Genomic DNA, 72,089 nt, shown 5'->3' with positions numbered 1-72,089 from the left:
TCTTGCAAAATCCTCTGAGGCAAGGATTATTATCTGCATTTTACAGCAGAGCCGGAACTAGAACTCAGCTGATTTATCTCTTGTGCTTTCCTCTAGACAGATAGAGGAAACCTCTGGTGAATAGAGACATGGGAGTTGTTTTATAAATGTAAAAACAGACTTAAGAGGATTTGACTACAAAATAGGAAAGTATCATAGAATTAAAAAAAACACTTTAGGAACTCAGAACATTTACACTTTGAAGTCAATTCACAACAAAAGTGTCCTCTGAATTTAGAGTGATTATAACAGAGTAAATGAACATTTACTTTACTTTCACAAGTAAAAGTACGTTTACTAGAGACAAATATTTCCAGACATCTTGTATTTTAATCTTCCTCCCTGATCATGAAATAAAAACAGATGATTCCCAGTGTCATACATATAAGGATCCTAACTCAATGGCTACCAGATTTAATTCAATTAAATTCAGTAAAATTGCTGAACACCTATCATATATATGATAGAAATTTTCAGTCTAGTGGGGAAGGGGCACAGTAGATAAGACAAGTAAACAAACATAAAACCAAAATGCCAAGCAGGATATAAATGCCTAAATGTTCTGGAGGTTCAGAGTACGGAAAGGTCCCATTCAATGAGGTAAGTAAAGAGGAATAGGATGAGTGTCATGAAAGAGGCAGAGTTTGGGTAGAGTCTTGACAAAAAGATGGGTAGAATTTTAACTGGCAGAAAAGGGGACAAGGGGGCTTCAGGAAGATGAATTAACACATACAAAGGCTTGGAGATAAGAAAGTCTAACGTGTATGGGGAATAGTGATAGTATGGGGAATAGTTTGAGATACAGTGTACCAAACAGGAGTGGGTACAAAGAGGAAGACTGAAAAGTAGTGTGAAACCATGGAGCTTTGAGATCCCAGTAAAGGAATTTAACAAGAACTGATGCACACTGGTGAATATTGAAACTTTCTGAGCAAGGAAAAGGACATGATCAAAACTGAACTTGAAGCAAATGAAGCTGATAGCTCTGTGTCAAGCTCATGGCAGTGTGAACAATTGTAAGATTATTACAGTGGCACAGCTGAGGAATGAAAATGATATGAAATGCAAATTTCACTGTCCATAAATAAAGTTTTATTGAAACACAGTCACATGCGTATTTCTGGGTGCTGTTTATGGGTACTTTGGTGCTACAATGGCAGAGCTGAGGAGTTGTGATAGAGATTGCATGACCGGCAAAGCTAAAAATATTTACTATCTGGCCCTTTAAGAAAAATTTGCTAACCAGGTACAGAAGAATCACCCTTATGTGACTGTTACAACTGGTAATCAATAAAGGCTTCAGTGAATATTGGTATGGGGGCTGTCTTTACTCCTTACACTTAACTTTTCAGAAGCCCACACTGCTTTGTGGGCCAGTGGGTGATGTGTTTGAACATTCCCTCTGATAATATCACACATATGTTCCCACTGAAAGCCTGTGGGCTGTCTGAGCTATGTAAATTGGGGTACCCCAAACTCTACTGGCATTTTATGTCCATTTTCAGTGGACAATGGAAAGGCCACTTCACTTTCCAGTAAGAGTGGTCTTCTTCCTTTCTCCCTGGCCCATCACTGGACTTCAACCTCTTTATTCATGCTCTCTATAACTACACTATCCCAATTAATGGTGCAAAACCAGTTTTTCCATTGTTGATTTTTTTGTTTGTTTGTTTTTAGACACAGGGTCTTGCTCTGTTGTCTAGGCTGGACTTCAGTGGCACAATTATAGCTCATTGTAACCTGAAACTTCTGGGCTCAAGCTATCCTCCTGCCTCAGCCTCCCAAGTAGCTAGCACTGCAGGTACATGCCATCATGCCCCACTAATTTTTGAAAAAACTTTCCTGTAGAGATGAAGTCTCACTATGTTACAGGCTGGTCTCAAACTCCTGGCCTCAAGTGATCCTCCCACCTCAGCCTCCCAAATCACTGGGATTACAGGCATGAGCCACTGAACTCAACCACCATTGTTGATTTTGTCTGCCTGGCTGAATCAGTGCCATTTCAAAGGAAGGAAATTTTGTTCACCAGGTGTCCACATAGTCCAACCTTTGGATCACTTTTCCCTCAACTGTGCTAGAAAATAGCCTCAAGGATTAGGTGGGTTCAAAACTCCTTGCAATGGATTGCAGCATTATTCACAATAGTCGAAGCATGGGAACAACTTAAGTGTCCATCGATGGATGAATGGTTAAAGAAAATGTGATATATATTATGGAATACTACTTAGCCATAAAAAAGAAAGAATTCCTGCAATTTGCAACAACATGGATGAACCTGGAGGGCATTATGCTAAGTGAAATGAGCCAGACAAAGAAAGCCAAATACTGCATGATTTCACTTATATATGGAATCTAAATAGTTGAACTCATAGAAACAGAGAGTAAAATGGTAGCTGTCAGAGGCTGAGGAGTAGGGGACATGGGGAGATATTGGTCAAAGGGTACCAACTTTCAGTTATAAGATGAATAAATTTCAAGGGTCTAGTGCATAGCATAGTGACTATAGTTAATAATACTATTTTTTTTGGCCTGAATTCCCTTTCAAGAAAAATATAGTTAATAATACTGCATTGTATACTTGAAATTTGTTAAGAAAGGAGGTCTTAAGTGTTCTTATCACAAAAAAATTGAACCTATGTGAAGTGGTGGCTGTGTAAATTAACTTGATTGTGGTAATCATGTTACAATGTATACATGTATCAATTATCACAATGTATACCTTAAATATATACAATTTTATTTGTCAACTATATGTCAATAAAACTGGGGGAAAACTGGAAACAATTCAGTCTGTCAACAAGTGATTGATTAAAGAATGTATGGTATATCCATACTATGGAATACTACTCAGAATTAAAAAGGAATGAACTGTTGATACATGCAACAACCTGGATAAATCTCTAGAGAATTATTCTGAATGAAAAAGCCAACCCCATATATGTATACCATGGAGTACTACTCAGCTATAAGAAACAATGGTGATATAGCACCTCTTGTATTTTCCTGGATAGAGCTGGAACCCATTCTACTAAGTGAAGTATCCCAAGAATGGAAAAATAAGCACCACATGTACTCACCATCAAATTGGTTTCACTGATCATCACCTAAGAGCACATTTAGGAATAACATTAATCAGGTGTCAGGCAGATGTGAGGGGGCAGATGGGATGGGTATATACATACATAATGAGTGCAATGTGCTAGGGGATGTGTGCACGTCTAGGGGATGGGCATGCTTGAAGCTCTGACTCGGGGGGCCAGGGGGTAGCAAGGGCAATATATGTAACCTAAACTTTAGTACCCCCATAATATGCTGAAATAAAAAAAAATTCAAGTCATCTCATCCCAGGAACTGTTTAACAATTATGCATATTTTAAATTTGATTTTTATAGACTTAGGAAATAAAGTATATGTATGTTAAAAAAAAAAAGAAAAGAAAAAGCCAACCCCAAAATGTTACACATTGTCTGATCCCATTTATATAACATTCTTCAATGAGAAAATTATAGAACATATTAGTGGTTTCTAGGAGTTAAGTAGGGAGTGCGTAGTGGGAGGGAGGTGGGTCTATAAAAGGGCAACATGAGGAATATTTGTGGAAATGGAAGTGTTCTATATCTTGACTATCAATATCAATATTGTACAGATTTACAAGATGTTACCATTGGGATAAACAAGGTAAAGTGTGTGAGGGATCTCTCTGTAGTACTTCTCAAAACTACATGTGAATGTACAATTATGGCAAAATAAAAAGTTTGATTAAAAATTATTTAAAATGCAAAAATCCCCTGAAATACAAAAACATCAAAAGACTCCCTGAACAAGTAGATAACATATGCAAACAGTAAAATGGAGCTCTTCTTTTGTTACTTACATAAATGATGCCACAACAGTTTGCCTCTCTGTGGTGTCAAGTGCTTCTGATGTGCTATATGATATTAACATTTCTCCACACTGGATTGGGGAGATGTCAATTACAATACCATAATAATCATATATCCAGAAGATGTGAATGAGATACTTAATTTCCATGATGATTTTATCCTTATTTGGTTATACCCAAATAAAATTCCTATACATGGATTGTCATGAAATAGCCCTAGCTCTATGTATTAGGACTCAAAAAAACAATTTTATCATTACAAAAGTGATGTGTACATATGCATGCATCCACATATGAGTTTTAAAAAGTTTTAAAAAGTATACCCAAATATATAAACAATTGGAAGACAGAAGTATGTTAAACTGTTTTTTCAACATCCACACAGAGAAATAAATTTGAAAATATTGAATACTAGCTGCTGCTCATGGGATGTGCTATTACATGGAAGTCTGAATAAATAAGTGAAGGGGAAGGCAGAGGAATAAGGGAAATAGTAATGGTGATTTACTTATTAAATAACAGATAGTGCATAACTGATAATCTGGTCTTTGTTCTGTTTACATTCTTGGTCTCAAGGATGTTACCTTTACTTATGACCATACTATTGGACAGAATTTTTTTCAACCATATATTCTTAATAGTCACAGTAACAACCATCAACTTTAGGCAGGTCTACTATAGAATTAGCAAAGACTTGAATATCAGCTCATGGCACTCTGAACTGACAAGGAGGCTAGCTTAGGTATGATTTTGAAAAAAAGAAAAGCAGCTCCTGGCATCCTGGTTAGCCCGATACTCCCAGCGAGGCCATATTCTATTGTTGAACATAAACAATGTCACAGAATACCAATACCAGATAGGGCCTTTCTGACCACAATGGCTCAAGACATAAACAAGACCAATCCACAATGTGTGAAGACTGACAAAACATGGACATTTTTCAAGCCACAAAATACCAAATATCGCTGTCCCAGCTAATATTTTGCTTCTTTACCAATTACATCTTGAGTATCACTCTTGTGTTATTTTCTTCTGGATAAGATTTATTGAGACACCCAATCATAGGAGCGATGGATGCTCCACTTCCTGACAGCATCAAATCAGCAAATGGCTATTTCTGTAAACCCTCATCAAACCTTCTAACACAAGTCCAAATACTATAGGTCCTTTTAAATAGCCTCTTACTGATTTGTCTCACAGTTCTGCCTGATGTGTGTTCTCTGCTCCATCTAATGATAAACTCAAACTGTTCAAATACAGGTGAGCTTCTAGTGGAATTTGCCTTGAAGGAATTGACCAAAATGGAAGGTCCAACAAAATTCAGTTAAAGCCCTCACTGACTTAGACTAGCACCCTTGAATAAGTAATAGTGCACATATCTCAGACACATTGTGTCTCTACCTATTCAATATGCCACATGCCCTTAGCTGGAAGGTAAGTTCATACTGAATTTAACTCTTATATTTCCTTGAATACTTTCAGTATTGGGTTTATATTGCTTTCCTAGGAATATGATCCCTTGAAATGTTTTTTTTAAATGTTATCTTATTAGAATTGTATTCTTCTCGGTAGGATTGTTTGCTAGTCTTCTGGCATATGATCCTACAGTCTGGCAGCTTGTCTAGTGTCTTGAGTGTTGTCTGTAAGTGAAAAAGTCTATGTGGAGAGTAGAAGCATAGATCGAATAAGTTCTTCCTTGAGCTGACCCCAGCGACTATGGAGTTCAGACTGTCTCTTCAGAATGGTATCCTTGAAACAAATTTTGCTTTTTCCTTTGGTCTCTTTATCAGTTTTCTCTTCTGTGCAACAAATTATCAACAACTCAGTGACTTAAAATAATACTCATTCATTCTCTCAATTTCTACAGGTCAAAAGTCCAAAAACAACTCACCTGGGTTCTCTCTTTCAGGGTTTTATCAGGCTGAAGTCTCATCATGTTGCCCCATAGATTATTATTGCTATGTTAGAGACAGAAATGATCTCAGGAGTTTTGCAGGGCTTTGCCCTGAAGGAATATGTGAACGTGTTAGTTCGCATATCAAAAGCTACCTTGCCTCAGGAGGGCATCTCAAAGGTCAGTGGCAGCTGCTTTCCAAGGTGATGCTGCAGTCTCAAACCTGTGGTTTTCTCCTGCTTTGTACAACAAAACAGGTTTACATGGAGCCACGGGACGAGAACTGATCAGTGTGCCTGCCCGACAGACAGACTTCTGTGGCTAAAAGCAGTTAGCCCAAGGGACAGTTCCTGCTTGACTCCTGACTACCTGTCTCCATCCACAATAACTAGATAAAGAAATATGGAGCCACTATATCTCTGTTTAACCCTTCTGTTAAATGATAGCTTTATCTTAGAACTTAGCAGTTTGTCTTTGAAAGATTTTGTAACCGTTTGCTCATGTAGATAGAGTTCAGTAAGGGATCTATAGAAGACTTTTGGGAGACTTTTAACCTAAAATGAACTACCTGTTATTATGTAAATCTGTTACCCCTGGCAATTGATCACTGTACCCATAAATAATGATGTCAAACTTCACTCATGGCCTCACAGTTCACAGGAATACTGTGGGGTTTCCCGAGCTTCCACCTATAAAGTCTATTCCTTATAAAATTGTACTTTCGTCTCTGTGTATTCTTTTATTTCTATATTCTATTATTTTCTATTATTTTCCTTATCCTTTATGATGACCCCTGCCTAAGGGACCCAATTTTTTGCTGGGAGCGTAGCTAACTCCCTGCACATCAGAGGCTCAACTAGGGAGTGATTGACTCCAATATTCCTCAGGTTGTAGGCAGAATTCATCTCCTTGCAATTGGAAGAATGAGGTCCTTGTTTTCCTGCTGGCTGTTGGCCCCAAGTATGAGAGACCGCTGGTAGAGAACACCTTGTTACATGGGCTTCTCCAACATGATTTCTTACCTCATATAGCCTAAAGGGGGAGTACCTCATTTAAAGGAGATCCAGATCCACTTTTGAAGGTTTTAGCATGATTAGTCAAGACTAGCCAGAGTAATATGCTTTTTAAAAAAATAAATTTTATTGTGTATATTTAAGGTATATAACATGATTTTATGGAATAAATACAGATAGTAAAAAGGTTATTACAGTGGGGAAAATTAACATGCATCATCTCACATATTTACTCATTTTTTGTTTTTGGGACAAGAGCACTCAAAATCTATTCCTTTAACATGAATCCTAAATACAATAATTACATTACTTATAGTCATCATATTGTGCATTAGAGCTCTAGACTTTCTTATCCTATATTTCTGCTACTTTATATCCTCTGAACTTATAACTCTCCATTTTCTCCCTGACCCCAAACTCTTACTAACCACTGTTTTATTCTCTGTTTATTTGAATTTTTTTTTTTTTAGATTTCACATAAAAGTGAGATCATGCAATATTTCTCTTTCTGTATCTGGCTTATTTCATTTAGCCTAATGTCTTACAAGGCTATCCATGTGGGGCAAGATAGTGTTCTTTTTTAAGGATGAGTAGTATTCCCATATATATATATATATATATACACACACACACACACACATACACACACACATATATACTCTATTTTATACACACACACACACATATATATAATGGAATATTATATACATATACCACAGTCTATTTTTATTAATATATCATAGTTGTACATATTTTGGGGGTAGATGTGATATTTTGATACACATATACAATGTATAATGATCAAATTAGCATAATTGGGATATCCATCACTCCAAAGATTTTACTTTATGTTGAGAACACTACAATTCTTCTTTTTTATCTGTTTTAAAATATATAATCAATTATGGTTAACTATAATTTCCTTATTCTGCTATCAAATACAAGAATTTTGAGGGAGGAACCATGAAGGCCAACTAGAGACATTGCTAGTCAGACCATCCCAGCTGGAAGGTGGGATATTGGACTGAGGAGAGTGAAGAAGAGTAACAGCACAGGTGTGGATCACAGAAAGAGTAGACAAAGATGACTGAGGACCCCACAGAGGAAAGCTGTAAAGCTTAGAAAGAAGAGGGTAGAGAGGAGAAGATAGAAGCATGGATCAAACCCAGAGAAGCTTGGAGCCCAGTGAAAGGGTAAGGGAGGTTTCTCCTCCCCCACCTATGTGCCTTCAATGAACAATGGGACACAAAGTATATTGAAGGCTTTCCCACCCTCCATGAGCCCAGGCATGGTGGCTAATTAGGAATAGTGGGTTGAACCAGAAAGCCCCAGGAGTTTGGGCATTCATAAAGGGAACTCTACGGGAGAGTGCCACAGGAGACTAGAGTGCCATCTTTCTTACACCTAGACACTTCTTCCTCTGCACCTGGCATTCAAGAAAGTAGTTTGAGCTTGGGCCAATTGGGAGCCATGGCCCCTCTGCCACCCATTGCAACCACAAGAATAGCTTGAATCAAGAAGCTCACGAATGGCTGTTTCTCTATGGCTGGTTTGCATTCCTGGCTAAGCTTGCCACAAAGAAAAGGGCCTGCCACAATTTGGGAGTTACCTGTCTGCCAGCATTTCACAGGATTGTGGGCTGGCAGCTCAGATAAGTGGGCCAGGCCTGGAGCCCCCTGGACATGAGAGCAGTGGAGGGAGACACTGGGGAGAAGTTTTGGACCTAGACTTGGGTGACAAGGAAGTCCTCACAGATATATCCCATGGGAGAGTGTGGTGTGGTTCTGAGGAATGGGGATCTGTGACCATGCCTACACATCCCCACATGGGCAAGCTGAGATATTGGATAGGGATGTGGCATTCAGAGAGATAGCCTAGCTCCCAGTTCCATGACAACCAAACACCTCAGACACACGGGCTGAATGGGAGCTTCAGCCCCTCCCCCCATTCATTACAATACAGAGCATAGATTGAGCCAAGAAATTCATGAGCTGCCGCTGCTCTCTGGCAGGAGTGTGACTCTGGTTGAAGTCCCTGCAGACAGAGGGACCCACTATACTCCCTTTGGGAACTTGTGGTGGAACAGGAGTGCACAGCTGGGGAGCCTTCTTCCCAGCAGTATTTCACGGAGATGTATGCTAGTGGGTCAGACACATGGACTGGGGAGAAGTTACAGAGCTGCACTTGGGTGCTGAGGGAACTCACGTGGACTGATCTGATAGGAATTTGCAGTAGGGTTCCAGGGAGTGGTGATTTGGGAGGTTGCTTACCCTTTCCCACAGAGAAACTGCACTAGTGGACAAGGAGGGAAACAGCCCAGCCTGAGGCCTTGGTACTCAAACATTTAGGCCCCTCTCTGGGGAACAGCCTTCCCAGTTTGGAGAGATTGTCCTGAACCTCATTCCAGCAGCTCCCCCTAGTGGCTGGAATAGCAACTGCTGAGCCCTGGCAAGGTTTTACAAAGCCTTTTAGGCTCTGCAATCTAGCCATGATCTAGAGCTTTGTTCCTTCCCCTCCTCAGTGGGAGTAGAGATCAAGCAACCTTCTGGAAGCTACAGGGTCCCTCCTAAAACTTGGGGCACTCATGTGCCCACATGGGGGACAAGAACTTACAATGGACACAAAGGAAAATTTCAGCAACTGGCTCTTCCACACAAATATCAACCAATGATGCGGGAATGACTCTAAAGCTCAGCATAGTGCTGAATGACTCTAAAGCTCAGCAAACAGAATGTGGCTGATTTGTACTCATAAATACCACATACCATCTCAGAAATTAAGCTGGGGACCAAACCCAATTCACACTGCTGGGAAAAGGTGAAGACAACAGGTCAGAAGCAACACGAGAGGTCCATCAAACCTACTTGAACACTCCATAGGCAACTTGCAACCAACACGCCTCTCCCTGCCACTGTCAGGGATCAATCTTCAGGGACACAGAGACAGGACCACAAGCGAGGCCTAGTACATCCAGGTCTTGACTGAGAGGCCAGATGAGAAGGAATCAGTGGAAGAACTCCGGAAATATGAACAATCAGAGTGAAAGGACACCCCAAGAAAAAAACAATAAGTCCTTACCAATGGATACCAACCAAAACAAAAATTGAAATGACTGATAAAGAATTCCAAATGTGGATTATAAGGAAGCTCAATGAAATAAAGAGGAAATGGAAACCCAACACAAGGAAACCACAAAAACAATACAGACAAATGAATGAAAAATTCACTAAAGAAATCACATTATTAAAAAATTCAAATAGAATGTATAGAAATGAAAAACTCATTCAAGGAAATATAAAACACAGTGGAAATATAAAACACAGTGGAAAGTTTTAAGAATAAACTAGATCAGGCAGAAGAAAGAATCTCAGAGCTTGAAGAAAACACCTTTGAATTCAACAAGTCAGTCAAAATGAGGACTAGAGAGACAAGAGGAATGAACAAAGCCTATAAGAAATATGGGATTATGTAATGAAGCCTGACATAAGAATCATAAGATTCAGCATGCCCAACCGGCTTCTGCCAATTCTTGAGTGGTCGTCCCCAATGCTAGCTGTCCAGAAGCAGTGGCCTCCATCTTTGGGGTCCCCAGCCTGGAGATGCAGCTGCCAGAGCAGTTTGGGCACCACCCTTCCCAGCCCAGGGACTTTTGTGCCAGGTACAGTGGACTCCACCCTTGGAGGTGGAGAGAAGTGAGAAAAACTGTTTTCTCTGTGCAGCTGGCATGAATCTGTGGGATGTTGTTGCTAAAACATATTCAGTGGCCTGTTGGTTCTGCCCATTGGGCCAGCTTAGGTCATCTATTAAGATCATAACTCCAGGGATTGCTGGTCAGGTTCAGCTGGCCGCCAGCATTGCAGTTTGTGGACAGAGAAGGAAAAACCTGGCCAGAGACCTCATCAATTGCACCAATTGACCACACTCATCAGGAGCAGCACTCTAAGTGTGGTGAAAGAGCCCTGAATAACATATTAACGGCTTTCCCAAGTGGCAGGTCAAGCAACCATAGAAGCATAGACACCCAGGCTTGTATGCACCAGCGGTGAGCTATCTTGCCCCCTACCCCCATCTTAAGGGGGAACAGGGTCCAAGCAACCCACAGGAGTGTCAAGGCCTCTCCCAAAGTTTGGGGCTTTCATATACCCCAACTGGGGGACCAAATCTTACCACAGAGACATCATATTACCTCATTAACTGGCTCCTCCATGCAAGCTACAATCAATGACAGAGAGTGTAACCCAATAGCTTAACACAGTGCCTTCCATTTCCAGCTATTAGAGGGCAGTGGAGTCATACCCACAAGGGCAATCTACCAACTTGGAGCTTAAACTGGGGGACAAACTTACTAGTCTCCATTGGCAAGAGGTGAAGACAACAGGTCAGAGGTAACCCAACTTGCTAAAACACCCATAAGGCAATACAGGACCAGTGCGCCTCTTCCCAGCACTGTCAAGGAATGACCATTGGGGACTTTGAGATAGGGCCATAAAGCAGACATAACACTCCCAGGTCACTACCAAGAAGTCTGATGAGAAAGAATCAGTGAAAAAATGCCAGAAACACGAAAGATCAGAGAGAAAAGTCACCTCCAAAAGAAATCATTAGATCCTCAACAACAACAGCAACAAAAATACCAACTTAAAATGACTAAAATGATAGAGGAAGAATTCCAAATATGGATTGTAAGAAAACTCAATGGAATTAAGGAGAAAATAGAAACCCAACACAAAGAAGCCACAAGAACAATGCAGGAAATAAATGAAAAATTCTCTAAAGAAATTGAAGTATTATGAAATAACAAAACAGAAATACTGGAAATGAAAGAGGCATTCAAGGAACTATAAAACACAGTAGAAAGCCTTAAAAATAGGGTGGATCATGCAGAGAAAAGAATATCAGAGCTTGAAGATAATGCCTATGTGTTAAACAAATCAGACGAAGAAAAAGAACACAGAAGCAAGATACATGAAGAAAATACAGAAGAAATGTGGGATTATGTAAAGAAACCAAACATAAAAATTATAGGCATCCCAGAAAGAGAAAAAAATACACAAGGGCTGGAAAATCTATTTCTTGGTATAATGGAGGAAAATGTACCTGGCCTGACTAGAAATCTAGATATCCAGGTACAGAAGCACACAGAACTCCTCAGAGACTCAATGTGAAAAGGGAATCACCATGTCATGTAGTTATTAGGCTGGCCAAAGTAAACACAAAAGAGGCAAATTTTCAAGCAGTAAGACAAAAACAGGAGATAACCTATGAGGGAAAACTTATCAGACTAACTGTATACTTCTCAACTGAAACCTTACAAGCCAGAAGTGAGGAACCATTCTCAACCTTCTAAAACAGAATAATAGCCAACTTGGAATTCTTTATCTGGCAAAACTAAGCTTGATCTGTGAGGGAAAAATAAAGAATTTCCCAGACAAGCACTCACTGATGGAATTTGTGAAGACCAGACCTACCCTGCAGGAAGTACTCAAACCTGCATTATACACTGAACAGTGCAATAGACACCCACCAAAGTAAAATCACTCAAGAGTTAATGTCCAGAACCTTGATTCCACAATGGCTTGAGAGGTAAAACAAAACAATAAGAATTTAACCAACAATATGAACAGAAATCTACCCCAAATATCAATTCTCTCAATAAATGTGAATAGCTTGAATTTCCCACAGAAGAGACATAGACTTGCTGAATGGAGAAAAAAAAACATAAGCCAAGCATCTGCTGTCTCAAGGAAACCCATCTTACTCACAAGGACGAATTTGGACTCAAGGTGAAGGGATGGAAAATAAATTTCCACGCAAATGGAAACCAAAAGAAATCTGGGGTAGCCATTCTTATATCAGATAACATAAAACTTTAAAGCAACAAAATAAAGAAAAAGATGGTTACTACATAGTCGTGGAGGGAAAAATCAAAAAAGAAGACTTAACAATACTAAATATTTGTGAACCCAGCACAAGAGTTCCCAGATACATAAAGCAAATCCTGATTGATATAAACAACATGATAAACAGGAATGCCATAATAGCTGGGAAATTCAACACATTACTGACAGAACTTCACAGATCCTCCAAGGAGAAAATGAGCAAAGAACAGTGGACTTAAATAGAACTCTAGAAAAAATGGGCCTAACAAACATCTACAGAACACTTCATCCAAACAACACTGAATATTCTTTGTTCTCATCATCTCATGGACTGTTCTCTAAAATTGATCATATCCTAGGACACAAAACAGATCTCAACAACTTAAAAAATGTAAATTATACCAAGCATCTTCTCAGACCACAGTGGAATAAAATTTGAGGTAAATACCAACAGAAACACTCACCTCTGTACAAAGTCATGGAAATTAAACAATCTATTCCTGAATGACTATTGGGTCCAGGAGGAGATCCAGATAGCAATAAAAAGGTTCTTCAAACTAAATGATAAAGGGGACACAGGTTATCAAAATCAGTGGGATACAGCAAAAACATTCCTCTGATGAAAACTAATAGCATTAAATGCCCACATCTAAAAGAAAGAAAGAGCCCAAACGAACAAATTACTGAACTATCCCAAGTAACTGGAAAAGTAAGAGCAAACCAATACTAAATAGAGCAGAAGAAAAGAAATAAACCAATATCATAGCAGAACTAAATTAAATGGAGAATAAAAAACTATACAGAAGATTAATAAAACCAAAAGTGGGTTATTTCAAAAAATAAACAAATTTGACAGCCCACTTGCTGGATTGACCCAGAGCAGAATGGAAAGGACTCTAATAAGCTCAATGAGAAATGAAAAAGAGAGGTCACAACAGAAATCATCAAAATACAAAACATCATCTTTGAATGCTATCAAAATCTATATGCCAAAAACTGGAAAATGTGGAGGAAATGGACAAATTCTTAGAAAGACACAATCTCTCTAAGGTTAATCAGGAAGAAATAGAATTCCTAAACAGACCATAAAAAGAAGACAGAATAATGGTCATAAAACATATAAAAATGCTCAACATCTCTAATCATTAGGAAAATGCAAATCAAAACCACAATGAGATATCACCTAATCCTAGTGAGAATGGCCTTTATCAAAAAATCCCCAAAACAACAAACACTGGAGTGGATGTGGAGAGATAGGTATACCCTTACACTGCTGGTGGGACTATAAATTAGTACAACCACTGTGGAAAAGAATTTGGGGATACCTCAAAGAGCTAAAACTAGAAATGCCATTTGATCCAGCAATAGTACTGTTAGGCATCTACCCAAAGGAACACAAGACATTCTATAATAAAAACATCTGCACTCTAATATTTGTGGCAGCACAATTCACTATTGCAAGGATGTGGAAACAACCCAAGTGCCCATCAATCCACAAGTGGATTAATAAAATATGGTATATGTATATAATGGAATACTACTCAGTTACAGAAAACGATGGTGATCTAGCACATCTTATATTTTCCTGGATAGAGCCTGAGCTCATCCTCGAAAGTGAGGTATCACAAGAACGGAAGAGTAAGCACCACATGTACTTGCCAGCAAATTGTCACTAACTGATCAACACTAAGGTGCTCACATGGTAGTAATAGTCACTGGGGCTCTGGGGGATGGGGGTGGGTAAACTCACAACTAATGGATGCAGTGAGCATTGTATAGGGGAAAGGGCATGTCTCCAATTCTGGCTTGGGTGAGGCAAAGTCATAACATGTAACCAAAATGTTTGTACCCCCATAATATCCTGAAATAAAAAATAAATAAAAATAAAATTTGAAAATAAAAAAGCAATAAAAAATATCCTAATTAAAAAAAGTCCTGGATCAGATGGGTTCACACCTGAATTTTACCATACCTACAAAGAAGAACTGGTACCAACAGTGCAGAATTTATTCCACAACATTGAGCAGGATGGAATCCTCCCCAACTCATTCTATGAAGGCATTAACAACTTGATACTAAAGCCAGGAAAGGACATACCAAAAAGAAAACTATAGACCAATATCCCTTATGAATATAGATGCAAAAATTCTCAGTAAGATTCCTAGCTAACTGAATTCAATTGCACATCAAAAACATAATTCATTGTGACCAAGTGGGCTTCATCCCAAAGATGTAAGGATGGATCAACATATCCAAATCTGTAAATGTAATTCACCATATAAATAAAAGCAAGAACAATTATCATATGATCCTCTCAGTAGACACAGAAAAAGCATATGACAGAATTCAGCACACTTTTATGGTAAAAACTCTTACCAATATAGGCACAGATGGGCCTTACCTTAAAATTATTAAGGCCATATATGATAAACCCACAGACAACATCATACTGAATGGGGAAAAATTGAAAGCATTCCCACTTAGAACTGCAACCAGACAAGGTTGCCCGCTATCTCAACTGCTATTCCACATAGTGCTGGAAGTCAGTCCCAGAGCAATCAGACAAAAGCAGGGTATCTAGAGTATCCAAATGGCGGAAGAAAGATGTCAAACCTTCACCCCTCACTGATGAAATTATATTATGTCTAGTATAGATTAATATATTAATACTATTAAATAATTAATTATTAACTAATATTAATAATAGATTAAGATTCAACCAAGAGACTCCTGGAATTCATAAAAGAAGTCAGCAAAGTCCCAGGATACAAAATCACTGGACACAAATCAGTAGGATTCATATATTCCAATAACAGTCAAGCTGAGAATCAAATAAAAAATGGAATACCTTTCATGATACCATCAAAAAAAAGAAATATTTAGGAATATATTTTCCTGGGGGGGGGAGTGGTGAAAGACCTCTACAGGGTGAATTACAAAACACTGAGGAAGGGAATTGCAGAGTATGTAAACAGATGGAAAACCCTACCATGCTGATATATGGGCAGAAGAAATATTGTTAAAATATCTGTACAACCTAAAATTATCTACAGAGTCAATGCAATACCTATCAAAATGTCAACATCATTTTTTGCAGGTGTATTAATGAAATCTGGTATATGTATACCACGGAGTACTATGCAGCTATAAAAAACAATGGTGAACTTGCACCCCTGTATTATCCTTTATGGAGCTTGAGCCAATTCTTTGAAGTGAAGTATGACAAGAATGGAAAAACAAGCACTACCTGTACTCACCATCAAATTAGTACTAACTGATCAACACTTAGGTGCAAACATGGAAGTTATATCTATCAGGTGTCGGGCAGGTGGGAGAGGGGTGGAGGGGGTGAGTAAATTCACAGCTAATCTGTGTGGAGCACACTGTTTGGGGGATGGGCATGCTTGTACCTCTGGCTTGGGTGGTGCAAAGTGAATATATGTAACCAAAATGTTTGTATCCTCATAATATTCTGAAGTTTACAAGTAAAACAAATCAATAAAGACTAGGGAATAAAAAAACCCCTCCTTTTTATATACATTTAAGATTTGTATGTATTTATGATAAATTTATCCCTTTATCATGGTGAAGTATCACGTTCATTTCTAATGATATTACTTGTTCTGAAATCTATTTTGGTATTTATTAATATAGCCATTTGAGCTCACTTTAGATTAGTTTTTTTTTGTTGTCGTTCATTTGTTTGCTTTTTTAGAGACGGTGTCTCACATTGTCACCCAGGCTTGAGTTCAGTGGTGCAATCATAGCTTACTCCAGGCTCTGGGACAACAGACACAGGCTATCACGTCCAGGGTCTGGTTGTGTTACCCAGGCTGGTGTCAAACTCCTGGACTCAAGTAATCCTCCTCTCCAATTCTCCCCCCCACAAAAAAACCTCTTTATTTTATTGTTTTTAAAATAGTTTTTCTATTACCTATTTGATTTTTTGGTTCTTATATTTTTGTTCCCCTCCTTCTTTTAAGTGTTGTTTAGTTTCTTGGTTTTCTTTCTTTTTTTTTGTTTCTTGTGGTGTAATGTTAGGATATTTATTTGAGATCTTTCATATTTATTGCAGAATTTTTTTACTATATTACTCCCTCTTAGAATGAATTTTGCTGCATCCCATAGATTTTGGGATGCTGTGTTTCCATTGCATTTTGTCTCAAGATATTTTTAAATTTCTGTTTTGATTTCTTCTTTGACCTATTGGTTTCTCATGAGCATGTTGTTTAATTTACAGAATATTTTTACATTTTCAAAGTTTTCTTTTGTAATTGATTTTTAATTTTATACCATTGTCATAAACAATACTTTTTGCTGATGATATGATTTTTTATTTATTTATTTATTTTATTTTTTTTTCATTATTTGAGTACAAAAGTTTAGGTTATATATATTGCCCATGCCTCCCTGTCCCCCCGAGTCTGAGCTTCAAGTGTGTCCATTCCCTAGACAGTGCACATCGCACTCATCATGTAGGTATGCACCCATCCCCTCTCCCCGATGATATGATCTTATACCTAGAAAATCCCAAAGACAACATCAAAAGATTTCTGAAATTCATAAATAAATCCAACAGTCATAGGTTACAAAATCAACATACACAAATCAGCAGAAATTTTTAATCATTGCAATGTGATCCATCGTATGGTTCTAAACTCTTTTTTTTTAATTTTAGCATATTACAGAGGTACAAATGTTTAGGTTACATATATTGCCTTTGCCCCACCTGAGTCAGGGCTTCAAGTATGTCCATCACCTAGATGATGTGCACCACATCCATTAGGTGTGAATATAACGAATACATTCTTCCCCCTCCCACCTGCCTGACATCTGATGAATGTTACTGATATATGTGCACATAAGTGTTGATCAATTAATACTAATACTAATTTTAATACTAATTTGATGGTGGTGCTCATTTTTCTGTTCTTGTGATACTTCTACTTAATAGAATGGTCTCTAGCTCTATCCAGGATAATACAAGAGGAGCTAGACCACCACTGTCTTTTGTGGCTGAGTAGTACTCCATGGTATACATATACCAGATTTTATGAATCCACTCATGTATTGATGGGCACTTGGGTTGTTTCCACATCTTTGCAGTTGTGGATTCTACTGTTATAAACATTCTAGTGCAGATGCCTTTTATAGAGAATGTCTTTTTTTCCTTTGGGTAGATGTCCAGTAATGGGATTGCTGGATTAAATGATAGTTCTACTTTTAATTCTTTGAGGTATCTCCATATTACTTTCCACAGAGGTTGTACTAGTTTGCAGTCCCACCAGCAGTGTATGAGTGCTCCTATCTCTCCACATCCATGCCAACATGTATTGTTTTGTGACTTTTTGATAAAAGCCACTCTCACTGGAGTTAAGTGTAATCTCACTATGGTTTTGATTTGCAATTCCCTGATGATTAGAGATGTTGAGCATTTCTTCATATGTTTGTTGGCCATTAGTCTGTCTTCCTTTGAAAAGTTTCTGTTCATGTTCCTTGCCCACTTTTTAATGAGGTTGTTTGCTTTTTTCTTACTGATTTTCTTGAGTTCCATATGGATTCCAGTTATCAGCCCTTTATGGGATGTGTAACATGCAAATATTTTCTCCCATTTGGTATGTTGTCTGTTTGCTCTCATGATAGTTTCCTTGGCTGTGTAGAAGCTTTTTAATTTGATCAGGTCCCATTTATTTATTTTTATTGTTGCTGTAGTTGCCTTTGGGGTCGTCTTCATAAATTCTTTGCCTACTCTGATGACTATAAGAGTGTTTCCAACATTTTCTTCTAGAATTCATATAGTTTCATGCCTTAGGTTTAAGTCTGTTATCCAACATCGGTTGATTTTTATGAGAGGTGAGTGGTGTAGATGCTGTTTCAGTCTTCTACACATGGTTATCCAATTTTCCCAGCACCATTTATTGAATAAGAATTCTTTTCCCAAGTGTATTCTTTTGTCTGCTTTGTCAAAGATTAGATGGTTATAGGAGGATGATTTTATATCTGAGTTCTCAGTTCTGTTCCATTGGCCTATGTCTCTGTTCTTGTTCCCTTACCATGCTGTTTTAGTTTGTATAGACTTGTAATATAGCTTAGAGTCTGGTAAATTGATGCCACCCAATTTGTTATTTTTGCTTAAGATTGTTTTCCTATGCAGGGTATTCTCTGGTTCCATATGAAGCATAGAATTATTTTTTGTAGATCTGTAAAAAATGCTGTTGGTATTTTAATAGGGATTGCATTGAATCTGTAGATTACTTTAGGTATTATAAGCATTTTAACAATGTTGATTCTGCCAATCCATGAGCATGGCATGATTTTCCACCTGTTTATATTCTCTGCTATTTCCTTCCTCAGTGTTTAGTAATTCTCCCTGTAGAGGTCTTTCACCTCCTTAGTTAAATGTATTCCTAGGTATTTTATTTACTTTGTTTCTTTTGTGAAAGGTATTGAGTCTTTGATTTGGTTCTCATTTTGACTGTTATTGATGTACAGGAATGCTATTGATTTGTGTACATTGATTTTGTAACCTGACATTTTTCTGAATTTGTTCTTTAATTCCAATAGTCTCATGGCAGAATCTTTGGGGTTTTCTAGATATAACATCATATTGTCAGCAAAGAGCGATTACTTTGACTTCTTTTGCCCCTATTTGAATGCTCTTGATTTCCTTCTTTTGTCTGATTACTCTTCCACAACTTCCAACACTATGTTGAGTATAAGTGGTGATAGATGACAATCTTGTTGCTTCCTGTTATAAGCAGGAATGCTTTCAATTTTTCTCCTTCAGTATGATGTTGGCTGTGGGTTTGTCATATATGGTCTTTGTTATTTTTAGTTAAGTCCCATCTATGCCTATTTTGTTAAGTGTTCTTATCATAAAATGGTGCTCTATTTTGTAGAATGATTTTCTGCATATATTGAGAGGATTATATGTTCTTTGTTTTTACTTCTATTTATGTGGTGAATGACATTTTTAGATTTGCGAATGTTGAACCTTCCCTGCATTTCTGGGATTAAGCCAACTTGGTCATGATGGATTATTTTTTTTGATAAGCACCTGAATTGGGTTTGCTAGAATTTTATTGAGAATTTTTGCATCTATATTAATAAGGGATATTGATCTGTAGTTATTTTGTTCTTGTTGTGGTTGAGTCCTTAGCTGGCTTTTGTATCAGGGTGCCATTGGCTTCATAAAATGTATTGGGGAGGATTCTTTCCTTCTCAATATTGTGAAATAATTTCTGCAGGATAGGCACCAGTTATTCCCTGTAGGTCTGGTGAGATTTGGCTGTGAAACCATCTGGTCTGGGCCTTTTTGTTAGGGAGGTTTTTTTATTGCTGCTTCAATTTTGGTACTTGATATTGGTTTGTTCAAGAATTCTATTTCTTCTTGATTGAGCCTATGGAATCCATGTATTTCTAAGAGTTTGTCTAATTCCTCCACTTTTTCAAATTTATGTACATAGAGGTGTTTATAGTATTCGTAGATGATATTTTGTATTTCTGTGGCATTAGTTGTAATTTCTCCTTTTGCCTCACTGATTGAGCTTATTATGTCCTTTCTTTTGTGCTTATCATTAATCTAGAAAGAGGAATGTCAATTTTGTTTATTTTTTCAAAGAACCAACTGTTTCTTATATTAATCTGTATAGTTTTTTTATTATCAATTTCATTTAGATCTGCTCTGGTATTTGTTATTTCTTTTCTTCTTCTGTGTTTGGGATTGGTCTCATCCAATCTTTCTTTCTTTCTTTCTTTTTTTTTTTTAGACAGAGTCTTGCTCTGTTGCCGGGGCTAGAGTGCTATGACATCAAGCTCACAGCAACCTCAAACTCCTGGGCTTAAGCAATCCCTCTGCCTCAACCTCCCAAGTAGCTGGGACTACAGGCATGCGCCACCATGCCCGGCTAATTTTTTTTTCTCTCTATATATATTTTTAGCTGTCCAGATCATTTCTTTCTATTTTTAGTAGAGACAGGGTCTTGCTCTTGCTAAGGTTGATCTCGAACTCCTGACCTGGAGCGATCCTCCCGCCTTGGCCTCCCAGAGTGCAAGGATTACAGGCGTGAGCCACCGTGCCCGGCCCTGTGTTTGGGATTGGTTAGCTCATCCTTTTACAGCTCTTTTACATGATTCATTAGATTGTTAATTTGTGATCTTTCTCTCTTTTGGATTTAGGCATTTATGGATATAAATTTTTCTTTCAGGAGTACTTTAACTGTGTCCCACTGATTCTGATAACTTGTGTCTCCTTTATTGTTTAGTTCAAAGAATCTTTTGATTTTATCTTAATTTCCTCCTTAACCCAATAATCATTCAGCAGAAGGTTGTTCAGTTTTTATGACTGTGTGTAGAGATGAGAGTTTCTGTTGGAGATAATTTCTAATTTTATTCCACTGTGGTATGAGAAGATGCATGGTATAATTTCTATTTTTTAAAATTCATTGAGACATATTTTGTGGCCTAGGATATGGTCCCTATTAGAGAATGTCCCATGAGGTGATGAGAAAAACATATATTCAGCTGTTTTGGAGTAGAATGTTCTGTAAATGTCAGTCAGGCCCATTTGTTCTAGAGTACTGTTTAAGTCTACTGTTTCTTTTTTGTATTTTGTCTTTGGAGGATCTGTCCTGTTATGTCAGAGGGGAAGTGATATCCCCAGCTATATGGTGATGCTGTTTATCATTTCTTTTTGATCAAGTAGGATTTGCTTTATGAATCTGGGTGCACCTGAGTTAATGCGTAAATCTTTAGAATTGTTATGTCTTTTTGTTGAATTGTACCCTTCACCATTATATAGTGAGCATCTTTGTTTTTATTACTTTTGCTGATTTGAAGACTAAGTTATCTGAAATCAAAACTGCCATGCCAGCTTTCCTTTGGTTTTCATTTGCATGAAATATTGTTTTCCATCCCTTCACCTTGAGTCTGAATGCATTCTTGTGAGTTACATGTGTTTCCTCAAGACAGCAGATACTTGGCTTATTTACATTTATCCATTTGGCTAGCCTATGTCTCTTTAATGGGCAGTTCAAGCCATTCACATTTATTGAGAGAATTGATAAGTGGGGAAGATTTCTGTTTATCCTGTTGATTTGAACTTTGTTGCTTTGTTTTCTCTCTTGAGCCATTGTGGTACCTGGCCTTGACCTTTAGCTTCTGGATGATTTTACACTGGTGAGGATCTATTGTGCTGATCCACATGTAATGCTGTTCTTAGTAATTACTAGAGGTCAGGTCTTATCGTGATGAATTCTCTCAGTCTTTGCTTGTATGAGAAGGTATTTATTTCTCCTTTGTATAAGAAACTTAGTTTTGCAGGATACAAAATTCTAGGCTGGGTATTTTTTTGTTTGAGAAGAGTGAGAATGGTGCCCCAGTCTCTTCTGGCTTGTAAGGTCTCAGTTGAGAAATCTGCAGTTAGTCTAACGGGTTTTCCTTTGTATGTTATCAGCTTCTTTTGCCTTACAGCTCATGGGAAGGCCTCATTAGTGTTTATTTTGGCCAGTCTGATGACTATGTTTCGTGATGTCTTCCTGTTTGCAATGAATCTCCCAGGAGTCCTTTGAGCTTCTTGTACCTGAATATCTAGATTTCTAACAAGGCCAGGGAAATTTTCCTCCATTATATCCTCAAATAGTTTATCCAACCCTTGTGTATTTTCTTCTTCACCCTCAGGGATGCATATGATTCTTATGTTAGGCCTCTTCACATAATGCCACATTTCTTCTAGGCTTTGTTCTTTTCTCTTTTCTGTGCTCTATCTCTGTGACAGACTTATTTAATTGAAAGATGTTATCTTCAATCCTGGAGATTCTTCTGCTTGATCTACCCTATCTTGAGGCTTTCCACTGTTTTGTAATTCCTTGAATAAAGTGATTTCCAGAGGTTCTGTTTGATTTCTCTTTAATATTTCAATTTGTTTAGTGGATTTTTCTTCCATGTCATGGATTTTTTTTTTTTTTTGTGGTTTCTTTGTTTTGAGTATCTATTTTCTCTTCTATTTCATTGAGTTTTCTTACAATCCATTTTCTAAATTGTTCTGTCATATCATTGGTTTGGTTTGGGTTGGTATCCATTGCTAGAGAGCTGGTGTTCCCTTATGGGGGTGTCCCTTTGGTTTCATTTTTCGTACTTCCAGAGTTTTTTTTTTTTTTTTTGCTGATTCCTTCCCATCTGGAGCAGCTGTTGCATCTTACCTTTAGATTTTCATTTAGATAATGACACGCCAAGTTTAGTCTGTGAGCCAGTAGGTAGTGCTTGTGGGTGAGAATTGACCATATCCTGTATGATGAATCAGTTAATGCAGTAAAAGGGCATGCAAATTGACCTCCCTGTCAGTAGGGGGCCCTTGCCAGCAGGAACAAGCTGCAATATTGTCTATGGGTCATGTAACCAGCTCTTGTTCCTCTGGAGAGGCACTCTAGTGCCTCAGGTGGTTAGTGGGGCCCTGGGACTTCCAGGTGTGTCCTTTTTCTTCACCTCAGCATGGGCAGGTGGGGGAGTGAAGCTGGGCAGTGCTGGGTTCAGTGAACCTGCCCTCTAGCTCCAAAATGCTTTTAGCAGGGGACAAAAGTCTGTTCCCTGCCTCTGAGCAAAGATGCCAAGGAGGGGCTAAAGTGGCCCCACTCAACCGGAAAGTATGCATGTGGAGGTGGGGCTGTCTGATACTCACAGTCTGGCAGTCTGGAGCAGGCCTCACTCCTTTCCATCCTCACCTATTAAATGGTTTCTCCTAGGCTCTTGCCAGCAGGCAGGACCTCATGCCAGCTGAGCTCCTCCTCGACTGTGATGTGGGCCAGGAGGTTCCCTTCCCAGAATCATGACCTGAGCTGGGAGCGTGGCTCTCCTGTGGAACAAGGGGTGCCCCTCAAGCATGCTGCAGCTAAGATCCACTCTAATCTTCCCCTGAAGGCACACACACCTCAGTAGACTAATTCACAAATATCCCTTCTGTGACCCAGGGCAATGTGATTGAGACCTGGGTGTATAGAGTCTAGCCTGCAGGTCTGTCTCCCAGGCCCCAGAGATGAATTCCTGACCATACCAGGGAGAAGAATGCTGGTCCCAAGTCACCCACAGGATCCCCAAGATGGATCAATGTAGCAGTCCAAGATACAAGATAGGAGAATTTTAACTGCTCCACCTATCCTTCTCACTGATCTTCAAGCCTCTCGGAATGTAATCCCTGCCAATGCCTTCCTTCTGCCAGTTCTACTCCGTTAGCAGTATTTTTATATACCAAAATAGTAAAGCTGAGAGTCAAATCAAGAACTCAATACCATGCACAATAGCTACAAAGAAAATATTTAATAAAACATTTAGGAATGTACTTAACAAATAAGTTGAAAGATGTCTGCAAAGAGAACTACTAAACACTGAGGAAAAATTGAAGATGACACAAACAAATAGAAAAACATGTCACATTCATGGATCAGTAGAGCCAACATTGTTAAAAATGTCCATAGTGTCTGAAGTGGTTTACAGATTCAATGAAATGACCATCAAAATACCAACAACATATTTCACAGATCTGAGAAAATAATTCATCCTTCATTTGGAACCAAAAAGGAACCCTATTAGCCAAAGAAATTTTAAGGAAAAATATCAAATCTGGAGACATTACATTACCAGCATTCAAACTATACTACAAGGTTATTGTAACCAAAACAGGATGGTATTGGTACACAATAGAGACATATACCAATGGAATAGAACAGAGAACCCAGATATAAAACTATCTACCTACAACCAATTGATCTTTGACAAAGCAGGCAACAACATACGCTGGGGAAAAGAATCCCTATTCAGTAAATGGTACTGGGAAAATTGGATAGCCACAAGCAGAAGAATGAACCAGGACCCTTACCTCTCATGACTCACAAAAATTTATTCAAGATGGATAAAAGACTTAAATGTAAGGAGTGAAACCATATAACTTCTAGAAGAAAATATAGGAAAAACTCTTCCAGATATCAGCCTAGCAAAGAATTAATGACTAAGACCCAAAAGGCAATTATAATAAAAACAAAAAATAAATAAATGGGACTTGATTAAATCAGAAAGCTTCTGCACAGAAAAGAAAATAATCAACAAAACAAATAGACAACCTAGAGAATGGAGAAATTATTTGCAAACTATACATCCAATAAAGGGCTAATATCCAGACTCTACAAAAAACTCAAATCAACAAGAAAAAACAAAACAAAGCAAACAAACAAAAAAAACAAGCACCATTAAAAAGTGGACAAAAGACATGAATAAAAGTTTTTCAAAAGAAGATAGACAAGTGACCAAAAAACATATGAAAAAATGCTCAATGTCACTAATCATCATGGAAACAAAATTAAAACCACATTGAGATATCGCCTTACTCTGGTTATAATTGCTATTATTAAAAAGTCCAAAAACAATAGATGCTGGTGTGGATGCAGAAAGGAAGGAATGTTTATACACTGTTGGTGGGACGGTAAACTAGTATAATCTCTATGGAAAACAGTATCTAGATTACTCAAAGAACTAAAAGTGGACCTACTATTTGATTCAGCATTCCCACTACTGGATATCTACTCAAAAAAAAATAAGTCATTTTATCAAAAATACACCTGTACTTGAATGTTTATTGCAACACAATTCACAATTGCAAAGATGTTTAATAAACCTAAGTGCCCACCAATTCACGGTGGAATTAACATAATGTGGTAGAACTATACCATGGAATACTGTTCAGCCATAACAAGAAATGAATTAATATTTTTTGCAGCAATTTGGATGGAACTGGAGACCATTATCTTAAGTGAAGTATCTCAAGAATGTAAAAACAATCACCACATATATTCTCTAATAAGTTGAAAGTAATCTAATGGCACACATATTCATGGAGGGAATTAAATTCATTGGAAATAAAGAAGGGGGAGGGGGAGGAGGGGAGGGGCAAAAACCTACCTAACTGGTACAATGCACACTATGCAGGTGTTGGGCACACTAATAGCCATGACTAAAGCTTTATAAAAGCTATCCTTGTAGCAAAATATTTGTATCCCCTTAATATTTTGAAATAAAATAAAGAAGACTGGGAGGAAAATGTAAAACAATGTTACTATTCTTACTACTTTTGTCAATTTGTTATATTTTATAAAATGTGCTATTTGAATGTAATACATGTATCATTTTAGTGAATTATTGAAAGAATGTTTTTAAAAACGTCAGTTTTGATGTCTAATATGGTAAATATCAATATATAACTCACATAAATGAAAGTTCTTTGGATCCTAAATAATTTTAAATAGTGTAAAGTGTTGTGAGACCAAAAATCTTAGTGATTTGAGGAATGCTGATTTGAGGAATCTTCTGTTGCTTGTCAGTATTTGTAATTCCAGACGAGTGGAATCCATTCTGTTTTGTTTTCAGTGCCCTATTCCTAAAAATCCTTCCTATTTTAGTATGCAGGATCTACTTAGACCACGTTCTTTTATAACAACAAGAACCCAGAGGGTCTGGAAAAGCATCATATCCTTGGGGGAGGAAGCTGAAGAAAAAGGCTAATAAGGGAAGGTGTGGTGCAAATATAGTCTCCCCCTATTTTATCATTTTCCCAATGATCAATCTGGTGACATGTTTGAAGTTAGTAAGTCTAATTTAAAAATTCCTGAAATACAAAATTGAGGCAAGGTATATCTTTCTTGGCCTTATCCCTTGGCCTCTTGCTGATTATTTATGGCTTTGGCTAAATGAAAACCAGAAAGATCACCCAGAATTTGGTGAAATCTCATCATTTTGGTTAATTCAAAACATGTAGACCCAAATGGCCAGTTATTTAGCTGAATAAAACCTCTTCTTATGGAAATACTCTGAGATACATTTCTTTAGAAATTTATATCATGTGAGATCAATCATTTTCCTTTTTAGGACAGCAGGTTCCTCACAGGGGGCCTCAACAAGTGGTCATATGTTGCTATATGTCTCTAAAAGAAGCCTCTGGGGTTCAGAAAAATGAACGTCTTCCAGCTATAAAGTATGTTTTTTTCCAGTGGAGGAAGATACTTCAGTATATGGCTGAACAAAGTTTTAATGGAAAATATGCAAAAATTGAACCCCTTCAAAGACTGATTTATTCCTACTTGTGAAGATTCATTTCCTCTTTCATTTTACTGATTACAGTTTTAAGGGCTCTTTTGAGAAAAATAATTCTTTTGAAATTGCCTTCTATCTTCATTCTTACTGTCATTGTCCTAATCCACGCTCCTATTATCTCAAACTTAAATTACTGGTATATCTTCTAAAAAGGATTTTTACCTCCCATTTTGCCTCCTTCTGCCATCCATTCTGTGCACCATTGTCACAGTGATCTTTCAGGGTGTGGTAGAAAGAATGTGGCTTCCAGTACCAGACATATGTGGATTTGAACCTTGCTTCTCTCATTTATTTGTTGTATAATCTTAGGAAAGTTAACTATCCTCTCTGTGCTTCAATTCACTAATGGGTAACATGGGTTATAATTAATGTTAGTACCTACTCCATAGGATTGTTTGGAAGATTAAATGAGGTGATGTGTGTAAATTGCCTAGAATGGTGACAGTACATAGGAAGTACTGTTATAAATAATAGTTTTCGTTTCCCTTTTCCAGCTATGTTTAAATCCCTTCAATAACCTCCTGCATTCTATGGCTTCTATACTCTGAGACCTTCTTTATATGCTTCCACACTCCAAGCTTCTTTCCCACTGTTTGCTAATGTGCCTTATGTATCAGACAAAATTTTGTCTTCACTATCACATAAACAATCATATTTATTCTCCATTCATATCCTTAGCAATATTCTTTCTCTTGCCTAGAATCCTTTGCCTTCTTCACTGTCTTTAAATTTTTCAAACTTTAGACATTCAAATGTTCCTTCACAGTTTTTGCTGTTTTCTTGTTCTCTATACTTTTGTGGTTTTTTGTGCTTGTATGTTTTTAAATAATCACAGTTTTTGAAATTAGCTACCTATTTTAGCCTTCTCTTAAGCAATATTTTCCATAAATTCATAGATTTAATTAGTAATTTTATTATATTTAAAACTTTAAAAAAATTATATAACTTTAAACTTTTCAAAAAAACTATTCCTTGTACCACCTGAAATGCAAAAGCCTTTGTATTCCTCCAGCAGGACATGTTCCATTCATTGGGAAACACTGCTTAATCCAAAACTTGCCTGTTGAATAAAGACCAGCAAACTGTCTAAAACAGGTTCAGCCCCTAGTGAATTTGTCTTCTTAACTTCCACATAATTTAATAGTATATAATATACTATGTCATATTTTATAACTCTTTTATGAGTGCTTAACTTATCATTTAAACTGTAGACTCTTGGAAGATAGGAAACATACTTTATTCTTCTGAATCCCATCTCTCCTACTCAGCATTAAAGACATTGATCATTTTTGTAGTTCATTAAGTATTTGTTAAATGATTAATTCCAAAAATGCACAGAAATACTCTATGGATATATAATCAGACATGGATAACTCTTTGAAGATAGTTTATATAAAACAATTTATTTGAAAAAGAATTGAGATCACAGTTCACTGCGTCCTTTATTTTTTTTTACTTTTGGACTCTACTAATGTTCCAGAAAGGATTAAAGATTGTTTAAAATGATGCATTATATAGCAAAATAATATAAATTAAAAGTGGGTGTAAAATAATAAAGAAAAAGTGGGCAAGAATAGAGGCTAATCTGAAAAAGCATACCATAAAAAGATCTCCACACTTACTACTAATAGATTCTAAATTGGTTCCAGGTTTTTCAGCAGACTATGTAAAAAGAGACAGATGACCAGTTACAAAATCATTATCCATAAGAAACAAATATGACCAGTTGTTTGGGAAAAAATATAGTTTTTCCAGATACTAAGATCAGATAGAACTCTTGGGTCCTTCTAGAAAACACAATATATGGTAATGAAAAATGTCCTCAACAATAGCTATCAAATAAAAACAAAAACAAAAACAAACAAAAACAATAGCTATCACTCCTCATCCATCTATTGCTACTGTTAGAGAGAACTAAAGCCTTTGAGGCACCAAATCATAAACTTTCCCCAGCCTAGGGAAGATATTACTATAATCCATCAGTTAAAATAAACTCTGAGGGGATAAATAGAAAGAAGGGAAGAATTTAAATTATGGGCAAAGTGGGAAAGCTGCACTATTTTTTACACTCTTATGACTAGGGTATTTATTGCTTAGTTTGAGGTGATTAATGATTCCTAGACCATCAATCATACCTAATAATTAGAAGGCTCTCTTCTAAAAGTAATTGGAGGTGATTGTTAAATTATCAGCTTGTTTGGCTTGTCCACAGACTTGCTTTTCCTAATTCATGCTCAATATTAACCTGAGTTTAAATTTTTCTTTGTCTGAATTGAGACACTGACTTCTGATTTTCTTCTTCTTCCCTTTTTAGGGCCAATGACAGGAGAGGATACTTGCACACAAGAGAGAAATGAGGTAAACTGACAGGCTTTCTTCTAGCAATGTTAAGGTATTGTCTGTAAAATAAAGGTGGGACAATAACTAATTGCCAGGAAAGAGTTCCTCTTCTTCGTCTATCCCAGAGTTTGGATTCAAAGTTCAATAGGTCTGGAACTTTCTTTGTTCTACAGAACAATCAGGCCTTAGGAATACTGGCTCACATTGCCCAAACTCATAAGGGACAGATTTGTATCAGAAAGTCAATCTAGTAATTTATAGTGAGAAACAGAACTGCCAAATGAACTGAGATGTGTGTTGGCTAGTCATTGTATTTTCTTTTCAGTAAGAATGCCAAGTAAGAAAACTAAATTAACAACAGATTGGAGCTGGATAAATATATGAAATCAGAATTAGAAAGGGGACTGCAAGGTAAAACTTGTTTCATTTGACATATATCAGCGAGGATGAGTACCCTCTCCCTTTGGTAGTCTTCACAAGTCATGGCCTTTTCATCAATCAGCCCAAGCTTTCAGTTTTAAATGCTGAAAGCTTCTCTTTTGCATTTCTTTATGCCCTTGTAATTTGTACTGGACATCTCTGAATATTGGGTGTGGCTCCACCTAGTTCTTAAATGGTTCTAGTTTTATAAGGGGAGCTTGTTGCAGATCCAGGTTGCCCTCCCACAAGAATGGTGTCATCCATTCCATTCTTTAATAAGTTTTATTCATGAACTGAAATTCTACCCTTTGACCTAAGTCACAGTAATTTGTTTTTCTCTTTGCTACAGTTATTACCCAGATGGCTCTTTGCAGCTTCAGGCCCTGGGTTCTGAATGTAGTTCCCTTAGATGCCCATGGAGGTTTGTACTGCTTTGTAAGCCTTGCTTCTCAGAAGTACTCTCAGACTTGGCTGATACTGTAATCCTCAAGTGTTTGTTCTTCCTTTGCATACTTGTGAAGGCCCCATAAACATTACACAGAAAGACCAGAATCTTAGTACACTGCCAGGAGACACTGTAATCAGTACTGTTAACTTATTTACTCATGCATTCTTTGAACAATTATTTATGCACTCATTCCCTCACTTATTCATTCAATAACCATTCATGAAAGTGCTTTGTGCTGAACAAATTGGGAATACAGAGATGAGTCAGACATGGTCTTTTCCCTCAAGAAATTTGCAGTATGGTAGGGGGATAATAAATGTACAAAATAATTAAACTGCACATTAAAATATGTACTGAAGGTGAAGTGGTTAAGAGAAGGGAGAAGCTGTTCCCCCAGATATAGGGAACAGCTTAAGCAAAGGTAGTCCTGCTATTGCTAATTTGGACTCATATTCTTGAAGTTTCCTTAGGCTTTGCACCTCAGGTTTAAAGGAGCTGCAGCTTTCTTATTCCTAGGTAAACACTCTTCAGATTTTGCCAGAAAATCCCATATTGCCATTAAATCTACTGGAATCTAGTGAGACAGATACATATGTGAGTTGTGGTGGAAGGATATAGGGTGGGGAACAGTGAGGAAGGCTGGTATGTAGTTATTGTTTGTGCATAGCCTTTGACTCCCTGCTCTTTGAATTTCTCTGCACCAATGAAATAAAAATAAAACTTGACTGACGTCATCTGCTAAAGGGACTTACCTTTGGTTTGTGCAAATAAGGTTTCTGTGGTGAGACACCAGATGCACTCAACTTCCTCTTTCAACAACAAATGTGCCAGTTATCAACAGGATCCGTGCTGCCAGAGTTAGACTTTTTACCCTTAGCCCTCTGCAAAGAAACAAGAGTGCTTGTCCCGGCTGAGCTCAACGGTAAGTTACCGCCTAGCACCTGGGAATTGGTGGTTCCATGTGGGAGGATGACTGGGAGCATGAAGATCAGGACAAAGGCAGATGTGGGGCCAGTGTTTAAACTGAAACGGTCCCCAGTTTCTCATCTCAGATGAGAAACTTCGTCTTACAAAAGAAGTCTGACTAGAGTCCAAAATTAGTGTTAATGCCATCAGTCTCCACCATTATGCCAAGAGCATGGAGTCTGTGATGAAGCTTTCTCTTTCATGAGGGCTTTTAGTAAAGTGGGATCAGGGAGGATGGCACAAAGTGGTAAGAAAAGAGTATGTTCAGTGAGACTCATTGGGATGACTTGATATATTTAGCCAAGAAAAGACAATTTGAATTTTTGTTCTGTACAGTTTGTCTAGTTGCATAATAAAGAAAGATTTTTAGGTATAAGATCCTGCTTTGGTAAATTTAGCTTTCAAAGATACTGAGACAAATAGTAAGTTCTTCCAGGAGAGAAAGAAAGAAAATCAGATCATAGATTTTGGAGCTGAATGGTCCCTTAGGGATCCAAATCCCTCATAATACAGATGGGGAAACTGAGAGCAAGTGAAATGAAGACATTTAGGGTCATCCAGCTAGTTAGTGGTGGAGGTGGAACTTGGACCTGTGTCTTCTAACTTATGTTCCCTTTCCCCAACAGCAGCCTACATCTCCTAGAGGATAACTGTAATGTATTTGTGATTCTGTTGGTTTTTAAGTTAGGAAAGAAGAAAATATCCTAGATGATTTCAGAGTCTGCTCAGAGGAGTTCATTAATCCTCTGAAAACTAATTTTTGACTCAAGTTCAGCCCTACTGAATAGTAAGCCCTGAAAGTGAGACACTTATCTTTTCAGTGATTATTGTTATTACTGAGTGCTAGCACTGCTGTAATTCTGAGCTAAGATGACTAAGTCAAAAGGAGACTTCCAACTGGGGAGTCCCTGAAGGGGGACTGTGCCAAGTCAGTTGGCACCAGGACCAGTCTAGATAGAATGATAATAGACTTTGTAGTGCTTTTGGGGGAAAAGTAAGCTCAGTTCCAAGAATCCTGCAAGGGAAGATATTTTTATTTTGCCTGTTCAAATGGATGTGGGGTGTCATTCCCATTTCTATTAACTGGAGAGTTTGTCTCTTAGCAATTGCAACACAGTAAAATTAGTCACTGATGAAAGTAGGTGATATGCAGGTATACTGAGGTGGAAAATGGCTTAAACTATACTGAGAATCAGATCATACATTTGGGGAAATTGTTTTTGCAATGGTTCCTGTTGAACACAGGTCCTTTTTTGGTCAAATATAGTTCCTTTTTGGGCCCAACTGGGAAAGTTGTTGAGTTCAAGTTGTACAGACTACTCAAATCCTAGCAGTGGTAAAGCATAAGACACCAAATAATTGAGCATGTTTCTAGGTGGTTTTGGATTGAGATAAGTAAGTTAAGGTCTTACAAGGCAGATTAGGCTGTCTATAGCCCTCTGTAATGGCTCTAGCAAAGATAATAGAGCTGTTTGTTGTGAAAGCAGCCCTTCCAACAATCAGGGCAATGGCTAGCAGGGGGTCTATGCTTTATTTTAAAACTTTTGGCCAAAAGGTTTACTTTATGCTCCAGATCAGTATATTTTGCAAGGAAGTTTTATTGGTTCACATGCATCATAGGTAGGTGATGAAGTAGATAGAGCAATATACAAAGAGTCCAGATGTCTGGGTTATAGTTCAAGTTCTGCCAATGACTAATTGTGTGTCCTTGGGCAAGTTGTTTTATTTCTATGGCTCTCAATAATAATGGGGGAGGGTTTGGAATAGATGGTCTCTAATTTCCTTCCTAACAGTACAATGATTTGATTTTAGGCTGCTAGGTACCCGAGAAGAGTTACATGTCATGAAGTTGTGAATAATGGGGCCATAACAGGGAAATCTAACTAGAGATTACCTTCTGGAAATACAGTTCAGATCTCCAAGAGAACCCAGTACCTTTTCCCAATGGCCAATATGTTCCTTTCAGATAATGTTATAATAAGAACTTCAACTTTTAGACCGCAGGCAAGTGTTTTGCAAGTAATTTCCCTTTTTTAAATGATAAAAAGAAACAACAAAAAAGAGAAAATATTCTGAAATTTGATTTCCACAATGACAATGATGCTCAGTCATCATTTCTCAATCTTTTAAAACCAAGGTTCCTTTTGAGAAGCATAAAAATTTTGCTATAAGGTTATTGTGGACTTGCCTTCTTAGGAACTAGACTCTGGACTTATAGAAAAACCTACTCCACTACATTGAGATTTTCCAAGCACAAAGTGCCCAGCAGCCAAGAAGACTTTGTAGATCTGTACTTTACCAGTTTGTATTATAGGAAGAATAATTTTGTTTTTCAAATATATTTATTAAAATAAATTTTTTGTTTTCAAGTAACACTTGCTTTCCACCCTTCCTCTTTAAGAATTACTGGTCTAGATTTTCTAGTCATCTCTAACAACTACGTTCTTTAGGGGATTTTCTAAACCCAGAAAAGTAGAGGATCCTACCAAAGGCCCTGAGATATTACTCTGTATATAAGTAAAGAGGAAATGAACTCACATTTATTCAATACTTACTGTGTACCAGACATGAAAATAGGGACTTTCACGTGCATTTTCCATTTAATCTTCACAGCAATCTATGTGGCAGGAACTATGATCCCAATTTTACAAATGAGAAAACTGAAAAATAGCAATATAAAATTAATTGTTTCAGGATAGAGGTCCAATAACAGAGTCATGATATGATCCCAGGTCTGTCCAAAAAGCATGACTCTTTCCACTTATAAAATGCTGCTCTAATTGCAAAAATGAATGATATCTTATTAGATCTTCTTCCTAAATGATTGAAGTCTAACTAAGATTTATGCATGGAACTTCAAATTCAAATGTTAAGATGTTAGTTTGTGAATAGCCTAATTGCTTTAATTCATTTTAAATATAAAAATAATTTTCACTTCCTCTAATTAACAGAAAAAAATGTCTGGACTTGCAGAATATGTCCACATCTCTGTGTTTCTGATGTCAAACAGGGTTATTTGGAATTGATTTGAATTTATTCAGGAAATAGTAGAGTTTCCATTTCTAACTGCTACTCTGGCTCTGGTTGTGAAGATCAGATTGGCCTGGGCAATTCATATGGGACTTTAGGAGTTAAAAGAAGAAGAAAAAGACAAGCTGAGGCAAAGCAAGTTAAGTTCCCAGATGGCATGTAAAAGTTGTCTCCTAGAGTGTTGGAGGGGCCCCTTTCAGCAACCTTCTTTCTCTGTTAAATTTCTCCTTCTCTTCTCAGGATGACAGGCCCACGGGCTGGCCCTATCATCAAAGAAAATAGGAGAAGTAAATTTGATCAGCATATTCACTTAGTGGTGCTAGTGACTAAATGATGAGAAATGAGAAGACAGGGAAAATTGAGATGAAGAAGATTTGTAGAATTGGTACCAGAAAAATAACAGTCACCTTAATCCCAGAACCTAAGTTCTACCCTCCTGACTTGCTAAATTTACATCTTCAGGTAAATGAGATCAATTTATACACAACACACACACACACACACACACACACACACACACATATATATATTTCAGGAAATTATGGGTTTTTTTGAGCCTCTGTTTCCTGATCTGTAAAATGGGAGCTATATCCCCTGACCTGATTATTCACAATATATGTTTTTAACAATGATTAGTCATATATATATATATATATTATAATGCTTTGTAAAGTATAAATCAGTGTGTGGGTCAAGGTGGTGATGGCTGCATTAGTGATAGCAGTGGCAGTGCTGGTGGTATTAGTTAGGGGCAGTGGTTGAGAGGGGCAGTGCCCTTAAAGACATGCCAAATTAAAGCTGGAGAGTTAAAAATCATCTAGTTAAAATTGTATTATTTTAATAATGAGGAAAATGAAACTTACAGAAGAGAAAGGCCTCATCAGAGCAACACAAAGAGGTAGTACTTGAATTGTTACTAGAATCCACATCTCTTAGCTTTAAATCCAGTATTCTTTCAATATGTTCTACTGTTTTTGAGTCTTCCCTATCCTACAACAAGTCGTGTCCCATTCAGCTCATTCCTGTTGTAAAGAAACTGTTCGTGTACTTCCTGTTACATCTACAAATCTGTTATGATGTAGGTTCATAGGCAAAGTTCCATAAAGATCCTTAGTTTTGATATAATCCCACCCTGATAGCTGGTGGGTTGTAATTTGCCATATATGCATAGTGCATATGCATAAACGTGTTACAATTAAAAACAATACCTTCTTCATCCTTGAGAAACAGTCTTACTCACAGAAATGCCGCTTTAAAATGTCTTTCTGTCCATGCAACTAGTTGTTCAGGTAAGAATTCCAGCTTTCTCTTCTTGTGAAGAACTTTATTACAACTGAAATAATAATAACTCTTTGGCTTTGAGAAAGTCATTTAATTCTGCTGTGATACCATTTTCTGATCTGTAAGGGGGTATTATAATAATAAACTCAGAGTTCTTACAAGAATTAGAGGTAACGTATGATTAGGACTTAGCTAGTGACTGACAGGATGCATATGGAAACTTCTTGGATTTAGTATTTCACTGGGACTTAGGAGTCTCATATAAATTCTGATGTCATAATAATATAAGCTCACTTTGTCTGTACCTTTGTGAAACCACAAAATTTAGTTACTTGGTTGGGAAGAGCAGCTGTCTTTGTGTAGATGGTATTGGTACCTACTAAGATCTTGGACTCACCTCTAATGAATCATATTTAAAAACCTGACATACCCTTGTGTTCTGAGATAACATTTAGTTATTTCCACAAAATAAAGGGTTCAATGATCAAATTAGCACTTAAGCTTATGGGGTTCCTATTGGGTTTCAAATAGAAAGCTGGGATTACAGGCTTTGATGCTATCAGGTACCCAGATTTCTTAGACTCCAATCCTATTATCCTTACCTTGACCATGTTTTCCTTAATAGCGGAAAGAGAAAGATTATGACTGTTGCTTGGAAGAGTAGCTTATGGGAGACAGTTTAGAAGTAAAACTATCCATGGCTCTGCTAATTTGTGCTTATTCTCCATACTCTTACCTTTATAAACCAATGCATATGAAATGATCCCCCACTGCAAATCTAACCCTTTGCTAAGCAAAGTGAATGATATGTAAGTCTAAGATGAATCTTCTGTCAAGAGATGACATTCTCATAGTTCAGTCTATAAATTCAGTAGGAGTTAGAAAAAGAGGGAATTGAGACTAGGGTTGCCCAGTATAAAGAAAAGAGAGATGAGATGGGACTTTGAGAGAGAAATAAAACATTGATCTCTGAGATGGGCTTCAGGAAGAAAGGCATTTGATGAAGTCTCAGTCATAACTTTTTGCCGATTTCAGTATCAGGAACAGCTTTAGAGCCACACTTTGAAAGTAAATCTTGTCAGCTCAGAGATGGTGGCTATTTTTTTTTTTTTTTTTTGCTCTTCTTATTAGATTATAACTCTGTTCTGGTCTTTTCCTCTAGAGTTTGGTCCCTGTCAACAGACTCATCTTTCAAGAGAAAAGGCATTCCTCATTATGGTCCTGACCTTTGGGGTAGGCAGTGTGTACCCTGGACAGAGCACAACAAACTGGAGGCACCAACAGGATTCACTTCTGTAAGGATTATATTGGAGGCACTGAGAATTCTGCTCTTATCTCTGTTTGGTTGGTTCACAACCACAGAACTAGGGACTAAAGTGAGGTTGTGAGGGTATGTATGCCACCTTGAAGTCCATCAAAGAATAGATATAAAGTGAGGAAAATAAAACAATTTGGTGTGAACGACTATTGTGAAAAGCTTATTTAGGAAGAAAAGGAAGGTGAAAAAGAGCTAATAACAGAATAAGGTGCATAGACAAGAGAAGAATTATTTTGGGAGTGGAGGCACTGGATGACAAGGATATAGCTGAGAGTGGAGGACAGCATGATGATCTAAGAGTGGGGGAAAGGGATCCTGAAATAGATCAAGTAGAAGGGAGCAATTAATGAAAGAGGACCCTGAGAGAGATAAAAGGAGTATAGGAATTCACCTTGAGCAATGGGAGGGACAATTGTGTTGGGAAGTAAGAGGAGTACAGCTGTAAATAAGATTGTATATACTGGGAAGGGAGAATGGATGAAGTTGATTGAGTCTTACCCAATATTCTCAATTTTCTCTTGAGGCAAAGGGGAAGAACATCTGCTGAGGAAGGTGGGAAGTGGGAGAGCAGGAGAGAGGAGGAAGCTTTAGTAGTGTTGTGAAAGTGCTGAATAGCCCCCATGGGAATAGGAGAAGATACTAACTAATCAGGTACATGCAAAAAAAGGATGGAGTAAAAAAAATCTTAGGCTGAAAGTCATTAATTTCTAGTTCTGCCATTCAAAATAGACTCTGGTGTTTTTAATAGGATCATTCAGCTATTCGGATAGTAAGAGAGAAAAAGGGTTGTGGACTTGATCTGGGATTAGGGCCTTACCAGGCTGACGCAGCAGAAGAATGGGGAACATTGAAGTTGTGGGTGCTTGTGTGAGAGTGGCTAATTTGACCAACTACTTAATCTAGGCTGGTTAGGGAAGGAAGTAGGATGAGGGAGGTTGCTAGATGAGACTAGGAGAAATTGAGACATTTACACATTTAAGATCTCTGGGAATGTATAATAAAATTTAGTATGGTGTAATTTGCAGTGAAGCTCAGTGATTATGTTAGAGAAAGAAAACTATTTGAAGAGTCACGAGTTGATGAAGCTTGACAGAGAATACAAATTTGGAAAGTACTAGAATAAAAACAAGGTAAATTGGTTCAGATTGCCAGGAGAAGTGAATGCTTTTAGCTGCTACATATGAAGCTGTTCTGGAAGAGTATAAAACTTAGATATATTTTTATAATATTTCACATATTTTATAAAGGAAATTATTTTTGACTCCTTAGACAGTCTTCAAAGCTTGTCAGTTCCATATATGACTTTTATTTTATTTTTTTATTTTTATTTATTTATTTATTTATTTTTGTTGAGACAGAGTCTCACTTTGTTGCCCAGGCTAGAGTGAGTGCCGTGGCGTCAGCTTAGCTCACAGCAACCTCAGACTCCTCGGCTTAAGCGATCCTACTGCCTCAGCCTCCCGAGTAGCTGGGACTACAGGCATGCGCCACCATGCCCGGCTAATTTTTTCTATATAGATTTTTAGTTGTCCATATAATGTCTTTCTATTTTTAGTAGAGACGGGGTCTCGCTCAGGCTGGTCTCGAACTCCTGACCTTGAGCGATCCACCCGCCTCGGCCTCCCAGAGTGCTAGGATTACAGGCGTGAGCCACCGTGCCCAGCCGACTTTTATTTTAAATTCTAATCTTCTTGCCATACCAAGTTAAGAGCTTATTTTTTTTATCACTTTTACTGTTGCAGCAGTATGGTGATCAACTATCCCTTTTGCCTTGGACTGTCACAGTTTTACAACTGAAAATCCTATGTTCCAGGAAACCCTTAGTCCCACGCAAACCTGGACTATTGGTCACCCTACTTACTTTCAACTTATATGGATTCCCTACATCCCATTTTTCCAATACATCTTTAGTATCATTGCCAGAGTGATCTCATGCTCTACCCAAGTATGGTAATATCACATCTCTTCTCAGAATCCTTCAATGATTCCCCATGAAATGCATTCAAAATCTTACATGATCAGGCCCCATCTACCTTTATAGTCTCTTTTCCCTTTCACTATTTTCCCTCACTCTCACTTCCCATTCCTCCCTCCCTACCATCTCACCCAATTCTTCAGCTGGAATAAAACTCCTATTATTCTTTTTTCTAAAGGCATTCATTTTTTATACTTTGGGACCTTTAAATGTTATTGATTCATCCCTGAGATCACTTTTCCATCCTTTCTTCTCCTACACCCTGCCCACGCCCAAAACTGCTTGTTGAAAATTGACTTAACCTTCAAGTTGCACACTTTCAATTTTCTTCTATGCAGGCTTTATTTCTGCTTCCACATGAATGTCTTCATTATCTTTCTTACATGGCACATTTTTGAAATCTATTATGGTTAGTTATTTTTGTGTCTATCTCTCCCAAGTGACTGTAAACTTATTGAGGGCAACAACCATGTATTATTGTCTGGAATTTCTCACCCCACTTCACCATCCTCAACAATTAGCATATAAATACACACATAGCAGAATGTCTGCTTGCTGCATGAAATCATAAATTGTTAAGTCCCAGGTGAATGATATTGATAACCAGTGCAGGCTGGCATGCTTATGGAAGACTTTCTTGAAGAGATGGGACTTGACTCCAGCTGTGAAGGGCTTCTAGGATTTAAGGAGAACAATGGATAATTCAGGTGAAGTAAACTTTATTTCTTATCTAGCCATGATCCCTATTTTTCTCTCCAACCCTGTCACTGCAGGGACCAATAAGAGAATGCAGATGGCTCAGGAAAAGTGCTATCTTCTGGCTCAAGGTGGTCTATCTCTTAGAATTTGATAGAGGCAGCCTGACATGGTGAGAAGAACATTAAGCAAGAGGCCTACAAATCTGGTTTCTGATCTTAGTTTCACCATAACCTAACCCTATGATTTTGAAAAAGATATTGACTCTTTTTCTTGAATACATCTATTTATCAGCTAAAGTAGGACTGGTATCTATCCTACTTATCTCACAGGGATGATGCTGTGCTAACTTGAGGGTTTCTCATCACCTGTGCCATTCATTTCAATTCTTGCCATGCAGTTATTATGGTGTTAGAGATATATTTAATGTTTTCTCCAAAAGATAAGAAGATTCTCAGAAATAGAAAACATGGTGAATGATTCTATATTCTTCACAGAACCTAGCACAGGTTTCATAGGATGGAGCTTATTGAATACGGGCTGCTTGAGTGGTGTGTTCCAAGGCAGCCAGAGTCCTTAGAAAGCCATGGAAAAAAGTAAATAGACAGAGTTATTTACGTTTTATGTTTACTTTCCAAGTGTGGAGAGCTTTAGTGACTACAGATGCAGCCTCCTCATTCCCATTCCAAGTCCCATGCATAGGTGTGTAGGAAGTCATTTTCTGATGATATGAGGCAGGTGTACCATTCACAGAATGATAGTGAACAAAAATAAAAGGCTGAGATGCCTTTGAAAGCAGATCGCAAGGACTACATTCTTCTTGAGGTCCAGAGAATAATGTTGATGGTACTCTGAGAACTTGAACTGTGCTGGTTTCTACGTATAGGATATGTTTGACCACATGTGATTTCTAAATTGGTTCTTTTATTTTTCTCTCAGGCCTCTATAGGCATGGCTTTTCTGAGTTGAAAAGGGTAGGTGCAGGAAATATTGATGCTAATAGCCTACATTTTAAAACAACATTTTAGATAAACAGCAGAAATGTATTACTTAATTTATCAAGGTTTTTATTTTTGCTTAATGCTTATAAACAAGGGCTTTGAAATATTGTGTAGGCAATTCAATCCAATTATGCAAATATTCTTTGAATGCTTACTATATAGCAGGCTAGGTCCTTGCTACATGGTGATTAACAAAACAGATCTTTTTTATGGCCCTAATGAAGCTAACAGCATAGTGGATGAAATAGCCAATAGGCAATTAAAAAAACACCTAAATTAAAAATGTAGATTCTATAAAAAGAAAGAATAGAGAGTGTGAGTTTTTATAATGATTTGTAGGATTACCTACATAAGGCTGGTGGTAAAGGTCTTCCTTACCTACAAACTGAGATTAAAGGAAACAGACGTGAATATTTGGAGGAAGAGAATTTCAGGCAGAGGGAACAACATATGCAGAAGCCTTTATCAGGAAAATAAAGCTTGTCTTGTTTGAGGAACTGAAAGCATCTCAGTGTAGCTGAAATATAGAGAATGAGGAAGAGAATGGCGTGGAGTGATGTTTAAGGACAAAGGAGCCATGATAGATATAGCCGTTTGGCCATGGTGAAAAGGTTGAACTTAACATTAAAAGCAATAAAGAACCAGAAAAGGATTTTAAGCAAGGGAATAGCATGATGTTTCAGAGAAGGATCACTTGGGCCACAGTGTGTAAGGAGTTAGAAGGGCTAGAAGGAATCAAGACATGATGTAGATACTGACATTAAGGAGCACAGAATCTAATTAAAGAGAAAAAAATGTTAATAGAATGTCACTAAGTATGGTACGTGCCATGACACAATTAAGGGAGTATGGAGACAAGCACGGGTTCCAATTCTAATACATCACCTCTATCTACCCCATGCAAATTTTGTGACTTCAGCACGACTTCTTTAATCTCTCCAGGTCCCAATTTTCTCATTTGTAATGTGGAAATAATTATAGGGTTTCTGTGAGGATGAACAAGATAATGAATAGGGTGTTTAGCCTGTAAATAAATGGTAACCCTCAATAAATGGTAGCTGTATCTATTGTCAGTGTTAGACATGGTATGGGGAATGAACTGCATGGGGCAAGACTTGAGTGCTAGCATTCCAGCAAGGGAGTTGCAATAGTCAAGGGTGCAAAGATAGTGGCCTGGATTTGGATGGTGACAGTAGAGGTGGAGATGGATTGAAGAGCTTTTTAGAAGGGGGAATCACCTGTTATCTGATTGAATATAGGGGGAATATAGTGACAGGGGCCAGAATGACTCCCCACATTCCAGCTTGAGCTTCTGGCCAGAACTGACTGAAGAGGGAAGCATAGACTTAGGAGTGAATCACCAATGTTACATCTTTTTATGAGACAGGAAAGAAAAATATGTCTAGATTAAAGGGGGGGGGAGATTGACAACCAAAGGGGAGCAAAACACTCAGAAATAGTCAGCAGTAGAACCCGAGTCAGAGAGAGAGAAAGATATATAGAGAAAACATACTCTGACTTTAGGACTTCCACTCAGCATTTTCTTGCTAGTGACTTCTTAGTTTCTCCTTTCTTAAATTTTAAAAATGACAAAAGTTATCCACAATAAACTAAATGTTCTCTCTATAAGAGAATCTATATTTCTGCTCAACCCAAAATAAATTTCCCCTGCCTCTCCCCACCATGGGGATTTTGCATTTAATGGTCACTGAAAAGATTTTGGGAAAAAACCCCTTCCTATCTTCCCTTCAGTCCGAGGGGAGAAGATGTTTTGGAAAGCAGGCCATGCAAATCTCTAATCTCGCAATGAACTGTGAATTGCAGAGTCATAAAAAACCACAATAAAAAAAGAACGTGTGAACTTGACTTCTAGCTTCTGTTCTGGCCTAATCAGGTTCTATTATTTAATACATAGGTGTGAACAAAACATGCCTCTTTGGTAAGTGAAACTTTCTACACCAGTGAAGCATAAACAAATAGCCATGTCTGTGAAATGCAAAAGTGGAAGTGTGATTTGGGTGAGTGTGAGCTGTTCTTAGTTATTGGAATCGTAATGCCCTGATGCAACCTGCTTTGCTCTCTCACAGCCTCTGCATGAAAAATTGATGATAGCAGAAGCAGCGCCAATACTGAAGTCAGTTAGTTGTGGGGAGGGATAAAGTCAAAGACAGTGGGTCGCATGCATGGGGGCAGGTGTTTAGTTTAGTTCCATCCTGACTGCCTAACTAGAGGAATCCTAGTGTTGTAAGATCATAAGGTCCTACTATGGGATTAGAAAGGCTCTGCTGTAATGTACTCTTTATGTGTCAAGATGAATGGTAGTTGAGCTAGCCTGATTCTTCTAAGAGATCTCTCCTAGTCAGGGAGAGGCAAGACATAGTGGAAAGAGCATAGGCTTTGGAGCAAGCCAGGAATGACAGTAAATCCTACCTTTACCATTTTCTAGCTTTGCTACTTCAGGCAATTTACTGAATCTCTCTGAACCTCAGTTTCCCCATCTGCATTCTGTGAGTGATAGTAGTTCCTACCTCTTAAGACAGTTGTGAGAATTAAATTAGATAAAACACATGAAAACTTCCATTGCAGATTCTGGGGTACATCTTCGAGGGTCACAACATGATCATTATTTCTTGCCTTTCCATCTGTGAGCACTCCTCCAACCTTCCTTCTAAGTCACACATACGTATGCAAGATGACTGCATGGCTCTTTAAAAGATCACAGATGATAAGCCAAATAGGGAGATGGAATAGAAGAGGATGGAAAGTGAAAGTAGTCTTTAGAGTAATGGCAGCTCATAACACAAATACTCTTTTATCTGTAAATTCTGTTCTTTTATCACATCTCTATTTCCTAGAGCAGGTCTTAACACAATATTGGAAGCCATTCTACTTATAAAGAGAATCTAAAACCAGGTTACTCCTTTGTTTTTGCAAACTTACTTAAAAACAAACAAAATAAAATCAATAACAACAAAAACCCTTACCCCATCTGAGGGACAATTGTATGACTTTATTTCTTAAATTTCCAGCTCTAAATATTATACAATAAATATTTCTATAATATGCACAGAAGTTATGTTTGTACAATTTGGGAGGAATGCAAAGATGTGGAGAAGTGTGTGTATGAAGACTAGGTACCTTGTTCTCCCATTTCAGCTCCAGATCATCCATTTAATCGCTGTGTGGCCATAACAAACTCTTTTCTCTAGGCCTTGCTTCTTCTATCTATATCATGTGGAGGCTGAACTAGGTGATTTACAAATGTCCTTCCCAGTCTGCAATTCTACAAGATAGTTAAAGAAAAATAATGAGTCTGGTGCTCTCCCACCATTCTTATCTTCAGGCAATCTGCATAACTCCATGACGAGGCCCCGAGCAGTTGTAAAGATTACTCTACTTTTCCTATGTCTTAATATAATATGTAATAAGAAGCATACTAAAGCATAAAACATGATTAAGGAAGTCAAAAAAGTTTTCTTCTTATAATGATTACTTTGATAAATAAAAAGCATTAAATCTTCAGTTGTTTCCAAAAAATGGTTTTGTTGTTCCTGCTTTGCTGTTGTCTTAAGCAATGTTCATTGTGGTAGTTGGATAATCTGCCATGCCAATGTTGCCACACCAGCATAGGATTTCTTTGAGAGGTAGAATTGGTCTCTTTCCTTTCAAGACCACATGAAGGGAAATATTGTAGTTCATCTAAATTCATATATTATTGACGTTTTTCATGTAAATTTGGAGTGGGACCCAAGACAAGGGAGAGAGACAAACTGCAGGAGAACCTCAGAGTCACAAGTTATTGTGACAGAATAATAAGGAAGCTACATTCCCAGATCCTGAAAATCAGCCAGGACACTGGCAATGCAGGCTCAAGGTGGAAGGGCCATTTTCTAAGTGCTGGGGTGCCAAGGTAGGAAGCCAGCACCCAGTGGTCAAGGTGGCAGACAAAGAAGAGTCAAGAGGACCTGAAAGGTGAGGCTGAATTTCAAGCATTGCAAGTGGGAGTGAATGAGCAGCATTCACTCTAACCAGAGCTTTGGGAAAGGCAATTTTGGAGGCAAAAAAAATATACTCAAATATTGTACTGTTTTTGTAGTGGGGAGAACAAGATACTGAATATTTCAAGACACCCTTGCCTGCAAGACACCAACTTAGAGTATCTTGGAGGTCAGTTGAGGGACAATTCTATCATTCCCTGACTGATTTATTGGGTGACCTCTGATGAGTAATATGTCTTCCTTGAGCCTCTCCTTCTTCATCTATAAACAGGTCCCTCCTAATTCTAATATTCTATGTATCTGTGAATATAAAAGAGAGATATGCATGTTAGCTAAAGAACTGGTTAACCACTTTTTTTCCCTTTGCTTTGGGCAGGGATCACAACTCTATGGCTTACCTTGATGAATATACTGAAACATTCAAGATGGGTAGCAACAGTACCAGCACCTCTCAGACTGACTGCAATGTCCCTAATATGACATTTCAGTACTCCCTCTATGCAACCACCTACATCCTGATTTTCATCCCTGGTCTTCTGGCCAACACCATGGCCTTGTGGGTTCTATGTCGCTTCATCAGCAAGAAAAATAAAGCCATCATTTTCATGATCAACCTCTCTGTGGCTGACCTTGCTCACGTGCTGTCCTTACCCCTCCGGATTTACTATTACATCAGCCACCACTGGCCTTTCCAGAGGGCCCTTTGCCTACTGTGCTTCTACCTGAAGTATCTCAACATGTATGCCAGCATTTGTTTCCTGACATGCATCAGCCTTCAGAGGTGCTTCTTTCTCCTCAAGCCCTTCAGGGCCAGAGACTGGAAACGTAGATATGATGTGGGCATCAGTGCTGCCATCTGGGTCATTGTGGGGACTGCCTGTTTGCCATTTCCCATCCTGAGAAGCACAGACTTAGCCAACAACACCAAGTCCTGCTTTGCTGATCTTGGTTACAAGCAAATGAATGCAGTGGCTTTGGTTGGGATGATTACAGTTGCTGAGCTTGCAGGATTTGTGATCCCAGTGATCATCATTGCATGGTGTACCTGGAAAACCACTATATCCTTGAGACAGCCTCCAATGGCTTTCCAAGGGATCAATGAGAGGCAGAAAGCACTGAGGATGGTTTTCATGTGTGCTGCAGTCTTCTTCATCTGTTTCAGTCCCTATCATATTAACTTTGTTTTTTATACCATGGTAAAGGAAACCATCATTAGCAGTTGCCCCATTGTCCGAAGCACGCTGTATTTCCACCCTTTTTGTCTGTGCCTTGCAAGTCTCTGCTGCCTTTTGGATCCAATTCTCTATTACTTCATGGCCTCAGAGTTTCGTGACCAAATATCCCGCCATGGCAGCTCTGTGACCCGTTCCCGCCTCATGAGCAGGGAGAGTGGATCATCAATGATTGGCTAAAATAACTCTTCAATTATGGCTTGGTTTACCTACGTTCATTGGCATTTTCCAAAGGCCAGAATTACCATCCAGACAATTTCTTTCATTGAACCTTGGAAACCACAGAAATATATGTTTTCTTTTTTGATGGTCGTGGTCATAGGGGTGTGACAGTGAAGGCAGAGTGTGAAAAATGTGGAACATGAATGGAAGATGGGATTTACCTATTTACTCTGTGAAATTCCATGCAATTGCTTATTAAAGAGACCTAGATCAAGTTTTTACAGATGTTTTCAACCAAATAGAAGTTGGATACTGTATCTTAAAAATTTCTTCAGTAAATAGTATATTGTTACTAAGATACAATAAATACATGAATTCTTTCTAACATGTAAAAATAAATTTCTTTCATATGAAGATCTTTATTTCTGAATGACAGTAAAAATATCCAATCTTTCTAACAGAAAAATGCACAGGGAATAGGGTATGAAGAATTGAGGATACAGATGCATAAATTTCAGGACCATACACATGTTACAGAAGAAAGGGCATGGGAATTTATTCATTTACTGGATGCCTATTGTGTTCTGAGTTGCCACTTTGTTAAGTTCTTTCACATATAACATCTCATCTGGTTTTTCTAATAAAACTGTGGAAGTTTCTAACACAAATAAATAAATGGAACCTCAGAGAGGTTAAGCAACTTGCCTTGTGATAAACAGTAGTAAGCCAAAATTTGTACAGTATACACCACATATGCTTATTTCCTTGTTTGTGTTGTCACATTTATTAAGTCTATACCAAACTTGTCTTCAATCATGAAGACACATCCTAAAGCTAACCTACATGAGACCAAGGCCATTTCAATGTGATTAGCCTGTAATTATCTGAAAAAGATCTGTGGGTTGTGGGTTTGACATGTCAGGCTTCAGGCTGCAAGGTCTCAAATGATAAATAGATACATTGTCCTAATATTGTTTCAATCTACAGAGTCTTGATGATAAGGGGCATGGGAAATGCAGATAGCTCATTATTTCTCATAAAATATATTTTAAGTTTTAATGCAGGCAATATAAATCCCATGAATAGATGAAAGAAAGAAAGCTGTAAAATTGAGTGATGAACATTTTGTAAAGTTTATAAGTTCTTTTGGAGTGCACCTAATATCTTTTTTTTTTCTTAAACATTTCTACACATAACTCTGAACAATTTTTGTTTCAGAGACTTTTAATAAGTTTTTCTGTGAGCAGAATTCATGAATTTCATTATAAACAGAAAATATTATCATATGATGAGGAAATGAGAGAAAAGTGGGTGTCCTCCTTCTGGAAATCTCCTTATCTTAATTTTTCCAAAGGTTATGGGTGTTGTTTTAGAACCATTAAGGAGAATTTGAATATAAATGATCCTTCAGCTTCTCATGTCGGTATTTATTAAGTTCAACTCATCACTTTCATATTTTATGTCTGCAGTTTAAATAGGATAGACTTTTGGTGTACAGGGAGGAGAGGGAAGTGGTAGTTCTCAGAATATCTATTTGAACAGACTGGCTCTGGAAGAAGAAGAAGAAGAAAAGAAACAGAAGAAGAAGAAGAAGAAGAAGAAGAAGAAGAAGAAGAAGAAGAGGAGGAGGAGGAGGAGGAGGAGGAGGAGGAGGAGGAGGAGGAGGAGGAGGAGGAGGAGGAGGAGGAAGAAGAAGGGACAATGGAAAAAGTAGGAATTTTTTAAAAAAGAACAAGATTTCTAGAAAGGGAGGGAGTTCTGTAATTATAAAGTCATGAAACTGGTTTTCTTGTACTTTATTAACCTTGACCTGAAGGCACTGCCTAAAGAGGGTTTCCAGATGTGCTTGAAGTTAATGGCTTCATTATAAGAATGACTCAAGGAGATGACTTTGAAAGAAGCCCTTTTGGAACTACACATCCTGCAATGTTTGTGGAGAAATGGAACCTCAGTTCTCAAAAGTCACACTTCATATTCCTTCCTTTCAAGTTGTTGACATAAAGTAGTGCTTCAAGCACAGGATTTGTGGAATCATGGGCAAATTAAACTAAGTACCTTTCATTTTGACCACTATTTAAGTGGAATCTTTGAGCTTTCTGGGCATGTGAATCACTAATGTGGTGAGAGAGAATAAGATAAAAACATTCAAGCAATCAATGGTTGTTTCTTGAATTTTAAAGGCTGAAATACCTGACATAATGATGGGGAAAAGATGACAATGCTTGAGCTAATGAGTTAGCAGCTCAAGAAATCAGTGAGACTGCTTTAAAGTATTACAATAAACAACAATTTTAATAGCTATCCCTATGCTAGTCACAGGGACATGATATGAGACAAATAGGACAGCAAACTATATATTCTTCAATTGGTTTTTAACACTAAAGTCCTACATTGCTCCCAAATCTCTGCAAAACACCTGTCAAAATCTACATAGAACTATTTATCATTTGTGTTAGCAGCATTCCAATTCCATTTTTTGTTATTTTAAAATACACAATAAATTATTAACTATAGCTGCCCTATTGTGCTACCAAACACTAGATTTTTTTCGTGCCATCTAACCGTAATTTGTACCCATTAACTCTCCCCTCTCTACTCTGCCCCCTCCCCCGCTACATTTCCCAGCCTCTGGTAACCATGATTCTACTCTCTATTTCTATGAGTTCAATTATTTTTTAGTTCTCACATATGAATGAGACCATGCAATCATGTGATATTGTCTTTCTGTGCCTGACTTATTTCACTTAACATAAAGTCTCAAATTCTATCCATGTTGTTGCAAATGACAGGATTTTATTTCTGATTTATTATATATTGTATGTTTGTATCAAAATATCACATGTATGCCATAAATATGTACAAGTAATATGTATCCATAAAAATTAAAAATAAAAAAATATTTTAAAATCTAAAAAAATCTACATAGAACCCATTCAGAATCTCAACACTGATGAAAGATTATTTAACCTTCTGATAGTTTTGGTAAAAATGGGAAGAAAATTCAGCAAAAATGGGAGAAATGTAATATCTTTTACAATAATTTATATGAACTTAAATGTAGTTTAGGAATGATTGGTTATGCTGTTTACTTTAAGAAAACTTTAAATACTAGCATAGAGTATAGGTATAACAGTTGTCATTGATTTAATAGATCACCCTTAAAAATATGTGATCATTTCTATAAAAATATTAAGTCTCAGATTTTTGCTTGAAAATTTAACTCCCCTGGTATAAAATAGCTTCTATGAGAAAATGTTTCTTTTTACATTTTTTTTCATATTTTCCAGGAATTCAACCCACAATAAAGGAAAGGTTACTGCTTATAATAAAAATTTAAATCCATATTCCCCTTTTAAGTAGTAAAAAGTATGGATGTCATGTTATCTGTTTTGAGCTAGGACTGTGCCTTTAAGTATGTTTCAAATGAAATACATAATTACAACTATGCTCTTATGATCTAAGGCTCTGAAAGAGTTAATTAACCTCCCAAACTAACAAATTTACCACCAGTAACTAAGTAAGGTACTTTGGTTCCTTAACACTGTAATCATTAACCACAGTTTTGTTTTAGGAACAGAAAATTAGTTTCTATTTTTCATCTAGATATTCCTTTGGCCAAGTAAATTGTGTAATACATATCATTGTTTATTCTGAGATTTGTATTATCTAGATAATTCCACAAACATAAACATGAATAATCAGAAATATACAACAAAAATAGCTATCATCTATTGAGTCTAGCTATATGAGGGGCTTTACATGGATTCTCATATTTAATTCTCACAATGACCCAATGAGGTAGGTACTATAATTACCCTTACTTTCCAAATGGGGGAAAAAATAAACTACAGAGAAGTTAAGTAACTTTCTCAAGGATATACAGCTAATAAATGATAGGACAAAGATTTTTCACTTTGAAAGTCTGAGTCTAGAGCTGATGTGCTTACCATTATACTAGTAGCCTACATTATTACTGTAATAAAATGAATTTTATGGAAAAGTTCACATTTTTAAGGAGGTTTTCCCTTTTATCCAAAATAACCACACAATTAGAGTCTTGTGATACTTGGATTGCAGTTTGTTTCACACTTTCCAACATTCTAAAACTTCCTTCCTAAATATATAAACCATAATCTGTCAATTTATAATAAAAGCTTTTAAGAGTTAAATTAAATTTTAAAAATTTCATTTTTATCAGGATCCACTTTCTAAATGCTTATTCAAACCTCTTGTTGGAAATAAAAGTCCTAAGGATTATTGTGAATACATATATGATGGTATGGATGGCCTCTGTCATAAGTATATACATTTTTTAATATGAAAGAAAAGTATTTATTTATTTATTTTCAGCATATAATGGGGGTAAAAAAGTTTAGGTTATGTATATTGCCCATGCCCCCCACCCCGAGTCAGAGTTTCAAGCGTGTCCATTCCCCAGACGGTGTGCATTGCACTCATTATGTAGGTGTACACCCATCCCCACCCCCACCCCCCCACATCTGCCCGACACCCAATTCGTGTTTGTGAGAGGTGAAAGGTGTGGGTCCTGTTTCAGTCTTCTACATGTGGCTATCCAGTTTTCCCAGCACCATTTTTTGAATAAGAATTTTTTTTCCTTATAAAAGAAAAACTTAAGAAAATACACTGAAATGTTAGAGTTAGTTATCTTTGACAGATCTGATTATGAAAAATTATTATTTTCTACCTTGTATTTTTCAGATCCTTCAGAATTTTTGGGTAAAATATTATTTTTAATCAGAAAATATCAAATATTATAAAACATGAATTGGTAATTAGGTAAATGTACAATTGATTCAGAACAAATAAAGTTTGGGGGATAGATTAAAAAACCCTTAAATAAGGTATAGTAGATTGTTGGTAGACTTTAAATTATATAAATTGAGGTTGTAGGTTCTGAAACGTCCATGAAGGGTTTAAAAAGTTGACTTTATATAATAAGTCATAAAGAAAGCTTCAGATGCAAAAACCAGTATTACACATATGACATTATATGACCAGAATTAGAATTATCAAGAATGCAAATAGGAAATAAAAAGGACACAGAATAACCAATTTGAGATAAAATTTTAAAAACACTATTGTAAATCTCATACAAATAAGTTTGAAAATCTTATTGAAATGGATGATTTTCTGTTTAAAAGAATGATTAAAATAAAGAAAGAATAGAAAACTGACTACATAAGAAAAATTTTAAAAAGTATCAAGCACATATTCACCAAGGACAGCTATACCTTAAAATTATACATTAAAATTTTCAATGAGCTCATAATTTCTATTTTTCATAATAGCCTCTAGAATCCAGAAATAAAGGTAAACTTCTAATTTATTTTATAATATGATTCTATCCTTATTAAAAACATAGAAATAAATTAATGCCATTTATAAATATAGTCAAAATAGATATATAAAATATGAAAAAATATAATTCAGTGATGCATTAATTTCCTATCATTAACATGTCTAAACAATAAATTTATAGTATATCTATAGCATAATTTATTTAAGCATAATTTTAGTGCCATTCCAGGAATATAAGGAAAACTCAACATAAAGTTTTTCCAATTATAAATAAACCTAACAAAATCAATCCTTCCTTCTTCTTCTCCCCAAACTGAAAATGAAACTAACTTCAAGGGGAAAATTCAAGCACTTGTCAATCTGTGAGGGATGGGTCAATGAAGCAACAAGAATTATCTGCCTGTTTTATTATCAGGTGCTTATTATGAAATGGTCAAAGAGGACAAAAAGCACTTCTATGTCATCTGATTATCACCATTTGATCAGAAATGGGATACAATGATGTGTTTGACTATTAAGTCTCAGAATAATTGACTTTAGAATGTCTTCAGCCATTTGGCAACCTATAGATGCTTGACTCAAGGGAAGTATATTTCAGTTTGCAAAGTACATGGTAAGTCTCATGCAGTTTGGGGGAAGATGAAATATTTGCTAACAGACCATCTTTGCCCAGTCTCAAGGGCAAGACAGTTATGTATATAGATAGACAAAATTCTGACAAAACATGGCCCAATGCTGCATTTTTGGGACATCTGTCAAATTTTTAAAACTAAGAACTATGTCTTCTGGAAGGGTAACTATAAAGACTTTCATAATATAATTAGCAAGCCACCAAAAAATACAAGTCCTCATTTCACTGCATTTTTAAAAAATCTTTCTTTTTGCTACTCAAGACACATGAAGTGTTTGAGAGAGAGGAATTTACCCTGTGTTTTTCTTTGGAAAATCAAACTTACTTTAAACAAGTATTACTGAGCTTCTTTCTATGTCATCTGCAAGCCACAGCAATGAATCACTAGTTCCTGATACACAGTGTGGCTATACTTGGATTTTTGAGATATATCTAAAGATGCCATGGACACAGATTCCTTCCAACCACAGACAAAAGGAGGGTGGTCAAGTCCTTTCTGTGATGGAAAACACACATACAAACCATATGGGAGGCACATCAGAATAATAATAATGTTTTTAAATGATGTAAAATAGAGGGGAAAGGAGCAGAAGTGTCAGAGAAGAAATCAGTCTTAGCTGTACTCTCTTTTTCCTGGCTTCTACTTCCTTTAGAGTTTGTTTCAGTTCCCCAGTCTTGGGTGCACAGAGGCTGCCTTACTTGCTTCTTCTGTTCTCACAGTCCCTGTCCTCTCATTGTTTTGTACACTCACTCAATCAGCATGATAAAGTAGAAGCCTGTCTTTAGAGTCAAACAGATTGGCTTCAAGTTTTTTTTTTTTTTCTTCATTTACTGGTTGTTTGACCTTGACAAAGTTATTTGACCCCATTTAACGGGGACTTTTTGAGCCTCAGTTTTCTCATATGTAAAGAGAAACTACCATTATTTGTCTCACAAGACTGTTGTGAAGATTAAATAAATAAGGGCTATGGAAGGGCTCTATAATCTGCTATATTAATAGTTTGTTTTATTATTCACTCTATATTTACTGAGAGTATAATGAATAAAAGGCATTTTTCTAGATCTTTGAAAATAGAGTTTTTTGAGACTATGTGGCAAACAAAAGAATGACTAATAGTGGGAATTTTAAGTGCCCTACCTACCCGAAGTTTAGCTTTCTGTCAATCACATGTGGAAGTGGTTTTGTCTACTGACAACGTATGAGAGGCTAGTCTTGCTAATATTTTAGTGCAATAAAAAGAGATGACTCCTTTTTGGGAAAGCAGTTTGGCAAATGTATCAGTTTGGCAAAATATATCAATAACTTTAAAAATGTTCATACACTTTGGTTTTTTTTTTCTTTTTATTTCAGCATATTATGGGGGTACAAAAGTTTACGTTACGTATATTGCCCTTGCCCCCCACCACCCCCTTCCCTTTTTCTTTCTTTTTTTTTTTATTTCATCTTATTGTTATGGGGGATACAGAATTGCAGGTTACATACGTTGTCCATGTACCGCCTTTCCCCCCAAGTCAGAGCTCCAGGCGTGTCCGTTCCCCAGGTAGTGCGTGTTGCACCCATCATGTAGGTATATGTCCCTCCCCCTCCAGCCCCCCTTCCCGAGTCAGCACCTTCAAGTGTTACCATTCCCCAAATGGTGTGCAGAAAATGTTCATACACTTTGACTTAGTAATCACACCTTGAGGAATCTCTTAGTGAATTAAATTTGGGAAAAAAGAAGTTTTTGACGAAGAGGTTCATTCTGGTGCTATTTATAATAGCAAACAATTGCAATTAGTGTAAATGACCAGTACTGGAGGAGTGAATATGTAATTTGTACTATATCCATCTGATACAATGTTATATGGCCATTAAAATTATTTCAAGAATAGTTTAATGTAAGGAAACACTTATAATGTTGATTAAAATAAAATGCAAAGTTGGATTTGGTTTGAATATACAAAATTATATATACAATGTGAGCCAACTATATAAAATATATCCATATTATAAAAATATTGTTTAAAACCGAGATATTAATTTGTTCATTTAACAGATTTTTATTGAACACATTTGCTAGCTGCTTCCTTGACACTGGGTATGTACAGGTAGACACGACAAAAACAGCACCTGCCCTCATAGAGTTCTCTTTAAGGGTTTAATGACCAAACAGAGTTTAATGTCAAGTTGAAAGCAGAAAGCATCTGATAGATTGTATCACTAAGATAAGGACTTGATTAAGTATCATGTGCTACATTTTGAGACAACCCAAAATATGAAAACCAATAACCACAGCCTGTGAGACTGTGGCATCATGGAAAGAACATAACATTTGGAACCAGATAACCCGAGTCAAAGTCCTTATGCATTCTCTAATCTTGAGTTTACTTCACTTAGCTTCTCTGAGCCTATTCCCTAATCTGCAAAATGGAGATAGTAACAATACTTACCTCTAAGGATTTTAGTAAAGATTAAATGAGTTTAAGAGGCAGCCTTGTATAAAAGGTAAAGTGCTTTAAAATATTAGACTTTGGAAGGTGATTGTATATTTCAAGTCTCAGAGAAAAAGAGCATTTTATGACTTTTGACCCTGAATTTCAACTTTTAGGAATTTAAAGAAATAATTAAGGATACAAACAGATTTAGCTACAAGGATGCTCATCACAGTATAGTTTATAATAACAAAATATTGTGACAACTTAAAAGGTAACATAAATTATGATACATACAATTAAAAGAATAAATACTATGCAGTCTTTTAAAATGGTGTTGTAGATGATTATTTATACAGTGAATGATGTTCACAATATACCGTTAGTAAGACAAATAGATTACAAACCATTATCAACATGATATTTCAGATTTTAATGGTTTCCATGAATGCATGGATAATGAAATTATGCTTAATTTATACTTTCTCTTCTTTCTTTTTTCATTTGTTTATTTTTACTTGTTTTCTTGCTTTTTTACTATCTTTATTTCTGTTTTCCTTTCTGCTCATTTGTGCCTGAAATATATTTTGTCACTGAAAATGAATAGCCTCTGTAATTGGAAAGAAAAGTTACTTTAAGTAAAGACTAAAAGAAAGTAGTTTCTACCAAAGAAAATAGATTAAAGAAAAGCAAGAAACAGCTTTGATAAAAGATCACATTGAAGAAGATACTTGAAAAATCCATAATCACTTTTCTCTCTCCAAAGCTTCAAAGCTATTCATTAAAAGAGTGTTATGCTCACTAGAGTAATCAGAGAGACTTGTCAAAGGAAATCTTCTTTCAAGATGATCCTTTCTACCCTCTTCACACAGGAGCACCTTAATGAATAGCTCATCTAAAGGATGGAATGACAACTGGAAAATAGTCTTTCACCAGCTTACTGCACAGTCCAAAGTAAGTTACAGAGCTTCTGTAATTTTTTTATGTTCCTAAGAACTACTGAGAGTAAACCTGAATTTGGTGGTATAATTACATTTGGCACTGGTCAAGTTAAGTAACATTAGTAAAGGTTTTGGCATGAAGGATATTTGGTATGAAGTTTCCCCTCCCCTATCTCCACCTAAAGTGAAGACTTGCATTCACTTTCAGGTATGAGGAAAATTCTGAATGATGCTGCATTTTCACATGTTTAGGTTTCCATATGCCTTCTCTACTACCCACTCTGCCTCAACATAAAAACATGAAATGCACTCAGAGTTCACACATCAAAACGGGACCATTGACCATAAGTCAAGCAAGGACGGAGTTCCTAGTGAGAGTCCACGGGCTGGGGGAGGGAGCTGCTGGGCACCCTATCGCACCACAGCGGATAGGCTGTGAACCCCCAAAATGGCAACTGCCAGCAGGCAGATAGCCAGCACTGGGGGTGAATGTTCAGGGGTTGGCAGGTGCCCGATCCGGGGGCTGGGCAAAGGACATAAATAGAAATTTTTCAAAAGAAGATAGAAGAATGGCCAACAAACATATGAAAAAATGCTAACCATCTCTAATCATCAGGGAAATGCAAATCAAAACCACAATAAGATATCACTTAACTCCAGTGAGAATGGTCTTTATCAAAAAGTCCCAAAACAATACATGTTGGCGTGGATGCGGAGAGACAGGAACACTCATACACTGCTGGTGGGACTGCAAACTAGTGCAACCCCTGTGGAAAGTATTATGGAGATACCTTAAATAGATATAAGTAGACGTGCCATTCGATCCAGCAATCCCATTATTGGGAATCTACCCAAAAGAACAAAAGACATTCTATAAAAAAGACATCTGCACCCAAATGTTTATAGCAGCACAATTCACAATTGCAAAGATGTGGAAACAACCCAAATGCCCATCAATACATGAGTGGATTAGTAAAATGTGGTATATGAATACCATGGAGTATTACTCAGCTATAAGAAATAACAGTGATATAGAATTTCTTATGTTCTCCTGGATAGAGTTGGAACCCATTCTACTAAATGAAGTATCCCAAGAATGGAACAATAAGCACCACATGTACTCACCATCAAATTGGTTTCCCTGATCATCCCCTAAGCGCACATTTGGGAATAACACTAATTGAGTGTCGGGCAGATGTGGGGGGGATGGGTGTATACCTACATAATGAGTGCGATGCGCACTGTCTGGGGAATGGATACATTTGAAGCTCTGACTTGGGGGGGGCATGGCAATATACATAACCTAAAGTTTTGTACCCCTATAATATGCTGAAATTAAAAAAAAAACACCAAATGCAAAAGTTCTTTCACAAGGTTCAAAATAAACTCTCAGCATTCTTTAGGGGTCTCCATACCAAACACACCAATGTTCCTGAACAAAGTGGGGAAATAAAAGAATGAGCTCAGAGGTTCAAATTCCAAGATTAAACACCACACAAATGACCTAACAACACAGGCCAAATAGGAGAGTTGAATGGGGATGTGGTGGGAATCAACACCTCTACAACTTCTAAGTCCTTGGTGGTGGCCCTACTATCTGCAATCCCTCAAGGAATGCAGAGTTGCTTTTGATTTATTATTTTCCTAGGTAGAGGAAGTTCTAATTGTTTCCACTTGGCCTTTCTTTCTATAACAGTGATTACTCTAAAAGTCAGGGAACCAATGTAGGGATTCTGCTACCTGCTATTTAGCATATTTATGTCTATTCCAGTTATGCTTTCTAGAATTGGGAAATAGCTACAGAAGTGGTTCAGGGCCACTGTTAGACAGGCCTGAGCTACAGCTCCATTGATCATCTGACTTCCATAAGCCCTTACTTTAACTGAACAGCCACAGTGACCTTTTTGGGTATTCTAGAATCGATGCCAGTTTATAGCCTGTATCCAATAGTTCCCAAAAGGTCTGATTTTTTCTTTTCCCTAATGCACAGTTACTTTAGCCTACTTTCAGGAAGGATAGGAGAAAGATGAATAGTATAAATTTTCAGTGTTATAAGGAGGTCCTTCTTTAGGGGGACTTAGCCTCCCTTTTACTTAACGGGTTCTGGGTGTTTAAATAGGCTCAAGTTTGGAAATTGATTGAGGGGCCATGACTATCTGTTTTTATTATTTGAGGTGGACTTTTGTTCATTTGATCTGGAACTGTTTTGCTTATACAGATCAACTAAGAATCTAGTAGGTTTCCTATCTATTTCATTTCTAGGAACACCATGGTTAACTATCCAGTGCCATAAATCTGTGTGAATCAGACTATTTTGATAGATCATTTGACTCTGCTGTTTATTATGGTAACTATACTGACTTTGCCCTTGGCAGTTGATTGCCTCCACTTGACCTCTGCCATTCTAGGATCCAATTACTCCCACTGCATTTAGGTTTTCCAATCTAGGGAGGCTGTAGTTTCTGCTTTAAGATATAGCCTACAGAGAAAAATGATCATGGAGTTCTTCAAGGATGGGGCTTCCCTCACACATTTATATCTCAAAGTACAGATGAAAAGTACATCTTTTGGACCTTCTTAGTGTGGTTAAATAGGCCTTAAATGACAAATCCACTCTAACATGCCAATCTCCCTAAGCCTTTGAATCTCTTCATCTATGTTAAACCAAGGGAGTTTGGGAAATTCCAATTTTCTCACAGTGGACCATCTTTTAATTTGCTCTCAGTGGGCCATCTTTTAATCCATAGTTCAGCCAACCAACCAAACAAACTGACAGAGCCCTTTCTAACTTCATGAGCTGCAACATTAAATGCAGGATCTCTCTTAGTGGACCCATATCAAAAACTGCAGTCAGATGCAAATTCATGTTCTTCCATCATTATCTATACCTTTAATATCCATTCCCAGACATGTTCTCCTAATTTCTGCTTATATATATTGGAGAACTCAAGTAGTGCTTTTGGAGTGTAGCATGCCTCCTTATTGATCATACTTCGTACTTACCTTTAAGATCCTGCTGGGACTTGAGTCTAATTATAAGTCTAGAAGCAAAGGGGGTGGTGTGGGTGGTTCTTGAGGAGAATCAGTATTGTCTTCTATGGAAACTGCTTCAGGCTAGGCCATTACCATTTCCTCAGATAATTCAGGGTTAATTCCCTTATATGGAGGTAGAAAGGGTGATGTCACTGTAAGTGTAGAGACTGCTATAACTGGGAGTGGAGATGCCACTTCTGCTTGGGGTAGGGAGACTTCTACAGGCAAAAAAGAATCATCAGAATTTAGGGGCTCAAGGTCTCCAACTTCATCAGGGTCTTACCACACATTCACATCTCAATTTACAGGACCCCACTCTTTTCTAATCAATGCCTTCACTTTAACAATGGACAGTCTATGAGTCTCAAAGTTCAACTTACCTTGTAATTCAGCCAATCACAGGATGAGATCTTGCAGTTTAGTTTTCAGCAATTTCAGTCCTATAAGACTGTGGCTATAAGAGATAACGCTCTCCCTCAGGGCTCATCTAGAAGCTTCTAAGTCATTTATGTAGTGCTTAAGCTTAGAATTTGAACCCCTGAGCTAATTCTTTTCTCCCCCCACTTTGTTCAAGAACATTAAGACCAATAAACCAATATCATAACATTTCTTGGTTTTTCAAAAATGCTCAAAAGTATCATATACAGAATTACTTATCTCCTTACTTCTTATAAGTAGTTAATTAGGAATACCAGATACAGACATTTTTGCATACCTCTACAAATGGTTCAAGCCATGGACTATCAGTGCTCTCTTTACCACTAAAACTAGTCATAAGCATCTTTCTTTTTTTTTCTTTTTTTTAATTCTATATTTTTTTATTTCATCTTATCATGGGGGTTCAAAAGTTCAGGTTATATATATGACTCATGTCCCGCCCATCCCCCTGAGTCAGAGCTTCAAGCGTGTCCATTCCCCAGACAGTGAGCATCGCACTCATCATGTGTTATACCCCCATCCCCTCCTCCCACCCCCATCCCCCTGAGTCAGAACATTCAAGCATGACCATTCCCTAGACAGTGCGCAATGCATTCATCATGTAGGTATACACCCGTCCCCTCCCCCCAACCCCCACCTCAGTCCGAAACCCAGTTGGTGTTATTCCCAAATGTGCACTTAGGTGATGATCAGGGAAACCAATTTGCTGATGTACATGTGGTGCTTATTTTTCCATTTTTGAGATACTTCACTTAATAGAATGAGTTCCAACTCTCTCCAGGAGAACAAAAGGGATTCTATATGACCATTATTTCTTATAGCTGAGTAATATGTCATGGTATACATATACCACATTTTACTAATCCACTCATGAATTGATGGGCATTTGGGTTGTTTCCACATCTTTGCAATTGTGAATTGTGCTGCTATAAACATTTGGGTGCAGGTGTCTTTTTTATAGAATGACTTTTGTTCTTTTGGGTAGATGCCCAATAATGGGATTGTTGGATTGAATGGTAGGTATACTTGAATCTGTTTAAGGTATCTCCATAATGCTTTCCACAGGGGTTGCACTAGTTTGCAGTCCCACCAGCAGTGTATGAGTTTTCCTGTCTCCGCATCCACGCCAACATGTATTGTTTTGGGACTTTTTGATAAAGGCCATTCTCACAGGAGTTAAGTGATATCTCATTGTGGTTTTGATTTGCATTTCCCTGATGATTAGAGATGTTGAGCATTTTTTCATATGTTTGTTAGCCATTCTTCTATCTTCTTTTGAGAAGTTTCTATTCATGTCCTTTGCCCACTTTTTGATAGGGTTGTTCGATTTTTTATTACTGATTTTCCTGAGTTCTATGTAGATTCTTGTTATCAGTCCTTTATCTGATGTGTAGTATGCGAAAATTTTTCCCATTCTGTAGGTTGTCTGTTTATTCTCATGACTGTTTCTTTGGCTGTGCTGAAGTTTTTTAATTTAATCAGGTCCCATTCATTTATTTTTGTTGCTGCTGTGATTGCCTTAGGGGTCTTCTTCATAAGTTCTTTGCCTAGGCCAATGTCTGTAAGAGTCTTTCCTACATTTTCTTCTAGAATTCTAATAGTTTCTCACCTAAGTTTTAAGTCTGTTATCAACTTTGATTTGATTTTTGTGAGAGATGAAAGCTGTGGATCCTGTTTCATTCTTCTACTTGTGGCTATCCAATTTTCTCAGCACCATTTATTGAATAAGGATTCTTTTTCCCAGAGTATGTTTTTGTCTGCTTTGTCAAAGATTAGATGGCTATATGAAGATGGTTTTTGAAACAGCAATAAAAAACCTTCCCAAAAAGAAAAGCCCTGGTCCAGATGGGTTCACACCTGAATTTTACCACACCTACAAAGAAGAACTGGTGCCCATCCTACATAAACTATTCTCCGATATCAAGAAGGATGGAATTCTCCCCAAAACATTTTACCAAGCCAATAAAACATTGATACCAAAACCAGGAAAGGATGCAACAAAAGAAAAAAAAAAGAAAAAGAAAAAGAAAACTACAGACCAATATCTCTTATGAATATAGATGCAAAAATTCTCAATAAAATCCTAGGAAATCGAATCCAAGTGCTTATCAAAAAAATAATCCATCACGACCAAGTGGGCTTCATCCCAGAGATGCAGGGATGGTTTAACATACGCAAATCTATAAATGTAATTCATCACATAAATAGAAGCAAAAATAAAGACCATATGATCCTCTCAATAAATGCAGAAAAAGCATTCAACAAAATTCAACATCCTTTTATGATAAGAACGCTTAACAAAATAGGCATAGATGGGACCTACCTAAAAATGATACAAGCCATATATGACAAGCCCACAGCCAACATCATACTAAAGGGGGAAAAATTGAAAGTATTCCCACTTAAAACTGGAACCAGACAAGGCTGCCCACTGTTCCCATTATTTTTCAATATAGTATTGGAAGTCCTTGCGAGAGCTATCAGGCAAGAGAGCAGAATCAAGGGAGTCCAAATAGGGAAAGAAGAGATAAAACTCTTACTCTTTGCTGATGATATGATGTTATATCTGGAAAACTCCAAGGCTTCAACCACGAGACTCCTGGAATTGATCAATGAATTCAGTAAAGACTCAGGATACAAAATCAATACACACAAATCAGAGGCATTCATATATGCCAATAACAGTCAAACGGAGAACCAAATTAAGGACTCAATACCCTTCAAAATAGCAACAAAGAAAATAAAATACCTAGGAATATATTTAACTAAGGATGTAAAGGACCTCTATAGGGAGAACTAAGAAACACTGAGAAAGGAAATCGCAGAGCATGTAAATAGGTGGAAAACCATACCATGCTTGTGGATCGGAAAAATCAATATTGTTAAAATGTCTATACTGCCCAAAGTGATCTACAGATTCAATGCAATCCCTATTCAATTGCCAACATCCTTTTTCACAGATATAGAAAAATAAATTTACACTTTGTATGGAACCAGAGAAGACCCTGTGTAGCAAAAGCAATTTTAAGCAATAAAAACAAATTGGGAGGTATTAATTTACCAGACTTCAAACTGTACTATAAGGCTGTGGTTATTAAAACTGCTTGGTATTAGCATCTTTAAATCTAATTAGATTAGAGTGCCAATTCCAGACTCCCTCAAACCTATTCAGAAAACACATCCTTAAAATTCTGTTCCTCTAGAACCATACTCAGTACCAAAATCTGTGTTAATCAAGGTTCTCCAGAGAAACAGAACCAACAGAGTATATATCAATATTTAAGAGATTTGTTATGGGTGTCAGCTCACATTATTATGGCAGCCAAGAAGTCTCACAATGCTGAAGAACCAGGAAAATCAGTGGTGTATTTCAGTTTGAGGCTGAAGGCCTGAGGACCAGTGGGGAAGGGGAAGGCATGGGAGGAATGCTGGTGTAAGTCCTGAAGTCTGAAGGCCCAAGAACTTAGAGCTCTGATGTCTGAAGGTAGAATGTCTCAGCTCACGAAGAAAGAGTAAGAATTTGTCCTTCCTCTATCTTTTTTGTTCTATTCAGGCCCTCCTTGATGGATTGAATGATGCTCACCCACATTGGAGAAAGCAGATCTACTTTACTTAGTCTATTGATTCAAATACTAGTCTCTTTCAGTAACAGCCTTGTAGACACACCCAATAATATTGTGCTAGCTATCTGGAGAACTACTTAACCCAGTCAAGTTGACACATAAAATTAACCATCACAACGATCATACCCTTACTTCTACTGACAGGATAGTGCAGCCTGAAGACATTCAGAATATACACACCCACATATAAAAAGACTGATTTTTGACAACATTGCCAGGACCATTCCATAATAGAAAAAAAAATAGACTTTTTAACAAATAGTACTAAGACAAATTTTACCATATCTAAAAATTAAGTTAAAATGGGTAGAATATCTACATGAAAGAACTTAAACTATAAAACTCTTAGGAGAAAACAAGAGAAAATATTTATGAGTTTGGACATGGCAATTAATTCTTAGATTTGATATTAAAAGCTCTAGTACAAAAGAAAATATATAAATTTGTCTTTATTAAAATTAAAAATTTTTGTACATCAAAGGATAGTATCAAGAAAGTGAAAAATAACTCACAGAATGAAAGATATTTGCAAAGCATAGCTGATGAGGGATTGTATCTAGAACATGTAAAAGACACAACTCAATATTATAGAGACAAATAACCCAATTAAAAATGGGCAAAGGCAGTAGTAATCCCAAACATATACAGCTAACTGATCTTTGACAAATGTGCCAAGAATATATAATGAGGAGAGAGAGTCTCTTCAATAAATGGTGTTGAGAAAACTGGATATATACATGTAAAAAATGGGGTTGGACCCTTATATTTCACCACGCAGAAAAATCAACTAAAAATGCAATAAAGGCTCAAACATAAGATCTGAAATCATAAATCTCTTAAAAGAAAACATAGGGGAAAACTTCTAGACACTGGCCTTGGCAATGTGATAATTTCTTGGATATGACACCAAAAGCACAGGCAACAAAAGCAAAAATAGACAAGTGAGATTACATCAAACTAAAAACTTTCTGCACAGCAAAGGAAACAACAAAAAATACAGAAGCAAATTATATTATGGTAGAAAATATCTGTGAACCATTTATCTAACTAGGGGTTAATATATAAAATATATAAGAAACTCCTAAAACTCAATAGCAAATAATAATAATAAGCTGACTTAAAAATGGGCAAAAGAACTGATAGGCATTTCTACAAGGAAGGTATACAAGTGGCCAACAGGTATATGAAAAGGTGCTCAGTATTACTAATCATCAGGGATATATGAGATATCTCACACCTGTTAGAATGGAAATTATCAAACAAATTAAAGACAAGTGTTGGCAAGGATGTGGAGAAAAGGGAACCCTTGTACACTGTTTGTGGAAATGTAAATTGGTGCAGCTACTATGAAAACATCATGTAGTTTCCTTAAAAACTTTTAAAAATAGAACTACAGTATGATCCATCATTTCACTTTTGGGTATATATCCAAAAGAATTGAAATTAGGATCTCAAAGATATACCTTCATTCATTCCATGTTCATTGCAACATTATTCACAAAAGCCTAGACAAAAAAGAAACCTAAATGTACATCAGTGAATGAACAGATAAAGAAAATGTGGTACTGTATATACATACAATAGAATATTATTCACACTTTAATAATAAGGAAATCCTGCCATTTGTGACAACATGGATGAACCTGGAGGACATTAGGCTAAATGAAATGAACCAGTCACAGTGGGACAAATACTACATGATACCACTTATATGACAAATCTAAAGTAGTCAAACTCATAGAAACAAAGGGTAGAATGCTGATTGCCTGGGGCTGGGGGAAAGTAGAAATATGACAGTATTAGATAAATGACAAAAAGTTTTTGTAATGCAAGATGAATAAGCCCTAGAGATCTACTGTGAAGCACAGTGCCTATACTTAACAATACTCTAGTGTGTATTTAAAAAATTGCTATGAGGGTATATCTTATATTATGTGTTCTCATCACAAAACAGTAATAAGAACAACAATAAATAAAGAAGGTGACAGGGAACTTTTGGAGTAGATGGATGAGTTTATGGCATAGATTGTGTGATGTTTGCATAGGCTTATACTTATCTCCAAACTCATCAAGTTGTATACATTAAATATATACTTTTTGTATGTGAATCATACCTCAATAAAGTGGTTTAAAACACTGAAAAAAATAATTACTTTTAGTCTTTGAAACAAATGAAAGAAAATTAGTATTAAATCAATGAAAGTATGATACCTTATGGATAAAAGGGGAAGGTAGAAAGGGAATTGTTTTCTAGAATACTGTTTTCTGGAATACAACTAGCTAGTCATTTTGAAACAAAAAAGTCTCATTGTCACTGAATTTCCATTGTAATGAATTTGCAGTTAGGTTATTCATTCTAAGCTATATGGTCAGCTTGGCATGTCTGTATTATTCAGGGTTCTCTAGAGAAACAAATCAATAGGATCTATCTGTCAATCTATCTATCTAAAGAGATATTTATTGTGGAAATTGGCTGACATGATTATGGAGACTGAGAAGTCCCACAATATGACATCTGAAACCTGGAGAACCAGAAAAACTGGTGATGTAAGTCCCTGTCTGAGTCTGAAATCTGAAATCCCAAGAACTAGAAGCTTTGAAATCTGAGGACAGGAGAATATGGATGTCCCAGCTCAGAGAGATCAAATGTGCCTTTTCTCTGTTCTATTCAGGCCCTCAGCATATTGGATGATGTGAGCCCACATTAGTGAAGCTGATCTTCTTTACTCAGTATACTGATTCAAATGCCAGTCTCTTCAGGAAACACCCTTATAGGCATACCCAGAAATAATGTTTTACCAGATATCTGGGCATTCTTTAGCCAAGTGAAGTTGACATTCAAAAGTAACCATCACAATGATATCTTCTATAATGTATTTATTAGTAGAGTAACACAACTTATTTTTCAGGGCAAAATGGACTGTTAGTATAACACATGATGTATTTAAAGAAACTGAATTATAGATTTTTCTAGTTAAAAAATAGGCAAATATTCTAAATAGACATTTCTTCAATGAAGACATAAAAATGACCAATTAACACATTAAATGATGCTCAACATCAATAGCCATCAGGAAAATACAAATCAAAACCACCATGAAAATACCACCTCATACACACTAGGATTGTAATAATAATAATATAGAAAATAACCAATGTTGGAGACGATAGGGAGAAATTGGAACCCTCATTCTTTTTTAGTGTGGATGTAAAATGGTGAAGCTGCTATGCAAAATAGTTTAGTGGTTCCCCAGAAAGTTAAAAATAGAATTACCATATGAGCTAGTAATTCCAGTCCCAGATACACAACCAAAAGAATTGTTCAAAAAACAATTTGTACACAAATGTTCATAGCAGTACTATTCACAATTGCCCAAAGGTGGAAAAACCCAAATGTCCAACTGATGAATAAACAAAATGTAGTACAGCTACATAATAGAATATTGTTTAGCTATTAAAAGGAATAAAGTACTGATACATGCTATGACATGAGTCTACCTTGAAAACATTATGCTAAGTGAAAATAGCCAGACACATAAGGCTACATATTACATAATTCAATTTATATGAAAGATTCAGAATAGGAAAATCTATAGGGAAAGAAAACAGATTAGTGATTTCCAGGGACTGGGGAGAGGGTGGGGGGATGAGAAGTGAATGCTTAATTGGCACTGGGTCTACTAGATAATGGTGGTGGTGGTACAATATTGTGAATGTACTAAAAGCCACTATACTGTACATTTTAGAATGGTTAAAATGGTGAATTTCATGTTATATGAATTTTACCCCAATAAAAATTTCTACAATATATTATTATCTCACATTTGAATTAGTGCTAAAATTCTCAAAACAAGAAAAGTAGGCATGGGATACAGAAAGTAAGACCAGTGATGAATGCAGTGTTTGGTTAGTGACTAAGGGGGTCATTAATTTCTTAGTGAGGATGGAATGGAAGTCTGCTATTTATCATTTATTGAATAAACTTTATAAAATTGACTGTGTAGAAACTTATATATATATAGTTTTTAATCTTTAGTATAAATTTTCATTTTTTTCCTGTTTAGAACTTCCTAGTTTTCTAATTTCATTAGCCAATTAAATTTAGCAAAAATGATATGCTAACATAGTCATCAACCTTTATTTTTCTAAGTAAGGGCATAATAAACCCAAAAGTCTAGTCCACAATCACTATTTTGCAATGAAAATTATAGTGTAACATCAAAAGAGGTTATACTTATCAGAATAAAGGGACCTGTTTTGAATGGACTTAATTTGCATTTGTGAAAACTGACCACACTCTCTTATTTTGTTATGAATTGATGTAAGTTATCATGAAACAACATTGCTCCATGAATTAATGTTTGGATAAAATTGTATTAGAGTAAAACATTTTCAATGACTGTTGTATAGTTGCACAATGTACACAATGAATAATTCGACCAATTCTCTATTGATGGTATTTTAGGTTACCACTATTTATTTGCACATGTCCATGATTATTTTCTTAAGATAGATTCATGGAAGTAGAATTTCTGAGTCAAACAAACATGAGTTGACAATTACTTTATAAAAATCTGTTATAGTTTATATGTCCATCAGTAGTATATGAGAATGTTTAATTACTGAAACTCTAGCAAACACTATCTTCATAAAAACATATATATCATCCAATTTGATGGGAAGCAGTTTCATTTCGTTGCTTTAAAAAAAAACTCAACCAAACTGTTTAATTCAAATAATTCATGTACAATTTTGCAACCATTAAATATTAATTAAAAATATAGTGAACAAAATCCCTAAGAGAATTTTTATGTGGGAAAACATGATGATAAATTTGTATTGACTTTTAATTCTGAAATAATTATATATTTGCAGGAAGTTACAAATATAGCACAGAGAGAGACTATATATTTTTCATCCAGTTTCTTCTGATGGTTACATCTTAACTGGCTATGGAATGATATTGAATCAGAAAATTGACATTGGGAGAATGTGTGTGTATAATTCTATGTCATTTTTTTCACATGTCTAGATTCATGTCACCCCACCCCATGTCAATCAAGATACAAAATTATTCTATCATCACAAACATCTCCCTTTTGCTACTTCTTTATAGTAACTCCCACCACCCTCCCTCTCCATCCTTAATCCTTAGCAACCACAAAATTTCCCTCAGCCTCTATGATTTTGTAAATTCGAGCATGTTATATATGTGACCTGATGGATTTTCTTTTCTCATTCAGAATAATCCCCTTTAAAACTTTCCAAGTATTGCCATTTATCCATAGTTTGTTTCTTTTTGCTGAGTAGTATTCCATGGTATGCATGTACCATTCTTTAACATTTTGGTTGCTTACAGTTTTCAGCTATTACAAACAATACTGCCATGAACATTTATACACAGAATTTTCTGTGAATGTGTATTTTCATTTCTCTGGAATAAATGCACAGGAATGTAATTGCTAGGTTTTATGGTAAGTGCATGTTTAATTTTTAAATAAATAGGCAAAAACTGTTTTCCAAAATATCTGTGCAACTTTACATTCTCACAAGCAATGTATGAGAGATCCAGTTTCTCCTCATTCTTGTCAGCATTTGATATTATCACTTTTATAATATTTATTAAATATTTTAGCCATTCTGATAGGTGTGTGGTGGTGATATCTTATAATGTTCTTACTTTTAATTTCCCTGACAGCTAGTGATATTGAACTTCTTTTAATATGCTTCTTTGCCATCCATATAGCCTCTTGAGTAAAATATCTCTTCATGTCTTTTGCTGATCTTAAAATTTGATTGTTCTTTACCATTGGATTTTTTAGAGTTCTTTACATATCTTTGGTATAAATACTTTGTCAGGTATGTGGTTTGTACCTTATATTTTATCATCTTTTTTTTTTTTTTTTGAGACAGAGTCTCACTCTGTTGCCTGGGGTAGAGTATTTTATCATCTTAATAGGTCCTTTTACAGAGCAAAAGTTTTTAATTTTGATGACGTCTAATTTAATATTTTAATTGATGAATTGTGCTTTGGTGTCATGTCTAAGAACTCTTCATCAAGTCCTATGTCCTGAAAAATTTTTGTCTATATATTTAAAAAATTTGTGTAGCTTTACATTTTACATTTAAAGCTATGGTTTATTTTTGGCTGATTTTTGTAGAGGTATGAGGTTTAGCTCAAGGTTCATTTTTTGCCTATGGATGTCTAATTACTCTAACACCATTTCCTGGAATGGAAGCCTCCACTGAAATGGTTTTGTATCTTTGTCAAAAATCAGTTGATTTCATTTGTATAGACCTATTTGGGGGTTCTTTTTGCTTTTCCATTAATATTAATATGTATATCTATCCTGTTGCCACTATGTTACTGTCTTGGTTACTATAGCTATATAACACATCTTGAAATTGAGTACACTGGTTCCTCCCATTTTATTGTTCTTTCTCAAATTTTTTTTTAGATATTCTACTTCCTTTGTATTTCTATATAAATGTTAAAATAGTTTGTCTATGTCTACAAAAAAGTCTTACATGAAATCTTACATTAAACTTATATGTACATTTTGGGAGAATTGGCATTTTTACTATACTGTTTTCCAATCCAAGAACACAATACGTCACTCTAGCTATTTAGACCCTTTTAGATTTCTTTCATTAATGGTGTTTAGTTTTCAGCATAGAAGTTCTGTACATTTTGTTAGATTTACACCTAAGTCTTTCAATTCTTTTGAGTGATTATAAATAGCATTATATTTTTAATTTCTATTTTCATGTGTTAATTGCTAGTATATATTAATAGAAATAAAATTGATTTTTTATGTGGATCCTATATCCTGTGAACTTGCTGAACTCACTTATTAGTTCTAGGAGGGCTTTTTTTTTTGGTAGACTCCTGAGGAGTTCTTACATAGGCTGTCATGTCATATACAAATAGAGAATTTCAGATATGTGTACTTTATATTTCTTTTTCTTACAACATCACCACTAGCTAGAACTTCCATTATTATGCTAAAATTTATTATGTTGAATAATGAGATTGGGCATTCGGGTCTTGTTTCCAATATTAGGTGAAAAGAATTCAATCTTTCACCATTATGTATGATATTAACTATAGGGTTTTTGTAAATCTTTATTAAATTGAGGAATTTCCCCTCTATGCCTAGTTCTGAGAGGTTGTATTATGAATATGTGTTGAATTTTGTCAAATACTCATTCTGCATAACTTGATTTGATTATGTGATTTTTCTTCTTTAGCTTGCAATTGTTGGATTACATTAAGTGATTTTTCTATGATAATTGAACATTTCATCCTGGTAATAAACCCATTTAGTCATGGTTTACACTACCTTTCTTATATTGCTGAATTCCATTTGCTAAAATTTTAAGAATTTTTTGCATCTATATTCACTGGGAATATTGACCTATAGTTTTTTCAGTATAATATTTGTCTAGTTTGGTATCAGGATAATACTTGCTTCATAAAATGAGTTGGGAAGTGTTTCCTCATCTATTTTCTGACATTGTGTGATATTGATGTTAATTTTGTTAAAGTATGGTAGAATTCTCCTACAAAACCATCTGGGCCCAGAGATTTCTTTTTTTTTCCAGAGAAATAAATGAACTTTTATTTTTTGTTGACTTTGAATTGACTATATGTTTAAGAGGACCACTTTTAGTTTCTGTCTTTAAATGGAGAGCACACTTAATTTTTTAAAATTTATTTCAGCTTATTATGGGGGTACAAAAGTTCAGGTTATATATATTGCCCATGTCCCGTCCATCCCCCCGAGTCAGAGCTTCAAGCATGTCCATTCCCCAGACAGTGAGCATCGCACTCATCATGTAGTTATACCCCCATCCCCTCCCCCCATCCCCATCCCCCCAAGTCAGAACATTCAAGCGTGTCCATTTCCCAGACAGTGCTCAATGCACTGATCATGTAGGTATACACCTATCCCCTCCCCCCACCCCCCACCTCAGGCCGAAACCCAATTGGTGTTATTCCCAAATGTGCACTTAGGTGATGATCAGGGAAACCAATTTGCTGGTGAGTACATGTGGTGCTTGTTTTTCCATTCTTGAGATACTTCACTTAATAGAATGGGTTCCAGCTCTCTTACAGGAGAACAAAAGGGATTCTATATCACCGTTGTTTCTTATAGCTGAGTAATACTGCATTCTTTTTCTGCATTCTTACTGCATTATTAAAGTATTTAAATAATGAATTCAATTTCCCTTTTGCTTATGTGGTCATTCAAATTATTTTATTTCATATTGGGTGAGTTGTGGTTGTTTGTGCTTTTTGAGAAATTGGTCCATCTCTTCTATGATATAAAATTTATATGTAGAGGCATTTGTAGTACTCTTTTATTATTTTTTTGATGTCTGAATGTCTTTTAGTTATATCCTCTGTCTCATTCCACATATTGGTGATTTCTGTCTTTGCTTATTTTGTCCTTCTCTTTTTTTTCCTCAGTCTTCCTCAAGATTTGTCAATTGTATTAAATTTTACAAAGAACCAGCTTTGTGTTTCACTCATTTGCTCTATTGTTTTTCTCTTGTAATTTAATAGATTTCTGCTATTATTTCTATTATTTCTTTCCTTCTGCTTGATTAGGGTTTATTTTGAACCTCTTTTTCTAATTTCTTGAGGTGGGAGTGTAGTTTTTTTTCTAAGAGACAAGGTCTCATTCTGCCCCCCTCTATTAGAGTGTAGTGGTGCAAATTTGACTAACCTCAAACTCCTGGGCTCAAGAAATCTTCCCACCTCAACCTCCCAAGTATCTGGGGCTACAGGAGTGCACCACTACATCTGGATAATTTTTTAAAAGTTTTTGTACAGATGGTGTCTTCTTATGTTTCCCAGGCTCATTTAAAACTCCTGGCCTCAAGTTATCCTCCTCAGTTGGTCTCCCGAAGTCCTGGGATTACAGGCGTGAGCCCCTGTGCCCAGCCAGGAGTGTAGATTTTATCTTCCTTTTTTGTTTGTTTGAAAATGAAAGCACATGATTTATTAAAATTACAATGAGTGTTCCCTTATACTCAGCAAGTTTGCTTCTTGGGATCAACCTGCATTGCACATTTACTTCAAGTTTTATCATAAATATATACAATGGTGAAGAGCTAAGTCAATTTACTATTTTTTTCATTTTTCTATTCTTTATGTATTTTTATTTTCCAAAATATTAAGAGGGTACAAATGTTTTTGTTACATGGATACATTGTATAATGCTTAAGTTGAGGCTTTTAGTATACTTATCACCAGAATAATGTTCATTGTACCTGATAGGTAAGTTTTTATCCCTCACCCCCTCCCACTATCCCCTATTCTTGGTTTCAATTGTCCTTTACATCCCTTTGTGCCCATAATTTATCTCCCAATTATTATAGAGTGCATGTGATGTTTGTTTTTCCATTCCTGAGATACTTAGCTTAGGATAATGGTGAAATATCTCCAGTTCCATCCAAGTTGCTGCAAAATACATTATTTCATTCCTTTTTATGGCTGACTACTACTTCATGTGAGTATTGATATGTGAGATACTGTTGTTTTCATCATGTTGAATGATACCTAGTTGCTTTGTTTTCTCCCTTGTGTTACTGTTATATGAGTTGTGAGCTTAAACTTTTGCATGTTTTTACATTCCCAGGTATTGATTGTTCTTTTCCATGTATAGAACACTTTTAAGCATGTCCTGTAGTGGAGGTCTAGTGGTGACAATCTCCCTCAGTGTTTGCTTGTCTGGGAAAGACTTTATTTCTCCTTCATTTAGGAAACTTAGCTTTACAGAATATAAAATTCTTGGTTGGTAGTTATTCTGCTTAAGAAAGCTAAAATAGGACCCCAATCCCTTCTGGCTTAAAAGGTCTCTGCTAAGAGATCTGCTGTTAGTCTGACGGGGTTTCCTTTGTAACTTGTTGCTTTTGTCTTACAGCTTTTATGATTTTCTCCTTTATTTTGACTTTGGTTATTAGGCTGATGATTAC

The 72,089-nt window shown here is 36.5% G+C and overlaps 1 protein-coding gene across 1 annotated transcript; it reads left to right on the top strand.

The window, feature by feature from the left end:
- The first annotated feature begins 36,584 nt into the window (after positions 1 to 36,584).
- On the top strand, positions 36,585 to 45,726 carry LOC138378563 (putative P2Y purinoceptor 10). Its single transcript, XM_069463891.1, has 2 exons — positions 36,585 to 36,621; positions 44,691 to 45,726. The coding sequence occupies exon 2, from the start codon at positions 44,704 to 44,706 to the stop codon at positions 45,724 to 45,726; it is 1,023 nt and encodes a 340-aa protein (XP_069319992.1). The 5' UTR covers positions 36,585 to 36,621; positions 44,691 to 44,703.
- The last annotated feature ends 26,363 nt before the right edge of the window (positions 45,727 to 72,089 follow it).

Source organism: Eulemur rufifrons, chromosome 30 (genome assembly GCF_041146395.1).
Source record: "Eulemur rufifrons isolate Redbay chromosome 30, OSU_ERuf_1, whole genome shotgun sequence".
Lineage (NCBI taxonomy): Eukaryota > Metazoa > Chordata > Mammalia > Primates > Lemuridae > Eulemur > Eulemur rufifrons.
The sequence above is the reverse complement of the archived record's forward strand: the minus strand, read 5'-3'. Positions and strand labels throughout refer to the sequence as shown.

Coding starts and splice junctions, on each gene's coding strand:
- LOC138378563 (XM_069463891.1), top strand. CDS start 44,704: ATGGCTTACCTTGATGAATATACTGAAACATTCAAGATGGGTAGCAAC.